Genomic DNA, 72,089 nt, shown 5'->3' on the forward strand with positions numbered 1-72,089 from the left:
GGTTTAACGCGCTTATCCTAGGTTTTACCGCATTTCGGACATTTACAGTGACATTAATACCTGTGCCCTAGAAGCAAACTATGTTAAGTCCAAAATTGCCATATTTCAGTTATAGGCGTCAAGTTACTTAACTTTTTATGTTCTATCTTGTGTTTTCTTATCTGTATTTCATTCGGTATTTATTTATTATATACAATCGAAGAAATAAACCTTTCATACCACCTTTTTTGTACTGACTTTTAAAACCAGGTGTTTTTTATAAAAAAAAAATAAAAAAGTTACAAAAAGAATTAATTATACAAATTTTACATTGACAATAGTTCAATTAAATGAATAGAACCAAGAAACATACTTCAGAGGTTATGTGAAAAACTTATTGAATTGAAAATAATTAACAGTGTAATAAAACAGTAACACATTACGCTACAATAATTAAATAGCGTGTTTATTATATATGTGGTACTGTAACATTTCAAAATAAAGATCTTAATTAAATTAAATGATACACTGTAGATAAATGAATAATACAGATTTCAAAACTTCTGCGGTTGTTAATATATTTTTTTACTTTCTATAATTTTTTACCACAATTAGCGTAAATCATATCAACTAATAGTTGTTTTTTTATTTCTTTTGTTACTGACCGATGCAGGCAAGGTCGATGTGTTCCCACAAGACAAAATAATAAAAAAATATGTGTCTTTTTAGTAATTAAATGATAACTTAGGAGCGTTTGACCGCAAGGCTTAAATTCAAAACCATTAGGAAAAATGCGGGATAAAGGAAAATAATAATTCCAAGTAAAAAGATTAGATTAGAGAGATTGAGAGAAAAAAATAAGTGGGAGAGTGTGTTTTTACTAGTAAGTATTACTCAGGATTCAATTGTAAATTGAATCATACATGAATTAACATTTTTAGCTGACCATACCAACAGGTATGGTAGGCTATTATTAAGATCGACAAAAAAAAGTTTTTTTAACTTCAAGACCTAAATACAAAATATTTTCATGGTGTCTGTCCGTTTGTCCGTCTGTAACACGATAACTCAAAAACCGCTAAACCGATTTTAACCAAATTTGGCACAAAAATACTGTGGCACCCGAGAATTTGGCCATTAGTTTTTGGTGGGGGTGGGGTTTGGTAAGGGGGTATGGGAGGGGGTTAAAAATTTTAAAAAATCGTAACTCCAAAATAACAGTAGCTAGCGAAACGTGGTTTTCCATTTAAGATTAGGAATAATATTTGCAACAAAATTTGTAATAACATCAAAATCAGTCAAAGTCGCAGTTTTTGAGATAAAAAAAAATTGGAAAAATTCCTTGACTTTGAAACTAAAAGAACTGCCTACCAACTTTTTATTAACATATTTTAGTATGGGCGGCTATACGTGCCTCCCGGCGCCATTTTTTTTTAAATGACCTTGTTGATTTAGTATTTTATGACGACTTTCTCATCAAAAATAAGTCTTTAGACACCAGGAGTGTCCTAGAAGCCATCAATGTCTTCAAGTGTAAATGGAACATACCACCAGAAAGTCTTATCCCATAGTCAAGCAGCACTAAAAGCGATCAACTCAGTAACCATCGAGTTGGTCATAGAATGCCTAGAGAAGCTGAACAAATTAGGCAGAAAAATAATCCTACTCAGGATACCAGCTCAGCAAGTGATAGAAGGCAATGAAAAAGCAAACGATCTAGCTAGAAAAAAAGCGAACACTCCACTAACTGGACCAGACCCGTTCTGTTTCCCAAGCAGAAACCAATTTAAAGCGGAACTCAAGAATCTGGAAGACTCCACCCCAGTGGCGGATACAGAGGGGGGCCCATGGGGCCCGGGCCCCCCTAGGGTCTGTAAATTGGATTAAATATTAGGCTTTTAGGTCAAAAATGGCGCACTAAAAAGCTTATTCTACGTTACGTTTTATTTTTATACGCCCCCCCTAAAATAAATTCCTGTATCCACCCCTGCTGCACCCGTAACCTTACTCGAAAAAGTTTCTCAGAACTTACGACCGATAAAAATCAAAGATTTTCCTTGATTTAAGTCCATAATCTCCCAGTGTTTTCTATATCGAGATTGGCAGCACGGGTCGGCGTCGGCTGTTTACATTTTTCACTTGCCGTTCAATCTGGATGAATCAACGGTTCGTTGAGCGCTTCTTTCAACAAAAGTCAGAAGACCGTCAACTTGTTTCATCGTTCAATTTTAGTGTACACTTTGGACGAAACAGTGATGAAAGGAAAATTATACTTATCACTTTGGATGATTCATCCAAGTTGTACATTCAAAGTGACAAATGTAAATGAGCTTTAAGGCTACCACAACGGCAAATGCACATTCTATGTGGAAAATGGGGACGCGAAAATACGATGAGTTATAACTCGTTCTAACTCAAGAAAGAGGAACACACAATAGATCTGTAAGGTCGCAGTTGATTAACCCTCCTCCTAAACATTCTACACTGTTTCTCTAATTTCAATGTAACCATTCATAACGTCAAAATTAGTGGTAGTAATTTTCATTTAGTAGAAAAAATTAACAAACTCCTTAAATATTAATAAAATTTGCTACGTCCATTATTATTATATTGTTCAATAGATATTTTATTGGGTATTTTTTTAATTCTTGTTTGTAATTCCTGACACGTTTTTGTTACTTGTGTTTTTTTTTAATTTTAAGTGTCTATTCTATGCGGTCAAATGTTTTTCAAATTAATTTCTTAAGCTTCATTCAGAACCTCGCAAATAGTGGAATAAATTAGTAGTTTCAATTACACTTTATACTTTTTAGTTTACGATCATTCACAATGTTTAAAAAACACAATTAAAATTAATAACAGTTGTATCAAAGATTGTATCCATAGAGAAAGCCTATGTTTAGCTTATAAAACAATCAACTTTTGATATCTAACCACAATTTATCTTGGCGGAACATAATCAAAGGCCAAAATGACATTTCTCGCAAATTTTAAAGTATAATCAGTGGAAAAGTTAAAAGTTTGATTACTTTTTCTACTAATTGAAAATGTCTACGACTAATTTTGACATTCTGAATGCTTACATTGATATTAAAAGAAGAAACTTCTACGCTTCAAAAAAAAAACTTCTACGCTTTAAATTAAAAGAAAAAACTTCTACAAATGAAGGTTTGGTCAGTTTGATTTTGTCCTTTTTGAATATTAATAAAATAAAATTGTAATGCTCAGCTTTTCACCTATTAATGTTTTAGCACCTTTGAAGCTTCCCGATCCAGTAGAATATGTGATGTCATTTCAACCATTCTCCCATTGCTCCTATGTTGTGTTCGTCAATACTAACCTAGCTTTTACAGATCCATAGATCATCCGAAACAATAGTTTCTTCACAGCACTTATAATCTAATAGAACAAGTTGATAGTCTGTTAATTAGGAAAGAATTCCAGAATTGTAAAAGAATAGATGGCCCCAATATGGTGGACAGCCAGACAACATTGAGGTCATCATAAAATTGAGCTGGCAATTGCCCAGTAGCAAAGCCAAAACCGAGACAAGACAAGACAAGACAAACTTCTACGCTAATTGAAACCACTAATTTATTCCACTAATTGGGAGGTTCTGAATGAAGCTTTAACTTCTGCCACTAATTATACTTCAAAATTTGCTAGTAATGCAATTTTGACCTTTAATTTTTCCTATTTATTACTGTGGTTAAAAGGCGATAGGTTACTGTTTTATAGCTAATTATTAGGTTTTCACTAAGGATACAACTGACTACCGCAAGCTGTTACTAAGATATTCTTTTAATTTCAGTTGTATTTTTTAGACCTTGTGATTGATCGTAAATATAAAATATAATTGAAACCACTAATTTATTCCTTTACTAATTTCGATATCATCATCATCATCATTCTCAGCTTATTCAACCATTTCCAGTTATGGTGTAGCCTCCCTCACATATTTAGATACTCTCTTTGTAGTTGGGCCCATTGTTGTCTATTATTGGCTTTGTGGGCCCAAGTTATCCCTGCTAATTTCCTAATATCATGGTCCCATCTCTGGTTTGGTCTTCTTCTAGATCTCTTAATTCCTCTTAAGTACCATGTTGTAATTTTTGTAGTCCATGTGTTGTCTGTCCTTCCTGTCAGGTGTCCTGCCCATTGCCATTTGAGAATTTGGGGGATTTGATTCTGTGTATGACATCTATTACCTGGGTCTTTTGTCCTATCGACTCTATTTTTTACGGTCTTTCTTGGTTATTCCCAGCATATTTCGTCCCATTAAGCGTTGTGCGACCTGCAGTTTCCTTATAATGTCCGTTTTAAATATTCAGATTTTGCATGCAAAAATCGATATATTTCTAATACTATACATCGGCTATTGAAACGATGAATATGTTTTATACAAAACGGAAAATACGTGCTGTATTTATTTTTTATACTAAAGTGTAATATCCCTAAACAAATAAAATAATAGTTTTAATATGTGTTATTATGTGTTTGTCCAGTTTTTCACAATTTTAATTCTGTAGGAATCTACGTTAAAGAGCCTTGAAAAAGACATATACTGTCGAAACATCGTCGATAAAAATTAAATAATAAACAAAATTCAGTAACATCTTTACAACCCCAACGACCTAAAGCCAAGAATAAAAAGAAAAAAAAATATATATTTCTAATAATATCCTACTTTTTCTACCTATATTTCGTTCGATACAGATAATCTGTCAACAGCTTATTACAACATAGGCCTCTGGCCGGATTAATTGAAAACTAGATCACTGTTCGTATTTTATCAACGTCGAATATGGCGGCGACAGAAAAATCATAATGGTTGGTCTGTAGGTACTGCAGCTTGATTGCCTTGGCAACCGAATGTCGAAAGTACGAACGGTGTGTGGGAAATCTGAATTTCAGTCTGGGGTTCTGATTTTCCGGTCATCCTCATCAAGGAAATTGTGTTTTTCTTTTAAGAATCACTACTCTTACTGGAAAACACTTGTTTCAAGTAAATTCACCTCCTAGAACGGTTTGAGAAAGGTTGAATTCAAATAAACGTACTATGTATAGTCCCTATGGACAAATGTCTGAGAATGATAGGATCATGGTCGTCTGGTCGGCTCTATATGGAATTCTGAAAGAACCCCGTTTTTGAAAGCCGATAAAATTATGATTTTAGTTCAAAAAATCTTATTTTATGCGAATTGGGTCCCAAAAAAAGTCTCGATCCTCCACTGCTTAAGATTGACAATGTATCACTTTTCATATTTTTTGTAAGTTAATGATGGTTGCTTATCATAAAAAAAAACAAGCAAAATTCCGTCAAACATATACAGGGTGTTAAAAACGGGTGTCATCCCTGGGTGTCATCCCTGGGTGTCATCCCTGGGTGTCCGTCAAACATATACAGGGTGTTAAAAAAGGGTGTCATCTCTCGTGGGGAGATTCCTCATGTAAAAATATTTATTTTTCATATCAACATAGGTCCGATTGTGCTTCGTTTCGTAGCTACAGGAGGTTAAAGCTATCTGTGGTTAAAGTCTTTATTTATTTATTTTTGATTAATTATAATTTTCTTCCAAATGCTTTTAATGATTAGAATGAAATTTTAAGGGTAAACCTTCATTCAGAACCTCGCAATTAGTGGAATAAATTAGTAGTTTCAATTATACTTTATACTTTTTAGTTTACCATCATTCAAAATTAATTTAAAAAACGCAATTAAAATTAATAGAATATCCTAGCCAGTTTGCGATAGTCAGTTGTATCCATAGAGAAAGCCTAATACTTAGCTTATAAAACAATCAACTTTTGATTTCTAACCAAGATTTCTCTTGACGGAAGATAATCAAAGGCCGAAATGACATTTCTCGCAAATTTTGAAGTATAATTAGTGGGAAAGTTAAAAGTTTGACAACTTTTTCTACTAATTGAAAATGTCTACCATTAATTTTGACGTTCTGAATGCTTACATTTAAATTAAAGGAACAAACTTCTACGCTAATTGAAACCACTAATTTATTCCACTAATTGCGAGGTTCTGAATGAAGCGTTACATATATTATAATGCTAAAAAAGTGTCGACATATTCACCAGAACAAACTGTTTTGGGTTGGCAGTTTTAGACTTACCGCTCAAAATCGCACTTTGTCTACTTATTCACACCCTTTATTTGTAATTAATGGCTGATATTCCCAAAAAAATATATGAGGCAAATATACAGGGTGTTCCAGGCTGAACGTGCACGAAGATTTTTTGCACATCATTGTTTCACAACGAGATCTATCGATTAAAAATATTTTCAATATAGCGGCAGTTCCAGAAATACCGGAAGTTGACAGCAACTTTCTTATTTTAAATGGGTGACCCCATTTTTTATTGCATACTTAAATTTTCTGTAAAATTTTATGAATTTTGATATTAAACACTCTATATCTAACATTAACCGTTTTTGAGAAAAAAAATATTTAAAATTTTTGGACGAAAAAAATTTGCTTGTCAAAAATATGTGTATAGCCTACACGTCAAAATTAGTGGTTACCACAGCCACTCTGTCATAAAGAGAAGACATGTGGTTATCTATTTCAAAAATTAAATTGTTCGAATGTCATATAGTAATGACGTTAGCTGTCATGGAATTGAGCGATTAAAAAATTATCATAAATCATTTTTTTCAAATGGAAACCCGCTTTTTTTTATTTCACTAGTGAAAAGGTTTTCCAATTCGTTACTTTTTGAATATACATGTTCCTATACCTAAAATAAATCGTTTTTAAGTTATTTATGATTTAGTTTGAAAACGTATATTTTTCTTGATTTTATCTAGATTCCTTTGACAGTAAGTGTCAAACAGTCAGACAATTTATTTCCATCTATCAGAAAACAAATTATTTGAATTTTCTATACTATAAATACTGGGCCCGCCTTAAGATTTTAAAAAGTGTATTTATAAAAATATATCTCGTATTTTCGATATTATTAATAATATACCCTATGATCGAAAAAAGAAACAGTGCAAATTGGCTTGGAAATGATGATCGATAGCATACTGCTTTTTGAACAAAGTGTCACAATATGACATGGCCGCATCTACTAGACGTTTAAAGTCACAGGCCTACTGGTTAAAATCAAGAAAAATATACGCTTTAAAACCAAATCTTAAATAACTTAAAAACAATTTATTTTAGGTATAGGAACATGTATGGTCAAAAAGTAACGAATTGAAAAGCCTTTTCACTAGTGAAATAAAAAAAGTGGGTTTCCATTTAAAAAAAAATTATTTATGATAATTTTTTAATCGCTCAATTCCATGACAGCTAACGTCATTATTATATGACATTCGAATAATTTAATTATTGAAATAGATAGCCACATGTCTTCTCTTTATGACACAGTGGCTATGGTAACCACTAATTTTGACGTTAGGCTGTATACATATTTTTGGCAGGCAATTTTTTTTGTCCAAAAATTTTAAATATGTTTTTTCTCAAAAACTGTTAATGTTAGGTATTGAGTGTTTAATATCAAAATTCATAAAATTTTACAAAGAATTTAAGTATGTAATAAAAAATGGGGGTACCTATTTAAAATAAGAAAGTTGTTATCAACTTCCGGTACTTCCGGAAGTGCCGCCATATTGAAAATATTTTTAATCGATAGACCTCATTGTTATACAATGGTGTGCAAAAAATCTCCGATCTAGATATTGTAGTTCTCTAGAAACTTCTAATGCACGCTCCGCCTGGGACACCCTGTATACATTCGCAAGAAGCTGAAGAGGATCCCGATATCCTTATTATAAAAAAGCTTATAAGTGATGTAATATATTCATTTAATTATTTTATTAACGGTAATATATTCATTTAATTATTTTATTAACAGTAGTGGGAAATATATATCAATCTTTTGGTGATTTTGATTTTCTGTAATCAATATGTAGTAATACACGAAAAATGGTAGCAGAATCGTAGAATTTTCTCATTAGAGCAAGACAAAGGAATGCCAGTGAGCAAAGTTTTGTCACATTTAGAGAACATTCGGAAACAGTTACGCGTATCTGCGTTTTATTGCTTCATATAAGGCACAAGAAGGGCCTCGTACCGTAACAACGACGTCACCTAGAACACATTTCCCTTAAAGGAATAAAATGCTCACTGGGATGCATCTCAAACACTGGCTGATACTCATTTTGAAGCCGAAAAAACTGTATCTGATCATATACTGATTCTGCACGAAATAATTGATCAAAAGTGGCTCACCCCTATAACTTGGTTATTTTTTAAGATGAATAAACGAGATTTGGTATGTTAGTATACGACATAGATTAGGATTAATTGACGTGTTCAATTGCTTTTAATCACTTCCTGTTTTACCTACAGGCAATTACTACAACTTTTGATTTTTAAATGGCATCCTCGGTATATTTCTACTACGATAGAAAATAACACTCCGAATAAAATGACATATCATATGTCAACTTTTGACATTTTCGCATATGGTTTATTTGATATTATAACATGCGGTTCATAACGACAATTTGACTCAAAATACCAAGTGTGTGGTATAGAATTATTCGTAAAAAATTGACATATCATTAAAAATACGATTTGGACATATATTAACCGGCCAGGACAAGACACGAAAAACACTACACGATCAAATCTATTTTTCCAAGGCTCCTTGTTTAAAAATTAGTGGTTTTAACACAGTTATAGCAATCGAGATTGAAATTTACTTAAAATACGATTTGATATATGATATGTCATTTTACTCAGAGTGTCATTTTTTATCGTAGTAGAAATATACCGAGGATGCCATTTGAAAATCAAAAGTTGTAGTAATTTCCGGTACAACAGGAAGTGGCCAAAAAAAATTGAATACGTCAATCAATCATAATTTATGTCATATATTAACATACCAAATATTACGTTTATTATTATGTTTATACCAAATTTCGTTTTTATCTAAAAATATAAAAAAACTTATAGTGGTGAGTCACTTTCAAGACGTACCTACCTGGTATAGAAAAAAACAAAAAACAACTGTAGACTAAGATTGAACGAAGAGAAGAATTTTGAAGTATCTTTAAGTGAAACTTTAATGTTAAAGTAGCAGTAGCATAAATATGCTTTGTTGTAGTTAAAGTATTGTAGGTATTGAATGAAATAGAAAGTTATAATAACTTTTTGGGAATGTGGGGGGCAGACAGTGTATTCGCCCGGTCTCAATATTTCCCTTCCGCCGGCCCTGACAAGAGACGTGCGTATGGGTTATCACTGGAATATTTTTCTAAAATAAAATGTTCAAAAAAAATGAAATGAATATGAATGTGAAAAATAAATCTTATTTTTACATGAGGAATCTCCCCACGAGAGATGACACATATTTTTTGAAACACCCCGTATATGTGCTAAAATACAAAGGTACATTAATCCTAGAAAGTCATCTGCACTTTTTCTACTTTTGAATTTTATATAATTAAGTCCAATAGGTTTGCCATAGTAACAGTGACTTAGCAGTACTTTAGATATTATATTTCTGATCATTTTACACGGCATTGCTTTGTTGTAGTAAAATTTAAAATAAAATCGACCTTTGGTTTGGGTTATCTCAACTTGAGATACACGTTTTAAAAGCACGAAAGTATTTTATTGAGTTGGTTTAGAATTTTTAAACCAACGTATTACAATTTTCTTATGTAATTCTTCTAATACTTATCTCATTTCTCGGCAAGGTATTTACTATATTTATGCATTGATTACAGGAGATCTGATTCTTAATACAATACTAATTTGGAAATTTTATTATATTAAAATATCTTATACCGGGTGTCATACATACATATATAAGTGAAAGCATTAATTTTTTCTTACTAGCATAGTAATAAATTTAGATAGTTCGAATCACTCTCAATAAATTAATACAATCGATGTTTTGTGTGTGATTCCTTAGGATGGCTCTCAAATCTGGTGAAAGTACCATAAGGTTACCAAATCTCGAACACAGTTGGTTTATTTTTTAACCATACTCGCTTATATGGTAATGGAATTTTTTTGACACGGGATTTCTGTTTTATATTATGTAATTAATAGCAGTGCTTATTAATCTCCTATGTTCCGATGCACCACACGGTATAATCAATCAGAGCCTTTTTATTAGACATACTATACTTTTTAGAAACATTTTTTGAAAATGTATACCCATACTTGCATTAAATCATTTATTTTTGTCATTACCATGTCGGAATATTCAGTAATTAAAAGGTTAGAAGTATTATTGGGGTGTATTGAATCAAGTATTCAATACACCCCAATGTATTCTATACCGGATGCGTCTCAAAAGTGGCTCACCCCTATAACTCTTTTATTTTTTCAGATACAAAAACGAGATTTGGTGTGTTAGGTTATGACATAAATTAGGATTGATTGACGCATTCAATTGTTTTTGGTTACTTCCTGTTTCACCGGAAATGACTACAATTTTTGATTTTTAAATGGCACCCTCGGTATTTTTTATATTATTCGATAGAAAGTGACACTCTGAGTAGAATGACATATTGTATGTCAACTTTTAACATTTTCGCATATGGTTTATGTGAAATTGTAACATGCGGTTCAAAACGACAATTTGACTCGAAATACCAAGTGTGACAAGTGTGGTATCAAATTATTCGTAAAAAATGCTTTTTCTAAATGTGCTAATGAGCCACCCTCGTTCCGTTTGAAAAAATTGATATATGAATAAAAATAAGATTTGGGCATCTTTTAACCGGCCAGGACAAGATACTAAAAACATTAGATGATCAAATCTATTTTTCCAAGGCTCCTTGATTAAAAATTAGTGTTTTAACACAGTCATAGCACTCTAGATTAAAATTTAAAATACAATTTGTTTTTGAGCACATATGTCAAAAGTTGGCATATGATATGTCATTCGATTCAGAGTTTCATTTTCTATTGAATAAAGTAAAAAAATTCCGAGGATGCGATTTAAAAATCAAAAGTTGTAGTCATTTCCGGTGAAACAGGAAGTAACCAAAAACAACTGAATACGTCAATCATTACTAATTTATTTCATATTCTATAAACATACCAAATCTCATTTTTTTATCTGAAAAACTAAAAAAGTTATAGGGGTGAGCCACTTTTGAGACGCACCCGGTATAAGTATATATATTTTTATCCTCTACAATTTTTATACTTAAGTATTAAATTTCTTAGATTTTTAGGTCTTAGATATTTTAAATATCTAAGATTGTTATTTAACAAGATTTCCGAAACATCAGAAACTCCGCAAGAATAGCAGAAAATCGTCACAGTTCCTATGTTTAAGAAAGGACAAAAAACTACATCCAAAAACTACAGAAGCATAACTCTCCACAATACAACCATGAAACTTTTCACTAATATTTTGAAAGAAAAACTCGAGGAAGAAATACCTTTACAGATTAGGGACCATTAATAGGTACCAATAGAGACCAACAACCAATAGCGACGAACAACAATTGACGCCGCATTTATTATTAAGCAAATTAAAGAAAAAGCAATAGAGTTTAATACAGCAGCCTATATCTGTTTCATCGGCTTGACTAAAGCATTCGATGATGAGAATGAAAGAGAAAAAAGTGCCTGATAATGTTCTGAAAATGATCAGAAAGCTAAATATCGATAACACAGCTCAAGTAAAAGCAGGGAATAATTTAACACGAGACATACCAACACCAGGGGGCATTAGACAAGAAGACAGCCTTAGTCCCTTCTTATTCAATCTTTTAATGGACATCATCATAGAGAAGGTGACCTTGATTAGCATGGTGTGTTGCGCTGATGATGCAGCCATTATCGCGGAGACAGAGGACGATATGCAGAGACAACTACATAAATTCTATGAAGTAAGCCGAGAATTAAATATGATTATCTCTACAGAAAAAAACTAAATGCTTAACATTCTCTAAAGAGCCGGTAAGATGCAAACTGGTAGTAGAAAACAAAATTATTGAGCAAGTATCACAATTTAGATACCTAGGAATAGATATTATGTTGTACTACCATGATCCAGAGAAGGATTTGAGAAGTCAAATAAACAGAGCAAAGGCCATGTCAGGATGTCTGAAGCAAATATTGTGGACAAATTCCTTCCCCCATACGAACAGAACAAAACCAAAAGCATGTTTACAAGGTTGCAAAACGAAGACAGAATTAGAAACACAAATATCATAACAATGTGGAATACATGACGTAGTGAGATGGCGTAGGCAAAGAAAAAGCCAATGGTTCTAAAACGCATAGAAGAAAACAGGCTCCCATGCATAGCTCTTGAAGCCCATGGGTAAGAGACAGCCGGGAAGACCTCCAAGAAAATGGAAAAACAGTTGGCAGTCCATCTTCCAAGAACTCCTACAGAGGCAACCTTAAAACTAACTCTCAAATAAGTAGAAGAAGAAGAAGTATTAAATTTTTAATTCTATAAACACACTTCTTCATAAATTATCTTAGTTAAATCTTTCTGTAACCCAGTTTGGATCGAAAGTAATTGTTCATCTAGGTAAATCTCGATTATTACACAATATTCCGTTTCAAATATATAAATTACCGCCAGATGCTTTAATAGGAACTTGCTTCATGATAGTATAGAAACGAATACTTTTCATAAATATCTTGATATTTAATCAGCAGAATATTACTATTATTACCGGTGATCTTTATTGATGTAATGAGGATTTGGAATATTTTTATGTTTTATTTTCTATACTAGTATAATACGGTAATACTTGCCAAAATTCATACGTGAACGGAAAACACCCTACGAATTTTGATTGCCTTAAGAGTAAAAAATGTCTCTACCTATGTGGCCGATTCACAAACAAAATCCTATATGGGAATTTCGCCACTGCAAGAAAATCTACAAAATAAAATAGTTAAAAAATGTTTAAATGATGTTTACAGAAAACCCACAAACGCAGATGGATACTTAAATTTCACATCTAATCACAGTATAAGTGTAAAAAAAGGTGTTATAGAAAGTTTATATGATAGGGCAAAAATAATATGTACAGCATTTCACTAAACAGAGACATAAACCACATAACTTACAATTCCATACATACGAGGCGTTTCGGAAAAAATAAGAAGGATAGGAAAACAATATAACATACGAACATCTTTCAAAACACAAAATACACTTAGATCCATTTTATCACATACTAAACCAATGAATACAGAACAACAAACAAAAAATGTAATATACCAAATACCCTGTGAATGCCATAAATTTTCCATTGGCGAAACATCTAGACCCTTAAATGTTAGAATTAAAAAACATAAAGATTATTTAAGAAAGGGTGATTTTCACAAATCTAAGATTTGTCAGCATTCATGGGACACAGGGCACAGAATAAATTTTAATAACGCCAAAATTATAATGAAAGAAGGGATAGCCTCTAAAAGAAAAATAAAAGAGGCTTTTTTAATTCAATCTAATAAAAATAAATGTATTGCTCTTGCATCTGTAGATGTTACTAATGTATTGCAATCGCTTCTTTGATTTTAAAGAACATAACATAAATAAACATAACATACGTAAAATTTAAAAATAATCATACAGAAAGTTTGGGCTTTTTGGTTTTACCTTATTAAGTAATAATTGTTAATTTTGAAGTTTAACTTAATATAATGTCATTTTAACAGAACGTCAACGGTTTCTTGTAGACGTATCTGTTTTAAAAAGTAAAGTGTTCTCGAATAGTTCAATTTAAATATTTTAAATAGTTTTTTTTTCTTTATTCTTTGTATTTTTTTGCTTCCGACGACGGAAAGAGATAAACTTTCAGAAACGTTAAGCGTTTTTTTCTTTGTTAGGCAAATTTTTATAACTGTAAACATAACTTCTGACAAGCAGCGTCCGTTTAGGTTTAACGCAGAAGTGTTTACAAAAAATAACGATTTTATTTTGTAGATTTTTCTTGCAGTGCAGTGGCGAAATACCGATAAAGAATTTTTTGGAGAGATGAATCCGCCACATAGGTATAGACATTTTTTAAAATAGTTATTTTTTGTAAACACTGCTGCATTAATCCAACGGATACTAATTGTCAGCAGTGGTCTACCAATAAACAAATTTGCCTTACGGACAAAAAAATGCTTAGCGTTTCGGAAAGTTTATCTCTTTCCATCGTCGGAAGTAAAAAAATAGGAACAATAAAGAAAAAATATATTTAAAATATTTAAATGCAACTATTCGAGAACACATTGGTTTTTTTTTTAAACAGATACGTCTACAAAAACCGTTGACGTTCGGTTAAAGTAACATTAGGTATATCTAGTTAAACTTAAAAATGTACAATTACCACCTGATAACAACTTCTACAGACGTACCTGATTACTAACTTCTACAGATGCATGAGCAATACATTTATTTTTATTAGATTGTATTAAAAAGCCTCTTTTATTTTTCTTTTAGATGCTATCGCTTCTTTCATTAAAAAATTAAATGATTTAGCTACAAATTGCTTACAAAATCATCAAAATCGGCCCACTAGAACAAAATATATTAAACTTTAAAATACATCAAAATTTTAAGGTTGTAGAAATAAATTAAATTTTCTTATCATCCCCGGTATATAAACGTTATTTTCAATCTACCCACGTATCATTAAATTTGATTCATTGAAGGAAACGATTGAAATTTCGTTATCCTATAATTTTTGAAGACATTACACATTTCTAATTATTGTACGCGCAAAGGAAAAGAACTCGACGACAGAATTGTTGCTAATGATGTACATTTCAGCCATAACGACACTTAGATTTGGGCGACTGTTTTTTACTTTTTTATAAACCTTTATTGGTTAATATCGAAAGTCATTATATATGGACAACAAAAAATATTAGGATTGCACTTACAGACAATTATTTTTGCAAAATTCTTTGGATTTGTTATGGAACATCGTTTAGTTTTCGATTGTACTTTGTTAAGTCTGGTGAAGAATAAAAATGTTTTTGTATTTCGTACAGATTTTTGTTGTATCAGTGAGTGCTTTTCCTACAAGTTGGATTCAGAGAATCAACACGGAATCAAACGTATCACGTGTAAGGATACTTTTTATTGTATTTTTAAACTCACCAATTTTTTTTATTTTAATTTTACATACCGGGTACGTCTCAAAAGTTTCTCACCCCTATAAAATAATTTTCAGATAAAAAAACAAGATTTGGTATATTAGTATATGACATAAATTAGGATTGATTGAAGTATTCAATTCTTTTCGGCCACTTCCTGTTTCACCGAAAATGACTACAACTTTTGATTTTTAAATAGCATCCTCGGTATTTTTTTCTTTATTCGATAGAAAATGACACTCCGAACAGAATGACATATCATACGTCAACGTTTGAGATTTTCGCTTAAAACAAAATTGTATTTTAAAGTTCAATTTAGAGTGCCATCTACTAATTTGTATAGAAGCATAAAATTAAAAAACTTTGCCATGATTTCTTCCGTATATCTCTTAAGCCGGACCTTTGTTATTGGACTACCTTTGCTATTGGTCACTCGTCGCGCCACGTGAACGCCAAGCTTGTAAATTACAAATGAAAAAAATGTTGTTTACAAAGATGGTATACTTGCCATGTACGCAAATATTGGTGTACATGCCAAGTACACGAGTCGTCTTTATGGCTTTATAGTTTTCAGGATGCCAGTGGTAATTCTCAAATTTGGGAAACCCTGTACAGGGTGGGTCAAATTGGACGCTTTTAAAGGGAAACACCCTTTTCTATAATAGATAGACAAAAACTAATATCGGTGTCTGGAGCTCCATTTTTATCAAAAACATGATGGTGAAAACCGCACGTCGATATCTGGTTACCGTTTATGAGTTACGGGGAGTTTTTCAAAAACGTGCATTTTTAACAAATCTCTGTAACTTTTTTGCTATGGAAAATTTTGTATTTTTATGAAAACATTTCCAAAGCACCTTTTTGCCTAGAATTTAATGGTTTAAGTATAATTTTTTCTAAATTAATAATTTAAGAATTATCAACAGAAAATTTGATTTTATATACGGGACACCCTGTATATTTTTAATTCATTAAAAAGAATTTAAAATTACCTTCCGAAAATATAACATACTTGATATTTTGCTCGATTCCTCTTCGAAATATAGAGTTTTTAAAAACTCGCCCACTTTGAATAAGAAGGCTTTGAACCGCGCCGGCTTTAATGCAAAAAAATTATAGCTGTGAGTAGCAATTAAAACGAAAATAATATTTGCAATGAGAGATTTAGAATTTTATAACAATTTAAACTATATTTAATAACATCAACACATTTAAATTATATCTAATAACAATAAAAATTAATAGCAAACCAAGACATGAGATTTTGCTACAGTTATTCGACATGTCGACCGTTTTCTGTTATGGACTGACGGGACCGTTTTTGAACATTTCTCGCGGAATTCATTAACTCCATAGGGTGAAAGATCGCATAACCGCTAAGTACTTCTAATTCTTGTCTAGATTATACAGGCAATTTAAAAATAAGAACCTTTATTCTTTCAGAAAGATAAAAAACAGAGGCACTAAGTCCGGCGGCCTCAATGGCCAACGGCTGGGATCTTGGTTAGCTAATCAATTATTCTGGATATTGGCTGCAAAAATTAGCTGATAACTTCAGCGTTCTGAAACGGTGCCTCGTCTTGCTGGAAAAATATGTTTTCGAGTTCCATTAGGAGCAGATCATCAATAAGGCTCCAAAGCCTACTAGTTAAAAGTGGCGAACTTTTAAAAATTCTGTATTTCGAAGGGGACTATAACAAAATATCAAGTGTGCTATATTTTTGGAAAGGTAATTTTAAGTTCTTTTCATTTAATTAAGAATATACAGGGCGTCCCAAATAAAAAATATTTTTTTTCTGTTGATAACTCTTAAATTATTAATTTTAAAAAAAATATATACTTAAACCATTAAATTCTACGTAAAAAGGTGCTTTAGAAATGTTTTCATAAAAATAGAAAATTTTCCATAGCAAAAAAGTTACAGCGATTTGTTAAAAATGCACATTTTTGAAAACACCCCGTAATTCCGAAACGGTAACAGATATCGATGTGCGGTTTTCACCATGAGCTCCAGACACCAATATTAGTTTTCGTATCTCCTATAGAAAAGGGGTGTTTCCCTTTAAAAGCGTCGAATTTGACCCACCCTGTACATGATTATAATACTTTTATTTCATATTACATAGGAAGCTGACAGTTCCTTGAACAACTATGACGTCGACTTTGCCGATTTGGATATATATTTTAAAAACAACTTGACAGATTTAAAAACTCAGAACTATACAAAGGAAATCATACCCTTTTCAACAGATTTCTCGGATGCGGTAAGTTAGTATTTACTTATTAAAAAAATACAAAACTATTACTTAAAACTAAATAAAACATATACATATATATTTCACACTTAGATTTCTAATTACGTAATCGAGGGCGCGATTTTTAAATTCATTGTTGCCAACCATGGACATATTCAGAGCCAGGCTGACTAACTGCAATTTAAACTTCTCGCTGGGCATTCAGGTGATAGCTCTGCTGTAAAAAATGTCAAGTTGTCACATTTATTTATTTATTTCCTGACATTGTCATTCGTTTTGACACTTTAGTTTTGTATTACGAGTTTTTGGATTAAATGAATTATGTTGTGATACTTGAAGCTTAAAAATGTTTACTAGCATACCTTGCAGTCGAACATTGTTCTTTTTAAAACCTCTTTTAGTGTGAAGTGGGTGCAAGATACCTTAATAGCCGTAAAAAACTCATCACAACTTTATTAGAATATTTTAACAGGAAAGCGGTAGTAATGACCCTTTATGTCCCTTAAGTGCTCTTAAAAAGGTGAGTTTTGTTGATGTAAATAGTAACTGTTTATATATTAATAAATAATTTATTTTTGTTTTCTAAAATATTTTGATTAAAACAAAATATATAAAAGAGGGCAACGCTGTGCCGGTCAAGCTTAATCACGTGACTAAAAGTTTATTTGATATAAACTGTAAAAGATTATCACACATTAGATTTCAGAAATATTTTCCAGATTTTTATACGAAAAGCAAAATATAGCACAGGGTGTCCCACTTAAGATTGATACAAGCCAATATCTTGGTTGTTTGTTGAGCGATCTTTTTCATTTTTGGCAGGAGGCTGTATGGCTATAAGACGTACATTTTGCCCAGGGTAAGAAATGCGATACCTCATAGACGTACATTTTAATGGGGTTTGATATTTTTCGAGTCAAGAGTAAACTACCCTTAGGACAGTATTTATTTCAAATCTGATAAATTATATTGAATCCTCCTTAGCTAAGATACTTAAGTTCTAATTTTGATAAATATTGATACAGGGTGCGTCATTAAAATAAGGCATTTTTATTTTTATTATTATTTTTTTAAGTACTTACGACGCCACTGGATAAACAGCAGGTTTATTATCAATAACCAATTATAACCAATTATCAATTAATAATCGATTTAAGTTTTCAGATAGCTTCCATAATAATTAAGATACGATACAAAAAAAATAAATATTTTCAATTAATTTTGTTTACTTTAAAAAATTGTTTTTTAAGTTTGCTAATACAAATGAATAAAATGAGTTACAAAGTAATTTAAAAACCGAGTTTTCAATGGAATCTGATATATGATTTTTATTCCTTTTATTAAAGAATATTTTAAAAATCCAAATAGTTATTTAAAACAATCAATTTTAACTTTGAAAAATATGCTCTAAACAAAGATTTATAAAACTATAACGAACTAAAAGTCAACATCTTCGACCAAACCACCATAAAACAACGATTAATTGGTTATAATTGGTTATTGATAATAAACCAGTTGTTTATTCAGTGGCTTCGGAAGTACTTAAAAAATAATAATAAAAATAAAAATGTCTTATTTTAATGACACACCTTGTATCAATACTTATGAAAATTAGAACTTAAATATTTAGGTAAGGAGGATTCAATATAATTTATCAGATTTAAAATAAATACTGTTTTAAGGGTAGTTTACTCTTTACTCGAAAAATATCAAACCCCATTAAAACGTACGTCTATGAGGTCTCGCATTTCTTACCCTGGGCAAAATGTACGTCTTATAGCCATACAGCCTCCTGCCAAAAATGAAAAAGATCGCTCAACAAACAATCAAGATATTGGCTTGTATCCATCTTAGGTGGGCCACCCTGTATATTGTTAAATTAAAATATAGCTATAGCAAAAATTTGTCCAGGCTATAAGCTAGTTATCTAATAAAATGTGTAATACAACAAATTTCAATACAGTTACAACAACGACAATTACGTACGATATCAGACGCATTACATTTTGTAAGATCCAAATGAAGAATAATGTCTGGGTCATAGGCCATACATTTTCCATTATCATTCTAACCTAATGAACCAATATACAGTCTTTTTTTATCTTTCCACTCAATTGCTGCGGATATATTAACACTTTTCTTACCCAACGAGGTGCGTTGCAACTGCAGTTAATATTTTACGAGTTCATTATGGGAAATTTATCAAATTTATCACCGGGTGTTGCTAAATTTTCGCCAATTCGACGAAAGTAGGACCCATTGCGTATGTAACATAGGTCTAATTCGTCCCAATTTAGTCTAATCGGAGTTTTTTTTTAAATTGCCGGGTTATTCAATATGAAGATCGTGCTTTCGACATGCTTTTGGTAATTATTGATAAGTGAAAATGGTATTTAGGCTGTTAGGACACGAGGCATGTCATTTTAGGTCGTTTCGTCAGAATTAGATATTTTTTTTTCTTATTAATAGTCTTACAATAAAGTACATTTTAAAAAATAATCGTAAATATAATATATAATATTAATATACAGGGTGGTCCGAACTGTATTCCGGAAACTTCGGCAGCATATTCTGCAGATAAAAATAAGTAAAAAAGTTTGTATAAACGTATGTCTTAAAATGCTTAGTTTCGGAGATACAGGGTGTAGAAGTTTCATTTTTATTTCGATTTTTTCCAAATAATTTCTGAAATCACGTCAATATTTGGACGAAAATTGGTGTATGGGAGTTTTTTAACATGAGAAATTTGGATTTTGATGTCAATATGACTCCTACTTGTAGAGGGCGCCACCTACATATTTTTTAACTGGTTTCAAGAGTAATAACTTTTCGTCCGTACCTGTATGAAACTACTGAGTTAAAAAAATACACATTTACGACATTTTTTACATAAAAAATATCTCTTGGCCAAAAATCGCTACGAGTAATGGTTCTCGAGGTATTTGGAATCGAAATTATCAATACCTGTCATCACTGACATAAATTAAACATGTTGACTAAATAGTTATTAGACTGAAATCATAAATTTGAAATGTTTTATGCAAAAAGTTCAACAGAAACTGTTTTATCATCATTTTTTCGAGAAAAAAATTATATATGATTTAAAAAATAAAAATTTCCCAAATTTATTTTTTCAGTCAAATAATAATTACCTATTCGACGTGTTTATTTTATGTTTAAGAGACATTTTTTACGTAAAAAGTCACAGAAATGTATATTTTTCAGTAGTTTTATATAACCACTAAGTAGTTTTATACAGGTACGGACGAAAAATTATTGCTCCTCAAAATAGTTAAAACGTATGCAGGTGTCGTCCCCTACAAATAGGAGTCATATTGACATCAAAATCAAATTTCTCATGTCAAAAAATTACAAGACACAAATATTGACGTTACTTCAGAAATTATTTCGAAAAAATCGAAATAGAAATGAAACTTCTACACCCTGTATCTCCCAAACTAAGCGTTTTAGGACATACATTTATACGAACTTTTTTACTTATTTTTATCTGCAAAATATGCTGCCGAAGTTTCCGGAATACAGTTCGGCCCACCCTGTATAATAAAGGTCAAATGATTTAAGTCTTAAGTCTTTGACTTAAATCATTTTATTTCGAATCAAGTCATTTTTGTCAAGACTTAAATCAATATAACGTTATTTAAGTCGTTTTTATGACTTAAGTCTATATTTTTGACTTAAATCATGATGATCTGCAAGTTAAGTCAGTAAAATGACTTAAATCAATATAATTACCCTCAAGTTAAGACAACCAAAATTAAATTTTTTATTAAATTTTAATATATTAATTTTCCTTTATTGTAGCGATTTGTTTATTATTGGTTATTGTTGATTGTATGTATAGCGATTTTCTTACTAGTATCATAATATTAATTTATTGTAGGTACAGATGAGGACTAAAAGACTGCTTACAGTTTAAAAAGAAATTCATAAAAATTTATATAAATATCTGACTTAAGCGTTTTTTAAAAAGACTTAATTTTTTTAATGGCTTTATAAAAAGACTTAAATCTGTTTCTATTTCTGAAAAAGGATTTAAATCACAAGTCATTTTGAAAAAGACTTAAGTTTTAAGTCTTAAGTCAGCTTTCGACACTGAACCAAAAGTCGACATAAATATAATGAAAAAGTTCATTAATATAATGAATTAAATCATTAATTTTGAGCCGATGAACGATTTCATTGGCACAATGAAAAGTAATTCATTAACTCTATGAACTTTAAGTTCATTAAATCAATGAACAGTGTTCATTAATTTGAAGAACACATTCATTGGTGCAATGAACAGATTTCATTAATATAATGTACCTAAATCCTTATATTAATGAACCATATCATTAATACAATGAAATAATTTCATTACCTGTTTAGTTATACATTTAAAAGTCGACACTATTAGTAACTCTTGTTACACCATATAATCGATGATGAAGATCGCTGTCATTGATATGAAATGTCATCGATAGTCATTTCCCAGCCAACTACCTACTAATAATTCTACTATAAATAGATTTCCATTTGAACAAGCCCTTAGCTACAAAGGTAACAAAATTACTAATAGTGCCGACTTCAGTAAATTTTTCCATTAGAGATTATTAATAAAAAACAAGTGCAATAAACTAATAGTAATTTATTAAACTCGATATAGCATATACAAATTAAAAATAAAAAAATCGAATCGACGAAGAGAATAGTAATGTTATTATCAATTTTAGGGTAAATTATAATCAGAAAATTAATTTACCAGTCGATATCCTGAGGGATTTCTATAAAAAGACCATTTCTTCATTATATTAGCTGTATCCTTAGACTTGATAACGTCTAGACGAATTTGCAACAGGCTCTCCAAGTAGCATCAAGTGGGTCCGATATTAAATTGTCGAATTTGAGGGCTTGAACGCAGGTCTCAACATCTTCTTCCGGTTCTAAAAGACGTATAAATAATTAAAATGCCAAATATTAAAAGAACATTCGAATTTACCATAATCAGTTCCATGCCTCGACTTGTTACTATGTTTTTCTTCTTTTTGTTTTTATCTTCTGAAACATATTTGGAAACCGCTGTTTTAATGAATACCCACACCAGAGATCTCACACAGCGGAATTTGATTTGACAACACAACAAATTAACTACAATACGATAGGATTTTTATTTAAAATATTGAAGAGAGCACTTACCGCTCTAATGAAACTAAAGCCTCACTGAATAACTCAACCACACAGACGTTATTAAAGTGCCAAAGTAACCGATCAACATGGCGGACATTTAAGCCCTAATATTTTATTCATGATATTAATAACCGCGTACATTAATATAATGTAGTGTGTTCGTTGTATTAATAACATTGTTCATTGTCACAATGTACAACTCATTAATCAATGATTTAGTATATTAATATAATGAATATGTGTTTATTAAAGTTTCAGCACTAAAATAAAGAACGCGTTCATTATATTAATGAAAATCTTACATTAATTTAATAACCAGATTTTCATTATATTGATGAAATTAGATTCATAGTATTAATAAATCGGACATCGATCTATGATTAACAAATCATTATATTAATGAAAAAAATAATTTTGTCCCAATGAAACAACAGTTAATAATCAATGTACAGGATGGGTCAAATTGTACGCTTTTAAAGGGAAACACCCTTTTCTATAGGAGATAGATGAAAACTAATATCGGTGTCTGGAGCTCAATTTTGATCAAAAACATGATGGTGAAAAGTGCACATCGATATCTGTTACCGTCGGGTGTTTTCAACAATGTTTATTTTTTAACAAATCGCTGTAACTTTTTTGCTATGGAAAATTTTGTATTTCTATGAAAACATTTCCAAAGCACCTTTTTACGCAGAATTTAATGGTTTAAGTATAATTTTTTTAAAATTAATAATTTAGCAGTTATCAACAGAAAAATTGATTTTTTATTTGGGACACCCTGTATATTTTTAATGAACTAAAAAGAACTTAAAATTACCTTTCCAAAAATATAGCACACTTGATATTTTGGTATAATCCCCTTCGAAATACAGAATTTTTAAAAGTTCGCCACTTTTAACTAGTAGGCTTTGGACCCCTTATTGATGATATGCCCCTAATGAAACTCGAAAACATATTTTTCCAGCAATACGAGGCACCGCCTCAGAACGCTGAAGTTGTCAGCAAATTTTTGCAGCCAATTTCAAGAATAATTGAATAGCTATCCAAGATCCCAGCCGTCTGCCGTCGAGGAATCTAATCCTATGGATGCCGATATCTATGCCGTATGGATCTAATCCTATGGACATCTTTGCGGAAAAATAAGGGTCCTTATTTCTAAATTGCCCGTATAATCTAGACAAGAATTAGAAATACTTGGCAATTATGAGAGGGTATCTTTTACCCCCACTGAGTTAATAAATTCCGCGAGAAATGTTCAAAAACGACCCCGTCTGTCCATATAACAGAAAACGGTTGATATATCGAACAACTGTAGTCTTGGTTTGCTATTTATTTTTATTGTTATTAGATATAGTTTAAATGTGTTCATGTTGGTTAAATATAGTTCAAATTGTTATAAAATTCTGCATCTCTCAATGCAAATATTATTTTCGTTTTAATTGATGTTCACAGCTAGAATTTTTTTGCATTACAGCCGGCGCCGTTCAAAGCCTACTTATTTAAAGTGGACGAACTTTTATAAACTCTATATCTCGAAGAGGAATCGAGCAAAATAGTAAGTGTGCTATATTTTTGGATAGGTAATTTTAAATTATTTTCAATAAATTAAAAATATACAGGGTGTCCCATATATAAAATTAAATTTTCTGTTGATAACCCTTAAATTATTAACTTTAAAAAAATTATATTTAAACCATTAAATTCTACGTAAAAATGTGCTTTGGAAATGTTTTTATAAAAATACAAAATTTTCCATAGCAAAAATGTTCAAGCGATTTGTTAAAAATGCACATTTTTAAAAAACACCCCGTAACTCCGAAACGGTAACAGATATCGATATGCGGTTTTCACCATCATGTTTTTGACAAAAATTGAGCTCCAGACACCGATATTAGTTTTCGTCTATCTCCTATAGAAAAGGGTGTTTCCCTTTAAAAGCGTCGAATTTGACCCACCCTGTACATTAATATTATGAACAATATTTTTTTCAGTGGAAAAATGACTTAAGTTTTAATGGCTTAAATATGATTTAAATAAAAAAAAAACTTTTTTCCATAGCAACTGTTAAAATTGCCTTATATCTATCAAAAATAGTAGATAAAATAGTACTTTAACCGCAAGGGTAGATTAAATGCAAGAAAAGCAGTGCAAAGAAATTTCACGACACATTCTGGGTTTAAAATTTTTGACTTTTTCGGTTTGTCACCGCTACATGACTGCTTCAATAAAGCTATGAGCTTGCTATATCTACAAAGTTTAGATGTTACTATACTACTACGGAAATTTAAACGGTATAGCTTAACCTTATCTTGAAATATCAATGTTTTCATTGACCAGTATTGTACTTTTTAGCATTGAATATAGTCCGACCATAAACTGGACGGTTGCATTTTCTTTTATTTTTCAGAAGAATATGCTAAAAGTATGTTTTCACTTGATCTTTCTTCTCGCACGTTTTTTAATTGCTTCCTTTTTTGAAAATTGTTGTATTCTTTTTCATAAGTTATTCGGGATTTAAATGGAAGTAGTTTGGATATGGCATTTGTCGCCTCAGCATGAATATCTGTTGGTAATTTACTTATTTAGTTTTGAGCCATTTCTGGCTCCAATTCAATTGACACGAAAGAGAATTAAAAAATATTGACTCAAAACTGACAACTAAAGAGACAGCTTTATTTATTTGTCAAATTACATAGAAACCAACGCCAACCCAGCACAATATTTTTCCTACTCATAATAAATTTCGTGAAATAATAATTTCTGAATATTTTTTTAAAACGTAACCCGCGATGGAAAAACTATTGTTTTATACACGACGATAAAATTGCATTATCGTCTCCCGAAATAATTTTTTTCGGTCGACGATAAAATACCATTTTATCGTCTTTTGTTGTATAAAAAATAACTGTTTTAAAAGTTTTCTGTGAGTTTGCAGCTCTATTTACGGTATAGTTAATAATTAATCGTATAGGGAAAATACATTTTCATTTTCAAGACAAGTTCGAATTTATCGTAACCAAACTTCCTTTCACTTTTTTTATTCTTTGTAAACTAAACTGTCTTTCAAGATTATTATTAGTCAACGCCAAACGCAGGTACATAATAAGTAATCTGCATAAATAGTGCTTGAATCGGTCGGTACGCTGTCAAGGATTTGTTTTTCGCAGAAAATTGCCCAAGACACACGCGGGAAAATCTGTATTATTATTAATTTAGCGCAAATCGAGTGAATTTCATGGTTAATTTACGTTTACTTTTCGGTCCCAGTCGATTTCAGTAAAAGGAGACTGGAGTCTAAAATAAAGGCATAGATATAAAAAAAGGAATAAAAGTACCTATGACATTGAACCGATTGACTTTTTTTATAGTTAACGTTATTTTAAGCATACAGTATCCGTTTACACCAGTTTTAACAGTAGAGGGTTTACTTTAATTACAAAAAAATATCAGTTTGTCTAAATATAACATTCTGCATTATTAGTTAACAATATTGCATATACCGGGTGCGTCTCAAAAATGGCTCACCCTTTTTTTCACCTTTTTGAGTATGGTTTATTTGAAATTGCAACATTCGATTCATAACGACAATTTGATTCGAAATACCAAGTATGTGGTACCAAATTATTCTTAAAAAAAATCTTTTTCGAAATATGCTAATGAGCCACCCACTTTCCATTTGAAAAAATTGAGATATGATTAATAATACGATTTGGTCATCTTTTAACCGGCCAGGACAAGACACTAAAAATATCAGACGGTCAAATCTATTTTTCCAAGACTAAAATTTAGTGTTTTTAACACAGCCATGGCACTCTAGATTGAAATTTTAAATACAATTTTGTTTTAAGCGAAAATGGCAAAATAATTTGACATATGATATGTCATTCTATTCAGAGTGCCATTTTCTATCGAATAAAGAGAAAAATACGGAGGGCGTCATTTAAAAATCAAAAGTTATAGTCATTTTCGGTGAAACAGGAAGTGGACGAAAATAATTGAATACGTCCAATCAATCCTAATTTATGTCATATACTAACATACCGAAACTCGTTTTTTATCTGAAAAAAAAATAAGTTATAGGGGTGAGCCACTTTCAAAATGCACCCGGTATATACATATTGGTTTGCATTCAGTTTCAACTTTCAACCTAATAGATATATCAAAAATATCTGAACTGATTTTTAATTTGCAGATTATAAGACATTTTCTAGTTTTAATCATTTTCCAGTATTTGTATCATAATATTATTATACAGGTTGGTCTAAAAAATCGGTGTTTTGGTGTTTTTTGACACAAGAAATTTGATTTCGATGCCAGGATGACTCCTACTTGTAGAGGGCGCCACCTACATATTTTTTCACTTTTTTAAAAAGTAATAAAGTTTTGCCCGTACCTGTATTACACTACTGAGTGAAAAAATATACATTTATGTGGTATTGTATGTAAAAAAGTTCTTTTGGTAAAAATCGCTACCAATAATATGGTTCTCGAGATATTTGGAATCGAAATAGTCAATACCTGTCATCATTGACAAAAATTAATCATGTTAACTAGATAGTTATCAGACTCAAATATAATAAATTTGAAATGTTCTTGTGTCCAAGATTCAACAGAAACTATTTTTATCATATTTTTTTCTGGAAAATATTATGATTAATTTAAAAAAGAGTTATCAACTACAGGTCATGCTAAATAAACTTTTAGTCACGTGATTAAGCTTGACCGCCACCCCGTTGCCCACTTTTATATATTTTCTTTTAATCGAAATATTTTAGAAAAAAAAAATTAATTAATTATAAATAATGTATAAGCAGTTATTATTTACATCAACAAAACTCACATTCTTAACAGCACTTAAGGGACATAAAGGGCCATTACTACCGCTATCCCATTCAAAATATTCTAATAAATTACAATGAGTTTTTTACGGCTATTAAGCTATCTTGTACACTTCGCACTAAAAGAGGTTCTAAAAAGAACAATGTCTGACTGCAATGTCTGCTAGTAAACATTTTAAAGCTTAAAGTATCACAACACTATTTATTTAAACGAAAAGCACAAAACTAAAGTGCCAAAACGGAATGACAATGTCAGGAAATAAATAAATAAATGCGGCAACTTGACATTTTTTACAACAGAACTGCCATCTGAATCCCCAGAGCGAAATTTAAACTCCAGTATGGCTCCGAATATGTCCATGGTTGGTAACAATGAATTTAAAAATCGCGCCCTCGATTACGTAACTGAAAGTTTAATAATAACTGATATCAAATATAGGTACACATCGGGACAGGTCAACTCTGTGTATAGGATTTTAACGTGTAAGACAGTGATGTAGGCAGCTTAATGGCAAATCAAATGTATTAAAAAGAGAAAAAAGTTGGGTGGGTATGGGTGGGAACATTTCTTCTGAGCGGTATTGCCAGATTTTGCATCAAAATTTCAAACCGCATAAGTAGACGTTTCAAAAAAATGTGGCATCTAGGGTTGGATCTGGATTTTCAACAATTAGTTACTCATTTTACTACAACTGTAATAGATTACATTTAGCTTAAATATATTATCTTCATTTCAGTAGTATACATGAACATTTTTAACATAGTTTATTTTATTCTAATTTCTTTAAGACTATATATACTGGTCGGCAAGAGAAAATCTTGGGTCGTATATTTTAGTCATCATTTACCTACATGTCTAGAAGTGAATCGCTATGGCAATCTTGTAAGTCGGGGAGAGAAAATTATTACCTATCCACTTAATCCGGAGCTCAACTTCATACGCTTGGGAAAATTCTTGCTCTTTTCTCTTTGTTCATTTATACAATCACAGAGTCTATAGACTCTGTGCACGACAATCGGCACCCAAAGCCGTGTGTACGTTATCGGTTATATCATTAAATAAACTAACCAAAAATATGCTGTATTACGTAGTAAATGGTGCAAATTCTATTGTCGACCATTCTAATCAGTATTAAATAATAATGGAGTGAGCCAGTGTGAAGTGAGACATTAAATGATTGATCTTTTTGTTAAATTACGTGGTATAACTTAACACAATGATGAATCGTTTAATGTTTCATATGCACCTCCATAATTATTTAATCTGTAATCATACTGATTACATTGTTCAACAACAGAATTTGCGCTTTTAGTACGTTTTGGAATTAATAGATTATCTGTCTTATTATGCAACTAAGGATGTACGTGTCTACGTAATAGTGCATCAGCATCTCTCTCAATATATCGTATTGTACTGAACACGTTGACACACGAGAATCAGCAACCAAAGCCGTGTGTACGCTTCATTAAATAAACTAACCAAAAAATATGCTCTATTACGTAGTTACGTACATCCTCAGTTACATAATAGGACCGATAATCAATTAATTACATAATGTTGTAAATATCACAAATTCTATTGTCGACCGATCCGGATTAAGTGGATAGGTAATAAACTTCTCATTTTTCTCCCGTAATTTATAGTCTTTTCTCTTTCAGTATATCGTATTGTACTGAACAAACGTTGACTTTATTCTTCATACACACGACAATCGGCATACAAAGCCGTACGTTGTACGTTTTATTAAATAAATTAACCTTTTTGTTTATTTTTGGTTCGTTTATGCTTTATTTAATGATTGATATTATTTTGTCAAGTTATACCACCAAGTGCTATAAACTAGTACAAAATTAAAAAACTTAATTTTAAGTAAAGTTCTTTGAAATATATCTGTATTACTATTATGAATGAAAACTCTTATCCATTTTTAATTTGGAATTATATTAATTGCCATGTGTCATGTGTTAATTGCCATGTGTCATGTATACAAAGCCTTAAACTTAAAATATTAAAGTTTATTGTCTGACTTTTTGATATATTAATCCAATCAGCTCTTGTAGAAACACCCTAAAAATCTATAAATAATATTGACAAATATTATAATTAATATTGAATATAAATAAAAAATAATATTGACTATTACAGAACTCAACATCGTCAGAGAGAAACATATCAAACACGACGCAAGAAACCAGACAAAGGAAATCAAAAATTGACCCATTACTTCAAAACATAACCAGAGCATTTAACGAATCCAGAAATACCAGGCAGGAAACATCTTCGGAAGAAGAGGAAAGCAGCGAGGAAGATGCGAACATGCTCACAGGCTTGCTATCTTCGTTTTTGGGTGGTCTAAGTCGAGTAAGTTCAATAAAGAAAATGTTTCATTTTTTGCAGTGTATCTAAACATATTTTTCTCTATGTAGCCTGATGGAACAATAGATCTGGAAGCTATACTTGGACTTTTAGGCAGTCTGAGTACAGTAAGTACCATCCAGAACATTCTTTCAAAACGGAAGAATTCGTGAAACGAGTGAAATTTACATTAAGTTTAACATCAATTATCCCAACCCTCCGCTCATATCATATCAATATTTTTTAACGAAATATAGCTTGTTTTTTCACTAATACACATGACTTACGGCCATTTTTAAACTATTCTATATACAGGGTTGCAAAAAAAGCAAGAATGTTTTAAGTGCTTTTTTTCACCCTGTAGACTGGCCAACTAACATTTGAGAATATAGACAGGGTTGTTCACGCTATTTGACACGGAGTATTGTAGCCAAATGATTGGATTTTTAGAAATTGTGAGTGATTTGGATTTTTTCTGCAGGACTACTAAAACTACAATTTAAAATTATTTCCAAAAGGTACAGAGTGTCCCAAATAAATAAAAAACGTCGAATTTTTTTTTTTTAATTGAACACCCTGTATATTATTACATTTTTAGTTTCTACGTTTAAAATAAAGGTAAATTTGATTAAGGTTTACCGCACTTTAATCTTACGATTTTGTGAAAATGCTATAAAAACTTGAATGCTTGATATGAAATATACAGGTTGTCAACTGAACAGTTACTCATAAGGGAACAGAATGGCAACACTGCCTATTGAGAACGCATGCACTTATAGGGTATTCTGCCGACTCGTCCCAAGGTTATTAAATTATACAGGTTGCCTCGTAACTTGACATTAGCCGCCATATTGCGCGTCATCGTGTGGTACTCAGCAGTTTTCAGCTTGTTTACAAATAATTTTACATTGTTTTCCGAAGTTTTTCGTGTATTAAGTGCATTTGTGTGAATTATAGGACAGTTTTAGTGGATATATTATATTTTTTAAAGTTTTAGTGTACTTAACGTATTATATTTGATGAACTAGATAGTTTTTTTTAATTATTTATCAAATTTCCCTTAGAAATGGAAATCATTCCTACCTGTAACAGCCTATAATGTTCAGTATTTTTTTTGCTCAGTGATGAATATGTATAATAAATTATTTCGACTAGCTTGCGATATTTTAACATGGTAAAAAGCTAAAACTATTTTTTTTGAATATAAATATTGCTTAAAAATGTCAAATGGCAGCAAAAATAGAGAAAAATAAATAAAGACTTTATAGAAAAACAATTTAACTCGTGTAATTGTTATTATTATTAAACATTTTGTTAATAGTTATTTTAAATATCACCCTAGCTGACGTCATCGCGCCAACTACTGTGATTGGTCCAAATGTTACGAGGCAACCTGTTTAATATAATAACCTTGGACTCGTCCCGTCGCGTCGTCTATCGAGCTGGCCGAGGTTGCCATATTTCAACCATAAAGCTCTTGCCGCGAGTAATAAACAAATTAACAACCTGTATATTCATTTCTGTATGCGTTTTTAAAATTAAATATTGCACTGAATTTTTTCCATTTATTAAATGTTCTGTTACAATTAGGGAATGCAATCCCGCACCAAAATCTCAATCCCGCAAACCCGCGGGATTAAAGCAGTCAATCCCGCGGATCCGCAAAATTGCGGGACTGTAAATAATAGTCATACATTTGGTCCTAAATGATACAAAAGGCATTGTACATTTTGCATAGGACCACAATATATTGATATAGCCTGTATCTTAAACTAGCTGTACAGAAATTTGGACCGATGTATACAGGGTGTTCAAAAAATATATTTAATATTAAATAAACTTAAATTTGATTATAATTTATCTACTTATTTTATAAATAAAAATATTATTCTGATGAAGTTTTTTTTTTAACTTGTGTTAGTTATCTGCTTTTTTGCACTCTATATCAATAATTTTTTGGCATATGCAGAATGTACAAAGCTTTCTGTACCATTTAGGACCATATATATGACTAAAAATGCATATTTTTCAAAAAAAAGTCGTATTTTCCATAAAATAAAAAAAATTAAAAAACTTATCAAATTGTTTTTTCTAATTTCAATACAGATTAGTCGTACTTGGATTTGGATTTTTTAAAAATTTTTTTTGGACTAAAGATTTGGATTTTTTAAAAATTTTAAATTTGCGGTAAAAAAGACTCTCAACCAAATTTTCACACTCTTATAAACCTCTTATAAACACACTCTTATAAACCCTGTATACGAGAATTCGCTAAATATATTTTCGAAAACCATATAGCATCTTAATCAAAATAGATGCGTCTAAAACCTGGTCCAAACCGCATCCCAAAATATTTTTTAATTCAAGAGATACCTATTCAACTTTAAATTTACCCTAAAATTTTTCTTGTCTCAATAATTACATATGTCCGGCAGTTTATTTGACGAAATTGTCTACAAGTACTAGTTAAACGCTTTTCTTCACTTACGCACATACGCCAGAAGGAAATCTAACAAGTAACCTGTTTGTTTCACTCATTTTTAATGGCCAAGCCGTAAGGGGAATCCCCCGAGTTCCGACCGTCGACGCATCAGCCCGGAACGAAACGGTTTGACCCTGATCGAGATCGATTCGGTTACCTAGTAGTAATGGGTCGATCCCGCGGATCCCGCACGCTAAATCCCGCAACTTTGATCCCGCGGAATCTCAGAGGGATCCAGCATCTGCGGGATTGCATTCCCTAGTTGCAATAATAAAAATAATACTACCTTATGTGTGTAAGTGTCTAAAAATTTATTTTAAATAATTACTAGCTTTAAACGGCAATAACTTGCTTAACTTAGCCACTTCAAGAAAGAAAACTCCATTGGATCCAGTGGTTCTCAAAATTTAAGCAAAAAAATCCTTTTTTTTTGGAAATTTTAAAAATAAAATAACTCGGTTATTTTGGACTTACTTGAAAAACGGTAAAAAGAAAATATGTTTCTCTTATAGAGATCTTGAAAATATTTGCACTTATTTAAAACTCACCCTGTGTAAATCAAACAGCGAATTCGAGAGACAATTTATTTTAAACTTAGTGTAAATTTTACCTTTTCCCTTATTTTACCGATGTTACTCTTTATTTAGTCTATAAAAAATTTATTTTAAGCAAAATCCAGATGGGACCTACGATTTTTCTGGACTCACAGAACTACTTAGAACCTTCTTTGGTGTAAGTATAGAAGGATTTTAATATTAAAATACTGTTTTTATTCAATTTAAATCAGATTTTTATTGTTTTTTAATCAATATTATATAAAATAGGGTACAGATGGAGGATCAGACGTAGGAGCATTTGCTGGAGCCCTGATTGGTGCTGTAATTAAGGGCATAGCCAATCCTCCAGGAGCAGTAAGTTATATAATAGGTCTTATAAAAGTATAAAGTTCCTTACTAATTTTATTTATATTATTTTTTACAGCAATTTTTGAAATAAACTCAGATAAAAATAGTATTTTTATGCAGGGCGAGTTTTCTACGATGTGCTCTATGGGTATCTCGAAAACTACTGGAGATAGAGAGTCGGTTAAATGGGAAAAGAATTGCAGTTTTGTGGGGTCACAAATAGCGCCTTTTAGATTTTTAAAAAAGTTCATGGCTTACTAGATATTTCGTAAAAAACAAATTTTGGCTATTTTAAAAACTATCCCTAATTCCATTATAATCTATTTTAGACAGAAAGTTTTTAGATAAAAGTTGTAGATAATCACATCCCTAATGAGTTTGTGTACTCCATTTTTTTCTAAAGCCTGTCATTTTTGACATATGACACAAACATGTTTTTTTTTAAATGGAAACCAGAGTTGGCCATGACTTCATAAAAGGTGTCATTTTTTAAGCTTTTCAGCGATATATGTTATAATATGTTTTTTTTTCAAAATTCTTGAATTATAGCCAACTCTTATTATTTTTAAACAATTTCACTTAGTTAGCCATGGAAACAAAATCAATCGTCGTTGCTGAATCGTCGTATCAGAAATTGTAAATTAGAGTAAACAAAATTTGTAAATATGAATTTATTTTAGAAAATATTCAAAAATCCGCCATTGTTTTGTGTACATAAATGCATCTTTTTACAACTGAATTACTAGCTATTCTCACAGAACGACCGGTCGACTTAAACTTCTCTAGTACCGCCTCTTCGAGTGCCTCTCTTAATTCATGAGTTCTTTTGTAAACCTTGTTGATAACCACACCGTATAAAAAAATCTAAAATGTATAGGTCAGGTGATCGAGGAGGCACATGCAATTGGGCCACCTCTTCCTATTCCTGAGTTTGAATAATTATAATATAAATATTTTTTAACATTTCTTTCATTATGGGGGAGTGTGCCATAATGAAAGTCATGTTGGAACCACTCTATTGGTGCGCGAGTATCGAAATTTAACTTGTCTTGAAACCCGTTCTCTAAAAAACGTAAGTAACGTTCACCGGTAAACGTTTCCTCGAAAATGTATGGCCAAGAAAAGTTAAATCAAACATCCTACTAAAAATTCATATTTGCAATTTTTGTTTATTTTAATTTACAAAGTTTGGATGTGACAATTTCACATTTCTGAGAGCAACGACTATTGAACTTGTTCCCATGGCTAACTAAGTGAAATAGTTTAAAAATGATAAAAATTGGCTATAACTCGAAAAAAACATATTATAGCTTATATCGCTGAAAAGCTTAAAAAATGGCGCTTTTTGTGAGGTCATGGCCAACTTTGGTTTCCATTTAAAAAAAAACATATGTTTGTGTCGTATGTCAAAAACGAGAGGCTTTAGAAAAAAATGAAGAACACAATCTCATTAGGGATGTGATAATCTACAACTTTTATCTGAAACCTTTTTGTCTAAAATAGATTATAATGAAATTAGGGAAAATTTTTAAAATAGCCGAAATTTGTTTTTTTTTTTTGTAATATCTAGTAAGCCATGAACTTGAACAATTCTTTCCCCATTTAACCAACTCTCTATCTCCAGTAGTTTCCAAGATACCCATAGAGAACATCGTAGAAAACTCACTCTGTATATTAATAAGGTAACAAAGAAAATCCCTATAAACGAATCTGACTCACTCCATAACCTATTTTTTCAATCATATACGGCGCTATCCGATCCGTACCATATAATATTTCTGTTTTAGAAAGGAGCCGGCATACTGTCAGGAAAGCTTGCATCGGCTATCTTGCCAGCCTTGAGTGGTCCGGTAAGTGTACAATAAAAATCGGCCTTTGGTGAACGTTGGTGGTAACTGGACATACTAGAGTAATACTAGAATAGGCAATTGCGGTTTATCGTGGTCCCGCCCTCGCTTGGTACCCCTCTTCTACCCGGCAGGAAGGAAAAACCAGGCTGAGTACGGTCACGTAAACGGAAAATATCTTCAGAATTGAAAAGATTTTTTTTTGATCAATTTTAATAGAAAAAAGCCACACCTTGTAATTACAGTATCAGTAACCTTAAATACAGTTTTCGTTATTTTTTATAATCCCTATTAAATGAAATTAGTTTTGTCCACGACCACTTAATAATAAATCAATAATCTACTTCCTAGCTGAAGGAATATGGTGCCCATATTTGTAGTAGAGTGAAATACAACAGCTGATAACAGTGAATTATGATAAATCACACTTTGCATTTACTTACTTGTGTCTAGCCCTAGCAGGCAACTATTAAGCCCGACCAATCACGTTAGAGTTTTTAAATAAATAAATAAATGCCTTTATTGTCAAAAAATTTTTCAATTTGTAGACAAAGGTAAACTAACCAACAAAGTAAAAAAACAAGGTACACAAACAAACAAACAAAAGATAATACAAAACATTATACAAATAATATTGTCAGTCTTATTGTTAAAATAAACATTTATAAATGTTTATAACGTCAAAGAACAAAAAAATAAAAATAATATTCTGTTTTTGACAAACACAAATGAATTAACACCCTCCAAATAACCACGCTAACCAACCTGATTGGTCAAGCTTAATAGTTGACTGCTAGGGCTAAACACTTCTCATTTACTTTACATTTGTTGCTATGCCAACGTGACACTCAGAGCATCCCGATGCGCGGCGTGGATGATTTGACGTTTTTCTTATCTTTTCTTTTTATTAATTTTGACGTTTAAAATTGTCAAATGTTAAGTAGGTAGTGATTATTAAGTGGCATATCAAGAACTCGTTTAAAATCAAAAAATGATTTATAAGAGTGATAATGAGCCCTGTACACCACCAGAGATAGCAGAGGCGGCCAAATTAACAAGTCTTGAATTGCTACCACAAAAGTCTAAGCATCATTACATGTCTGCCTATAAAAACTTTCTAGAATAGAGGATTGCTAAAGGCATAAATTCGTTTTCCGAATCCGTGTTATTATTAGTATATTTTGTTTTCATTAAATAAATAAATAAATAAATAAATGCCTTAATTGTCAAAAAAATTTTCAATTTGTGGACAAAGGTAAACTAACAAACAAAGTAAAAAAAAACAAGGTACACAAACAAACAAACAAAAGATAATACAAAACATTATACAAATAATATTGTCAGTCTTATTGTTAAAATAAACATATATAAATGTTTACAATGTCAAAGAACAAAAAAATTTAAAATAATATTCAAAAATATTTAGCCAGTTTATAGCAAAATATCAATGACCTCTAAATAAATTAATTTCGATGTCATTAGTAAATATAGCAATAGCAAACATTAGACCAGTGTTTTCAAGATCAAATTCGATTTTCAATTCAAATATAATTCATTACGGCGTAGAAAGCCTTGTCTAGTAAATAAGAGTTCAATGCTTTGCAAATGAAAAAAATGATGTTATGGATTTGATTTCAAATGGCAGGTGATTGTGCATTTTTTTCGAGTTGTATAGTATTGAACTTTTAACTAACTCTGAGCGTGGGGTAGGTAGATAAAGATCTTGCTCCGCGTTCCTGAGTGGATAAGTGTGAGATGACCTTCCTTGAGAAGCTGATACATGTTTACCTATTAGGAAAATGGATTCAAATATAAATAAGGAAGGAAGAGTCAATATTTTTAATTTTTTAAAAAAGTTCTGCTGTTTAGTCCCAGTGAATATAGAACAGCTCTCTTCTGGAGCCTGAAAATGCGGTCAAATTGAGTCGCACAACACGTACCCCAGAATGGAAGGGCATACCTGAGGTGCGACTCAAAAAGTGCATAATAAACAGTTCTAGCCACTGACAAGTTAAGCTCCTTAGAAACAGTACCTTAATGCAAAACAGGCAGAGCTCAATTTTTTGACAAAGCTTCGATATGTATGTCCCATTTCAGAGAATTGTCCACAACAAGCCCCAAGAACTTTACAGATTTGACGACGTCAATGGTGGTGTTGTTAAGTACAAAAGGCTGCAACGAGTTTTTATACGACAAAGCTTTAGTTTTAGAAATGTTGAGAGTCAGGAGGTTCGAATCGCACCAAGATTTAATGGTGATTAAGTCATTTGATATAATCCTATGAAGTGCCGTGATGTCCTTGTTGTTCCAAGTGAAGCTAGTGTCATCCGCAAAAAGACATATTTTGCCACTGATGTTTATGTTAGCAATGTCGTTAATAAAAAGAAGAAACAAAATAGGGCCTAGTACTGGGCCTTGTGGTACTCCACATTCTATTGGCTTGCTAGAAGACAACGTGGTATCCACCCTCACAAGTTGACTTCTGTCGCTCAGATACGACTTAAACGATTCGAGAGATGATCCCCTAACCCATAGTGCTGCAGTTTATTAATTAGGATCTTATGATTTACACAATCGAACGCCTTAGAAAAATCACAGAAAATTGTTGCTGTAGAATGATGGTTGTTTAGGCTGGAGTAAACTTTATTAAGAAGGGAAAACATAGCGTCATTTGTGGACTTGTTGCTTAGAAATCCAAATTGATATTCACTAAGTATTTTGCACTTAAACAGAAAAGATACCAGCCTTCTTTTAACCAACCTTTCTATGATCTTAGATAGCGTTGGAAGGAGTGCAATTGGCGATAGTTAGAAGCTTACTCTTTGTCTCCTCCTTTATGCAGAGGAATGATTATTGCCGTCTTAAGACATTTTGGAAAAATACCATTTTGGAACGATATGTTTTTTAAAGTTGTTAGGTGATTCAGAGTGCTTTCTGGCAGATTCGAAAACATTTTTAAAGTTAGCCCGTCGGTCCCAGAAGAGGATTTATTTTTGATGATATTAATTGTACTGCGAAGCTCTTCTAAAACTGCGAGCGAAAAAAAGAAACTGTGTAAGTTTACATTATCATTAAAGAGATAAGAAAGTGGATCATGAGGAAGACATATGGTATTAGTTAAGTTTTTCGCTACATTTACAAAGTAATCGTTAAGGTTCTCAGGCGAGGTAGAGATATTGCTAGACGAAGAAGCTTTGTTTCTCAACTCATTCACAATAGACCATGTTTCCTTAGCAACATTACCAGAATTGACTATTCTCCTATTATAATAAAGGTCCTTAGCGGCTCTTATAGTCTTATGATAAATTTTTCTGTATAGTTTTACGTATTATTCACAAATTGTAACGGAACAAAAATCAATCTCCTGATTGACTAAAGAATGTTGGTACGATATTTTCATGCAAAGGAACTTGAAATAATATCAATGAAATTCAAATACACATATAACTTTAAATGAAACATAAATTACCAATTCTAGTTACACAAAGCAACAAAAAGTCAGTTGCTGCTACTCCAATTTATCGTTCTCCAACAACTGTACTCAACTAAAGTTGGTAGAAGTATGTTCTATTGCAAAAAACTTGAAGCAGCATCACTAAAATTCAAATACATATATGCCGATGATAAATAAAACACAAATTACCAACTTTAGTTACACAAAACAACAAAAAGTCAGCTGCTGGTGGTACGATCTATTATTTTTCATCAAAGTTATTGTACCAAAGGTGGTGAAAAAAAGTACTAATATACAGGTATGTCGTAAAATACATCTAATAATCAACTTCCCAAATATTTGCAAATAGAATAGTTCGAGATGAGTGCGACTCTCGATGCATATAAATAGCAACTGATGATATTGACGTTTTTATTATCTTTTAGTTAATTTTGACGTTTGAAATTGCCAAATTTTAAGTAGGTAGTGATATTTTCCCCTAAAACAATGAATACAATAATTAATAATTAGATTAAGAAGATTAACATTAAAAATACAAATTCAAACACTCCTCATATATAATGGCAGTGGACAAAGTATAGTATTCAACTCGCAATTTATAGTCATTATTCACTAGGGCGACTTGCGCCCCTGCATAAATGGCTCGTTCAATAATATACTATTTATTGTCAATAACGTCAGTAAAGAAGTATTATTTTTAACTTGCATGCTTTCGGTAATTATCGGTATCTACACTGAAAAAATTAATTTGTGAATTTAATAATAATATTGAGGACTATTCCTCGCCACAGATTATTGTAGTAAATTTACCATCCGGTCTATAGTTTTACAATTCGTTTCTAAAATCGATGTATGACTAATTTGTGGCATGTATGTAAATGTTATAATACATCTTAATATTCACCAATATTTTTTGTGAATTTATGTAAAAAATGTGTATCTCATAGTAAATTTATCTTTTAAAATCGCCAACTTCTTGTACTACATTACTGTAGCGTTTTTTAAACCACTACCACTGCAAACGGCAGCTTTTCATCAGAGAGCAGTCGTGGATAAGGTATTTCACTAGAGAGAAAATTAATCAGTAATAATTAACAAAAGATATATAAATATTGGGCGCCAGGCATGTACAGAGAAAGAAAACACAGTTGTATAATACTTAAAACTAATGACTATATTTATTCATGATGAATTCTGATGGTAAATAGCATTGTACAATTTTAATAATTATTATAGTGGTTATTTATTGAGTAAAACTATGTATGTAAATAATATTAAATATGTTCTATGAAAAGACTATGAAAAAATACAATGCGTGTAACGTTATAGAAAATATAAGAAAAGTAGCATTACTTTATTTAAATTGTTAAATTTTATGCGGTGTTAAATCTGATGTGTTGCAACCTGTAGATTCTAGAATCTATGTCTCGTTATTCATCTGTTAATATAGCGCAATAATAATATCTATAGAAAGTAATACTATTACAAGGCGTAATATAATGAAACCTAAAATCTAAATCACATTGTAACTACTGCATCGACATAAATGTTCTTAATAATCTAACCACTAAATATAGTCTGTACGATATTATTTAAAATGTACGTTACTGTTTAAGACTGAAAATATAGAAAATCTAAAACATAAAAACTAGAACGTAAATCTACACTTAGCTGTTCTTTATGCAATCCTGCTTAAAACAGTAACATCGTGAGTTGGTCTCACATTTCTCTGTACTCAGCCATCCAACACAACCAAAGGGGCCAGAATGAGGACACCATGACTTGATACACCCGTAACAAACTAGCTTATAGCTGGGAACGAAGCAGCATGGGACTCAAGCTACATCCACGCTGTGGCACTTATATGTAGGAAAAAATCATTCTTACTGGGGACACTCGTCCACAGGACATCCGTACATAAGATAATGTCCGTACATAAGACACTACCCATTACCTTGGACACAGTCCGTTACCTTGGACACAGTCCGTACCTTGGACACAGTCCGTATCTTGGACACAGTCCGTATCTTGGACCCTAAAAATATGAAACTCTTGTTTAAAAACCAAACAAGGTCTAATAAACAAAATAAACCTACCTCAGAAATACTTCCGAGGGCTCAATAAATAATAAACAACATGTCCTTTCTTCCATGTGACATTCTGGAGGACAAAGAAAGGGACGCCAACGTGTCAGCAAAACACAAATACAAGTTGGGACATCCGTAACTCTACCCTAAAATATTCAATAATAATATCGAATCTAAAAGGATAATATCTCATCTTTACCTGTTGCTTTGAAATAGCAGCTGATTCAGATTATACAGCAAGATTTAAATAATCACCATTTCTAAAAGCTGGGATAAAACAGAGCGTCAAAACAAAGTGAGGTTAAGCACGGAGAGGTGACAGAAGCGATGTTGACAGCGCGCGCCTTCACAGAATAGTAACAGGGTTGTGTCGAACGATCACAGGGTTGGCGAGCAGGGAACGTAAAAATTACGCGTCAAATAATCTATCCGGCCTCAACGAGAGGGAATCCGGTGATGATAGGCCAGACATCATATATTATATATAAAAAAAACATATAACGAACTAAAAACGTTACATTACTATAAAATAACAATAAATTAAAACATTTTATTATAATGAATTTACAATTACTTTTGTATATTCACAAAGCGTTAGTAAATCTTAATAAATTTAATAAAACACGTGTTTATAATTATAATATTTATTATAAAGGTTAATAAGAATTCACAAAACAGAACTTATAAGATACTCATTGCATCTCTTCTTGTCTGAAGAACCTTACTGGAATTCTACACCTAACCAAAATAGGAACAAAATTGCCATTAAATACAAAATAAAAAAAACATGGAAGAAAAAAATATCTAATCAAAACAGTCAACTTTCCAACTTAGAGATTATGTATGTATAGAATCCTCTACTTCGGTCCTCTATTAAATTTGCCCTCCGAAACACAGTCTGAATGAATAAATAATACTTAGAGATATGTTGATATAGAGAGAGCATGGAATAATTATGTTCACATAATTATTATCGCTAAAATTAAAATGCAAATAATTATAATAAATGGAGATTGTGTTTTCTAAGCTTTATATTTACAGAAAATATATATAAACATTATTAATATGAATATACTTATTAAATTGTTTTACAAAATTGCATTTTTTGTGAAACTATGCAAAAATGTCTTATTTTTAGAAGTTTTTTCTATTAAAAATACTATTATGTATCAATACTTTTTTTTTGTAAAATTACTTATATTTTCTGGTTAGATTGTATAGAATTATTTGTGTCGTTTGGAAAAAATGGCATGTCCTATTTGTTGTAAAAATGACTATTTGTGCCTCGCTTGTCAAAAAGTATCATTTTTACCCCCTCCGAATAAATCAATATACTAAGAATTTAACGTTTAATTACATTCAAGAAGGAGTTGCAGTAAATTTCATACTATAGTATAATCAAAAACTAAATAACTTCTCTTGTCCATGTTTTTAATTCAGTTTCAAGAGATATTTAAAGATCGGGGAAGTTAGCATCTCATTGAAAGCAGGAGTTATAAAATACGATCCTGCTTGGGCTGCTACAATCCTGCTTCAAATCCCAACCCAGCCACACCTACCAATTTTAAGCTATAGTTACTTTTATTTTGGTTGCTGACTTCCCAGTTGGCAACACATGAGAAGCAGGATCGCCAAAACTGGTTCCTGCTTGCGCTGCATCCTGCTCTAAATTTCGTTCCAGCGACACTTGCTGTTTTTATGATACAGCAAGTTTAAGTCTGATTGGTGACGTCACACATAGCAACACAATAAAAGCAGGATGTCTGAAACAAGTTTCTGCTTTGGCTGCTATAATCCTGCCTTATTCTGCTTCAAACCTCATACCAGCCACTCTTGTCGTTTTTTTAGCCACGCTTTTGTACAAAAGCAATTTAATTCAGCAAAATAAAAGCAACTATAGCTCAAAATTGGTAGGTGTGGCGTTGGGATTTGAACCAGGATAAAGCAGGATTGTAGCAGCCCAACCGGGATCGTATTTTATAATTCCTACTTTCAAAGAGTTGCTAACTTCCCCGATCTGATATTTAAAGCTAACAAGACAATAGAATACTCTTTGGAAATTTATTCAAAAACATAATATAGAATTTAAACACAAATGACATCACTCGTGCTGATCTTTGATCTTTATCACTAGACTTATTGATACAGTTATCGAGCGGTACGTTCTATCTTAATGTCAAATGTCCGCAGTTTCTGAAGCGGATAATAAAAAAATGCAAACGCGAGGTACCGCGTGGGTTGTAAGGGTACCACCGCGCCGGGGTACCATTCTTGAGCAACGCCGATTTTATTTATAAACCACAATGCCTAGAAAGGCTCTGTGACTCACGCTGGTCACCGCTATGTTATATACCGGGTGTATCCTTCACCCTCTTTATCTTTACCTATAAAAAGAAAAAAAAATATTTAAAATTTTTGAACGAAAAAAACTGCCTGTCAAAAATATGTGTATAACCTAAACGTCAAATTTAGTGATTACCACAGCCATTGTGCCAAAAAGAAAAAACATGGCTACCTATTTCAAAAATTAAATTGTTCAAATGTCATATAATAATGGCGGTAGCTGTCATAGAATTGAGCGATTAAAAAATTATCATAAATCATTTTTTTCAAATGGAACCCCACATTTTTTATTTTACTAGTGAAAAGTTTTTTCAATTCGTTACTTTTTAACTGCACATGTTCCTATACTTAAAATAAATCGTTTTTAAGCTACCTATTTAAGATTTAATTTGAAAACGTATATTTTTCTTGATTTTATCTAGCTTCCTTTGACATTAAGTGTCAAACATTCAGACAATTTATTTCCATCAGTCTGAAAACGAACTATTTGAATATTCTATATTATAAATATTGCCTGCCCTTAAGAGTTTAAAAAGTGTATTTATAAAAATATATCTGTTATTTTCGCTCTTTAGTGATATCTAATAGTTGATATTATTAATAATATACCGTATGATCGAAAAAAAAAACAGCGCAAAGTTGGCCTGGAAATGATCAATAACATACAACTTTTTGAACAAAGTGTCAAAATCTGATATGGCCAGATCTATTGTTTTACATGACTTGACGTTTAAAGTCATAGGCTACTTGGTTAAAATAAAAAAAAATATACTATAATAAATTTTAACTTAAACACGATTTATTTTAGGTATAGGAACATGTATAGTTAAAAAGTAAGGAATTGAAAATCCGTTTCATTAGTGAAATAAAAAAGTGGGTTTCCATTTGAAAAAAATGATTTATGATAATTTTTTCTCATTTCCTTTAATAGCTACCGCCATTATTATATGACATTTGAACAATTTAATTTTTGAAATAGATAGCCACATGTCTTCTCTTTATGTCACAGTGGCTGTGATAATCACTAAATGTGACTTTTAGGCTATACAAATTTTTTTGACAAGTAGTTTTTTTCGTCCAAAAATTTTAAATAATTTTTTTCTCAAAAACTGTTAATGTTAGATATAGAGTGTTTAACATCAATATTCATGGAATTTTACAGAGAATTTAAGTATGTAATAAAAAATGGAGACACCCATTTAAAATAAGACAGTTGCTGTCAACTTCCGGTATTTCCGGAAGTGCCGCCATATTAAAAAAAAATAATGGATAGATCTGGTTGTAAAACAATGATGTGCAAACAATCTCCGATCTAGATATTGTGGTTCTCTAGAAACTTCTAATGCACGCTCAGCCTGGGACACCCTGTATACTACTTTGTTTTAAAATGATATTGTTACGAGCTATGTAAGTTTATATTTAGCGTTATAGAATGGTAATTTTTCATATTGAATGACTGGCTGGTTGGAGTTAATCGATCTGGACATATAGAACACACAGAATGGAATTAGGGATTATGAAATACGGGATTTTTTGCGTTATGCTTGGTTTGGGTTTTCGGAATCGTGTGTAACCAGCTTTTTTTATCAACAACTTATTTTTTATCAACAAATAAAGCAATAATAAACTAACGATCTCGTTAGTTTATTATTGCTTTATTTGTTGATAAAAGCTAATGGGGGAATTAGATAGGGTGTCTCAATTTACTTACGACAAATGGTCCAAAGATACTGATTATTAAAAAATGTCTAGGGGAGATTGCCCCAGTGCCGGACACCTAAGCTCTTTCCCTTCTATTTTTTTGAAAAAATATTCTATTACAAAAATTTAGACTGCCATTGATGGAAGAAAACCTAATTAATATATGGTAGTAAATTTAAACCGATATGAATTCATATAGACAGTGAAATTATAAATTTACGGCAGTATTGCGAATCACTTTGTAAAAAAACTGTTCCCAGTACCGGACAATATATATTTTGAATATTAAACCAGATAAATAAATTTACAAAGCTTTTATTAGAACAGATAAACGGACAGATTACAGAAATAATACTACTCTTACGAATTCATACTTCTTAATAAGTTATTGTATGCAATGGTCACAAACAAAGTAAAGGATATTATCATTATCAGCACACTCTACATGAGCCCACCCATCACATCGTGAACATTGGACCCAGTCCTGCTCAAAAGTTTCACTGCAAATGATGCACTCGGTTTTGTTAGAAGCCTTTTCGTCTGTTTTCTTTTCTTCAGCTTCATCTATTAGCTTTCGTTTAACAGACAGAAACTTTTCAGATTTGATATTGATTTTGTGTTTTTCATTATTTCTTCGACTCTGTTTTGTTATACTTTGTTGCTTTGCTTTCTCCTGTTTTTTTAACTCAACCTGCTATTTTACTTCTGCTTTGTCTTCAAGCATTTTTTTATATGGCGTAGAAGTTAATATTTCGCTTTTTTCTCCTTTCATTTTCCTTAAAATTATTTTTCTCTGTAGATCATCAGTAACTGGAGAAATCAGACTGATGGCATTTTGGAAGGCTGTTGATGTGGAGGGAATTGCCTCATAGTCGACTGACTGAAAGAAGTTCATTGTTTTGTCGGTAAATGTGTAGATTTCTACTTTTTTTCCACTTTTTTCATTGTTAACTTCAGGTATGGCGGGAATCAACCCATCAATGATTGAAGATGAAATATTTGTATCTTTATTAGGAGATCGGGGCGTCAAACTTACGGTAAAATCAACAGAAGAAGAAGTTAGAAGTTCCGTTGATTTACTTGTAGAAACGGAGGGAACTATTTTGTCAAATGAAGACTGGTTTAGAGATCCGGAGTTTAAGCTAGTAGAAGGGGTTAGTGACTGATTTTTAGGTTCATGGTTCTCTTGGTTGTCGGCTTCTAATATTTTCGTAGTGTTTGAAGCAGGAAGAAAATCTAGTTCTGTAAAGATATTTTTGTTTAAATATCCTTGCGCTCTCTGAAGGCTAGTTGATTGGGCAGAACGCAACGAAAATTCTGGATGCCGGTTTATAAACCCACGATAAAATTTATTTCCTGCTGTCTTTTTTGTTTTACTAAATTGATGCTGTAATTTGAAATGCTCAGTGAGATCATATGCTAACTTTAAAAATTCCTTTTTGTTGACTGGTAAAAAAGATTATTCAAATCCTTAAGGTGTCCCACTAGTTCATTTTCTAAGTCAACATTAAATGTATTTTCAAATCTTCCTAATGTAGGTGTCATTTTAACGGCATTTCCTTTTCGGAGAATCGTGACCCTGTCTCCTAAAGAACTTTTAGGAACAGAGAAGTGGAACGCTGCCTCCCTAATGCTATATTTCCCTGACAGTACATGGTCCACAGCCTTTTTCATGCTCGTTTCATCCCACTTTCCTTTTTGTTTATTTGGCATGATTAATATGCCTGAAACAACAAATAATAATAGTATTGACGGCTATAATCTGCCTATCACGATCAATTATATTTTGTCCGGTACTGGGCAATGTACAGGTGTCCGATACTGGGGAAATGTCAGCAAAAAATAAAATACGCATTGAACATAACCTAGAAATAATTTCGTCCGTTTGCGCATGTGGTTATAGTCTCCAATAATGTAAGTTGTTATATAAGTTATTAGTGAACTACTAAACTTACCTTTACGTATTATAAAAGGGGCCTAAAGTTTAGTGGAATCACTTGAAAACACCCACGTAAACCTTAATCACAAATATCTCCACAACGACATGAACTAAATAGAAATGGCGCGAAATGTGTAACGTACATATAGCGTTTTTAACTGATTTTAATAGGGAGTTACAGCCAATTCATATAGAAACCAGAAAATCAAAAGTGTCCGGTACTGGGAACTGTCCGGCGCTGGGGCAATCTCCCCTATATCTATGTGGCGGGTTCATCTCTCCAAAAAATCCTATATGAGTATTTCGTCACTGCATGAAAATCTACATAATAAAATAGTTATTTTTTGTAAACACTTCTGCGTTAATCCCAAACGGAAACTACTTGTCAGAAATTAGGTTTACAGATACACAAATTTAGATATATTTTTATATATGTGTTTCATGCTATCTGGCTAAATCTACATTGGTGAAACATCTAGACCCTTAAATGTTCGAATTAAAGAACATAAAGATTATTTAAGAAAGGGAGATTTTCACAAATCTAAGATTTGTCAGCATTCGTGGGGCACAGGGCACAGAATAAATTTTAATAACGGCAAAATTATAATGAAAAAAGCGATAGCCTCTAAAAGAAAAATAAAAGAGGCTTTTTTAATACAATCTAATAAAAATAAATGTATTGCTCATGCATCTGTAGATGTTAGTAATGTATGGCAATCGCTTCTTTGATTTTAAAGAACATAACATAAATAATAATATACGTAAAAATTAAAAATAATCATACAGAAAGTTTGGGGCTTTTTGGTTTTACCTTATTAAGTAATTGTTATCAGGTAGTAATTGTTCATTTTGAAGTTTAACTTGATATAATGTCATTTTAACAGAACGTCAACGGTTTTTGTAGACGTATCTGTTTTAAAAAACTAAAGTGTTCTCGAATAGTTGAATTTAAATATTTTAAATAGTTTTTTTTCTTTATTCTTTGTATATTTTTGCTTTCGACGACGGACTACATTTTGTTTGCTAAAAAAATCAAGGAAGTAGGGCTAAAAATAAAAAATTAAAAAAAAATTATACTGCTTGCGTTTTTTTTTGCAGTTATTTTAAGAACAGAGAGTTACAAAGAAGACACAAAGAAAGAACAGAATTACGAAAAGAAGATAGTAATAATTGTAATACAGAAAATGTAGTTTTTACCCGCACCCTATAAAAATATTTTAGTTTATTATTTTTATTTTTCAAGTACATTTTGAACCAAAAACGACTAGTTTGCCTACAGCAATGGTGTGTAAATACCATAGTCATTAAAAAATATATATTGGCATAAGCAAATGTAGCAAAATATAAAATTTGCGTAACAAATGGCTTTTCTAATTACTTTTTAAGTAGAAACACTTTATTCGAAAGCTGTGAGAGGCTTAAAAACAGCACATTGGCTAATAAGATGAACATACCAGTCTATTAATGTTAATAACTGTAGATAATTTAGGGTGTTAACATTTGTACAAAAGCAATTAAATTAGTGAAATAGAATAATTTATTTTTATATACATTTCCGTATTAAAAAAATCTTTTAAAATTAAAAAAAAATGTTTTTTCGTTTAAATTTTAAGAACCACTGGATCTTTTCTGGGTTTTCATTGTTGTAAATTCAAAAAAATTTAAAAATCTCAAATTTTTTTTCCAAATTTTACAACATTTTTATTCACAAAAAAAAATAGTTTCTGAGGTCGAAATACGCTACTACATGTGCACTTATTTAACTCACCCTGTATAAAAGCACGTTGACAAAGCACAGAATGAATTAATAAAATAAAAATCTTCTCTGCACTACGGGCATTAGTATACGATGATGGCCATACCTAACTACTATTTATGGGCATTATTGTTTTACTAATGCCTTTGATAAACAACTATTATAACTGATAATATTTTTATTTTGTATATAGCCTGATACTGACGATAATGCCATGAAACCTGCCAAACCTCCACAGCTTGATTCTGGATCATTTTTAACTGGATTTATCAAGACATTCCTTGGAAGTGGGGGCAATGGAACTACACAGGTGATCATAGTAATTATTAATTTCTATTAAAATAAAATAATATTACATTAAGTTGTAGATTGTTGATTATCATGTATAAAATTTTATTTCTATAACTACAGGGTAAAAAACTCTGTATCTAGGTTTCATTTTTACTAAATTTTTCTATAAAATATGCAAGGCTCAGTAGAGCAGATTCTAAAAATAATGTTATTGATATAATATGCATCAGGGTGACTCTGATATTTTACACTAAAGTTATATTTTTAAAAGGGGCCCAGCTTAATATTTTCATATTTTCTCGATTAGTTGATTTGCCCTAAAATGTCTATTCCAAAAATTACGATTGTGCTAGGATGACTTTTAAAATAAGACCATATTTAAATTAAAATTTCTACACATTTAAGCTTCATTCAGAACCTTTAGCAATTAGTGGAATAAATTAGTGCTTTCAATTACACTTTATACTTTTTAGTTTACGATTATTCACAATGTTTAAAAAACACCAATTAAAATTAATACAATATCCTAGCAACAGCTTGCGTTAGTCAGTTGTATTCACAGATGAAAGCCTAATATTTAGCTTATAAAACAATCAAATTTTGATTTTTAACTACATTTTCTCTTGACGGAAGATAATCAAAGGCCAAAATGTCATTTCTCACAAATTTTGAAGCATAATTAGAAGAAAAGTTAAAAGTGTGTCAACTTTTAAAACTAATTGAAAATGTCTACCACTAATTTTAACGTTCTGAATGCTTACATTGAAATTAAAGGAACACACTTCTACGCTAATAAAAACAACTAATTGCGAAGTTCTGAATGAAGCTCTAGAGCACCATTAAAATTGAATATTTACGAATTATTGAGGTTTTTTAACTTGTTTTATATATTGTCTCTTTCAAAACCAAGTATACCAAAATTGGCTAAATTCCTTGGTATATACGTATACAGGGTGAGTGAAATAATAGTCTAGATATGTGAATGTATTATTGTAAATGAAAAGAGATTTGTCTTTATATTGAACTAGCGTGTACCAGCGACTTCGTTCGCGTCCAATTAATCATTTGTAATGGTGATGATAAAGGAAAGCAAGAATTTTCATTAACATACAAACTGGATAAAATTTTCTCACATTTATGTCAGCATGAGAAAAAACAATATGGCGATATTATTATATAACTTGGTAATATTTGAGGGGTAATTTCATCCCGTTGGAATGTGACTTTCAAAAAATCCGTTTGCCAAAAATAAGCTTTTTACGTCAAGAAGTTTAAGCAAAATCGTGGTTAGGAAATTACCCAACTTTTTGGAACACTCTGTATGATTTTTTAAAAATTTGTAAAAAAACCAAATAAAATATGCTTGTCCAAGCGTTTTCCCGAAAGACTAACCGTTTTTGAAATAACAAATATTGTAATATTTGAGGGGCGTTTTCACCCTCTTGGAATTTAAGATTCGAGAAATCCCTCCTTATCGAACCTCTGCACCCCACAGTCAATCCATTTGCCAAAAATCAGCTTTAAACGTCAACCAGTTTAAGCAGAATCGTGATTAATCAATGGTCATATTTTATGAAACATCCTGTATAAATTTATAAAAATCTTAAAATATGTAAAACAACAAAATAAAATATACGTGTTTAAGAGTTTTTCCGAAAAACTCACCGGTTTTTAAATAAAAAAATATTTTAATATTTGAGGGATAGTTTCACCCCCTTAGAATTCGAGTTTCGAAAAATCCCTTCTTATCAAACCTCTACACCCTAAAGTTAATATGTTTTCCAAAAATCAGCTTTTTACGTCAAGCGCTTTAAGCAGGATCGTGATTAATCAATTTAATCAATAACAAAATTAGATTTTTTATCGAAACACCCTGTATACATTTTTAAAAAATCTTAAAATATGTCAAAAACAAAATAAAATATACGTGTTTAAGCGTTTTTTCGGAAACTTGACCGTTTTTTAAATAAAAAATATTGTAATATTTGAGGGGTGGTTTCACCCTCTTGGAACTGGAATTTCGAAAAATCCCTTCTTATCGAACCTCTACACCTTAGAATCAACCTGTATGCCAAAATTGAGCTTCTTACATTGAGTGGTTTCAGCAGGATCGTGATTTATCAGCATGTCAGTCACTTAAGGATTTTATATATTATTAGTATAGATAGATATTTTGTTAGTAATTTTTGGTATGTGCCGTTAAAACAGACGCCGGTTTAAACCGTATCTAGAGATTCTTCTACTACTGGGCGTTTATTATTTAAAGAGACATATACTACTTTTCTAAGATAACGTTAAATATTAGTTGCAATGGTTTAATAATTTTATAATAAATTTTTCAGTTGCTGCAGTCAGCTCAAAATGATAATTGTAAACTTGAAAATTAGTAAATAAACAGGGATTCTTCTCTTTCTTTAGAAATTCTTGACTAAGAAGGTTTTCATAGTTCTTTAAGTTGTGGTTTTTAATAAAATATGTCCCATATAACATATTATGTTCTAGGGAGGAGGCAAGCAATCCAAGTACACCCTTTTCAAACTAATATTCTCGGCGATCACAGGGGTGTTTCAAGCTGCATCATCGCTAGCATCAAAATCAGACTGGCAGTAGCATGCAGTTTTGTACAAATATTTACACATTTTTTTTATTATATAGGGTGAGTCTTAAATAAGTGCAAATATTTTTAGGGGTAGTTATATTTCGACCCCAAAAAAAAATTGAAAATCTTTTGATTTTTTTTTTTTTAATTTTTATTTAAAAATCATAATAGCGTCATAATGTGGCAAGATTGGTACTAGATTAAGTTTACAAAAAAGGAAACCCAGAAAAGATCCAGTGGTTCTTAAAATCTAAGCGAAAAATCATTTATTTTTTTGGAAATTTTCAGAGTAAAATATATCGGTTATTTTGGACTTATTTGAAAAATTGTAAAGAAAAATCATATGTTTCTTTTATCGAGATCTACCAGCCCTGAAAATATTTGCACTTATTTGAGACCCACCATGTATATAAAACAAATAAAATTTAAATATTTTCCATATTAAAGCTATTATTATCTCTTTAAATGTTAGTATGTTAATTAGAATTAAATATATTAATAAAGATGTATGATTGTTTATAATAAATTTCCTATATTTCGTTACATAACTATAATTTCTATAGCTTCCAGCTAATATGAAACCGGATGATATAAACAAAATGTGTTAATAGTTACTAAACAGTATTTTTTGGAGAAATTTATAAGTAGTACACGTTTAACTGCTAGGTAATCGGTTTTAAAAACAGAATTTGATGGGTAATATATGCAGAAAAATTATTGAAATGTATTCATTTTGCAAAAGTAAGGTTTCCTATTATGTTATTAATATTATATAACCTTTTTCTTTTTAAATCATGATGATTCATTGTGAAAAGTTGAATTCAGGATTCGTTTACATATTAAGTGATACAGTGCTTCCTGTTTCACAAGGCTGACCTTAATGTATCACATTTTCTTAGTGAAAGACACTATAATTATCAATGAAAACCCAATAAAAATATTTCTTCAAATTAATTATTACAACATGAAAATGTTTCTTGATGACAAATCATAATGTGGTTATTGACTTAACAATTTCCTATACTATAATTACAAAGAAATTTAGGGATATTGAATGCCAACAAGATTTGTAATCCATTTTGAATACTTGTATTACATTTAGATCTAATAATAGTTATATATGTGTCACTGTAAATGTCCGAAATGCGGTAAAACCTAGGATAAGCGCGCTAAACCTAGGATTTACCAAAAACAAGTGGTAAAAGCTCAAAAACTTTATTTTTCTTCCATTTCGGACTTTTACCGGACCCAAACAGTAAATCTTAGGATTTACCACACCGCATTGGTAAAACTACGAATTATTTTTCTTATAGCAACAATATCGACAAATTAAGGATGTCGATATACAAACACATATCTGTTTTTGTTTACTTAGGCATTGAAATTTTAACGATTATCGTTTCACGATATCGATTTTTGTAACATATCAGTCTTATATTTGTTACTGTAAATGTCCGAAATGCGGTAAAACCTAAGATAAGCACGCTAAACCTAGGATTCACCAAAAGCATTAACTAATTAGGTTAACCTGGTTATTTGGAGGGTGTTACTGCATTGGTTAGCCTGGTTATTTGGAGGGTGTTAATGCATTGGTTAGCCTGGTTATTTGGGGGGTGTTAATGCATTGGTTAGCCTGGTTATTTGAGGGGTGTTAAAGCATTGGTTAGGTGGTTATTTGGAGGGTGTTAATACATTGGTTAGCCTGGTTATTTGGAGGGTGTTAATGCATTGGTTAGCCTGGTTATTTGGGGGGTGTTAATGCATTGGTTAGATAGTTATTTGGTGCGGTTGGTTGGTTTTTACTACCATTTGCTTATTCGTACTTTTACCAATGCGGTGTGGTTAATCCTAAGAATTACTGTTTGAAAAAATCGGAAAAACGTCCGAAATGGAAGCAAAATAAATAGTTTTCGGGCTTTTACTACATGGTTTTGGTAAATCCTAGATTTAGCGCGCTTATCCTAGGTTTTATTGCATTTCGGACGTTTACAGTAACATATACACGAATAACTGTCGAATAGAAAATGTCATGCTTTCCTGTCATAAAAAATGTCTCTAAGAGCTAAATCTGCGTACTGCTATGTACCACTGCTCAAACCCATGCTAGATCTATCAGACCTAGGAGACATATCACCCTCGGACATAACGGCTTATGTTAAAAGGCTGGGCCTCGAGGGTGAACTTTAACGCTCTTTGTATATTAGAGCTTGTAGAAACTGAGCCATAATAGGCCCTCGCGGCCGCAGTGGAGGGTCCCATGGGACCCACTCTTAGTCAATACAATGTACCACTATATATCTTAAACTTTTAGTTACGTAATCCAGGGCACAATTTTTAAATTTATTGTTGTCAACCATGGACTTACTGGTAGGGGCTGACTAAAAACTGGAACTTAAATTTACCGCTGGGGATTCAGGTGGTAGCTCTGTTGTAAAAAATCATAGTCAACTTGCCATATTTATTTATTTATTTCCTGACATTATCAGTCGTTTTGACACTTTAGTTTTGTATTACGAGTTTTTGGTTTAAATATTTTTTTGTCATACTTTAAGCGTAAAAAGTTTTACTAGCAGACCTTGCAGTTGAGCATTTTCAAGCGTTCTAAAAAGAGATTCTTTTTAGAACCTCTTTTAGTGCGAAGTGTACAAGATAGTTTAATAGCCGTTAAAAAAAATCACCGCAACATTATTAGAATATTTTGAACGGGAAAGCGGTAATAATGGCCCTTTATGTCCCTTAAAAGGAAGTGAGTTTTGTTGATGTAAATAATAACTCTTTATATACAGGGTGGTCCAAATTGTATTCCGGAAACTTCGGGAGCATATTCTGCAGATAAAAAGAAATAAAAAACTTCTTATAAATGTATGTCCTAAAATGCTTAGTTTTGGAGATACAGGGTGTAGAAGTTTCGTTTCTATTTCGATTTTTTTCAAATAATTTCTGAAGTAACGTCAGTATTTGGATGAAAATTGGTGTCTGTTTTTTGACATGAGAAATTTGATTTTGATGTCAATATGACCCCTACTTGTAGAGGGCGCCACCTATATGTGTTTTGACTGTTTTGAAGAGTAATAACTTTTTTTCCATACCTGTATAAAACTGCTGAGTGAAAAAATATACATTTTCGCATTTTTTTACGTAAAAAATGTCTCTTGGTAAAAATCGTTACGAGCAACCCTTCTCGAGGTATTTAGAATGGAAATAGTCAATACATGTCATTATTGACAAAACATAAACACGCTGAGTAGATAGTTATTTGACTAAAAAGATAAATTTGGAAAATTTTTATTTTTTTAAGTTAATCATAAAGTTTTCTTCGAAAAAGTGATGATTGATGATGGTTTGGCACAAAAACATTTCAAATTTATGATTTCCGTCTATTAACTATTTAGTCAACATGTTTAATTTATGTCAATGATGACAGGTATTGAAAATTTCGATTTTAAATATCTCGAGAACTATTACTCGTAGCGCTTTTTACCAAGAGATCTTTTTTACGTTAAAAACGTCGTAAATGTATATTTTTTTACTAAGTAATTTTATACAGGTACGGACGAAAAGTTATTACTCTTCAAACCAGTCAAAAATACGTAGGTGGCGCCCTCTACAAGTAGGAGTCATATTGACATCAAAATCGAAGTTCTCATATCAAAAAACTCCCAGACACCAAATTTCATCCAAATATTGATGTTACTTCAGAAATTATTTGGAAAAAATAGAAATAAAAATGAAACTTCTACACCCTGTATCTCCGATGCTAAGCATTTTAGGACATACATTTATAAGAACTTTTTTACTTATTCTTATCTGCAGAATATGCTGCTGAAGTTTCCGGAATACTGTTCGAACCACCCTGTATAACTAATTAATTGATTTTTGTTTCCTAAAATATTTTGATTAAAAGAAAATATGTAAAAGTGGGCAACACTGTGGCGGTCAAGCTTAATCACGTAACTATTTTAAGTTCATTTTGTACGATCTTTATCTATATTCCTTAACTCAAATATTTAAAAAAATGAACATCGTTGTCAAACGTTACTCTTTTTCGCCATTGTTACAGATTATCCATAAAGCGTATCCAAAAACTACAACTTTCACTTCCATAAACGTGGACAAAACAATGTTGCCATCTGTTGTAACTAATCCTGAAATTTTATATTTTTTGAAACGATTAAAATTCAATTTACTGTAAAAATTCCGATTATTTCTGTTTGAAAACGTTTAAAAATTATCCGAAAAATGTAGTAATCGATGGTCAGTAGACTAGCGTTAACTGGCCAAGAAATCTAGAGCAAAAGTAAAAACATTACCGATATTTGTCGGATGACATTGAAATTTTAACGAGAGAGAGTTTAGTCGTGCAGTCCAACGAACCGTTCGCGTTCTTCCATCGTAAAAAGGAAGAAATTTCGTATTTTTAACCGGTAAAAATCGCTTAAATCGTCCTGTTCAACTGACATTTTGTGCCAATATCGTGCAGTTACCGATTCCCAGTATTCTATTTCAAGTAAGTTCTAATCTGAGGTATCAGAAAAATAAGTTAACCTAGAGGGATTCTAGAATATATCATGCAGCCCATCAAGCTGGTGCATACATATTATAGTGTTGCCACATTTCAATAAAATATCAGTAATCAATATAAATTGAAGTAAAATTTAACAAAAACATGTTTCATTTAATATGCAGAAATTGTAATATTTTTTAGTTATTTTTTTATACAAGACGATAAAATGGTATTTTATCGTCGAGACGATAATGCAGTTTTATCGTCGTGTATAAAACAATATTTTTTTCCATAGCGAGTTAGGTTCTAAAAAATATTCAGAAATTATTATTTCAAGGAATTTATTACAAGTAGAAAAAATATTGTGCTGGGTTGGCGTTGGTTTCTATGTAATTTGACAAATAAATAAATCTGCCTCTTTAGTTGTCAGTTTTGAGTGAATATTTTTTAATTCTCTTCCGTGTCGATTGCTGATTGAATTTTAGCCAGAAATGGCTCAAAACGAAATAAGTAAATTACCAACATATATTCAGGCTGAGGCGACAAACGCCATATCCAAACTACTTCCATTTAAATCCCGAAGAACTTATGAAAATAAATACAAAAATTTTCAAAAATGGAAGCAATTAAAAAACGTGCGAGAAGAAATAATTTTTTTAACCTATCCTCGTTGTTAAAGTATCATTTAATCTACCCTAGCGGTTAAAGTACTATTTTATCTATTTTTGATAGATATAAGGTATATATATATAGATATATACAATTTTAACAGTTGCTATAAGGAAAAAATATATTATTTCATGGTAAGGCGTCTCTCAAAATGCGTATTTCTCTAAGTACGGTTCGTTGGAATGTTTTAATAACTATTTAGTTTAAACTGCAATACGCTTGAGTAAAACCAGTTGGAATATGGAATTTCGATACAACAAAAATTAAAAATATATACTGTAACAGGTAGTTATGTGACTAACAAGGAAAAATAAAAGAATGAAGTTATTTTCCCACAAATTAAATTAATTATTTATTTTAAAAACTAACGGATATTGATTGCTTATTGTAAATATTATTACTTATTTTATAAACACTAAGTATATTATAGATCTCGTATTATAAATTAACATTGGTATGTTTTAAGTTAAATGTTATAAACAAGATTCAAATATTATAAACACCCTCCACATTATTATTTCATAATCATCATCATTTGCAGCTTGTTCAACCATCTCCAAATTATGGTGTAGCCTCCCTCACATATTCAAATACTTTCTTTAAGTTATCTCTGCTAATTTCCTAATATCATGGTCCCATCTCAGGTTCGGTCTTCTTCTAGGTCTCTTAATTCCTCGTGGGTACCATGCTGTAATTTTTGTGGTCCATCTGTTGTCCGTTCTTCTTGCTAGGTGTCCTGCCCATTACCACTTGAGGGATTTGATTATGTGGATGACATCTATTACCAGCATATTTCGTTCCATTGGGCGTTGTGCGACATGGAGTTTCCTTATAATGGCCGTTTTAAGTATCCAGGTTTCGCATGCATAGGTCAGGACTGGTAGTACACATTGGTTGTATGTTTTCTTCTTTAAATAAAGTGGCATTCTAGATTTGAATATGATTGAGTTTCTTCCATAAGTACTCCATGCTAACTTAAGTCTATTGTTGATTTCTGGTATAGTCTGTAAAACGAATAACTTTGAATTTGACAGTTCTCGCGGGCTTTTCTAGTGTTAATTTTATTAGGTTAGCAACTTGTGGCCATGCTCACGCAATGCCGTCGCTAATAGAACAGCCTCACGGCGAGATTTATGACGTCACGCTAGTTAGATACTACGGATTAAAAAATATTATGTTATAGAATACATGGAAAACATAATTATTCCTCGTATTTTTGGTTTGTATTTTAAAAATGATATAGTTTACATGAAATATACATAATGTAAAGGTAATAAATATAATATATATATATACATATTTATAGTAATAAATAACTTTGGCAAATAAACTATGAACCATACAAATGCAGCAAATGTTTTACAATATGGCTGAAATTGTACTCCATAGTCAATGTAGATAGTTTTAGTGTTAAGAATAATAATTTTAAAATATATGTGGTAATCTTTTAACAAGTTTATATTAGTTTATTAATTGTAGTAAACATTATGTGGTGTGTGGTGTAAATATTTTATATGTAATTTTTTGGATTATATTAGACACTATTTTTTTCATATGACACAACACTGATAAATGCTATAATGTTAGCCGAAACGTTTTTTTTTAACCAAATAAAAATAATGAAAAACCCAAATGAAAACTTATCTATATTAATTATCTTATCACCGTTTTTCCCGAACCTAAATCCCAAGAAAATCAAAAATTTTAGAATAATTTTACGTATAAAATGACAGCGATCTTTATTTCATAGTCATCGCTGACGCATTTTTTCTATGGTAGTGTATTATTTGCAAATATAATTTTTTGAACATTAATAGCAATACGTCACTATTAGTAGATATTAAAGTTTTTTGTTAAATTAGATCGATTTTCAAACCCCAAATTGCATTTGTTAGGTACGAAGTTTATTTGCCAAAGTATTTATTACTATAAATTGGTATATATATATATTGTATTTATTGACTGTATATTATGTATATTTCATGTAAGCTATATCATTTTTAAAATACAAACTAAAAATACGTGGAACAATTATGTTTTCCATGTATTCTACAACATATTTATTAATCCGTAGTATCTAACTAGTGTGATGTCATAAATCTCGCTCCGAGGCTGTCCTATTAGAGACGGCATTGGTATGATATTTAGAAATGTCAAAAGTTGATGACATTTTACTTTTGACAATTATAACATTTCGTGTTGATTTTTGCAATAAGAGGAAGAACTGTCACTTGTTTTATTATTTTCCTTTTCTATCTCACGAAAGTAAAAAGAGTTACCTATCGATTCGTTAAGGCACTCAATTTAAAGAATATCAGGAACTTTTTTGACAGAGGTATTTTATATTTGCCATGTTGGTAAAAAATAAATGTCAAAATTCAAAGTTATTCATTTTATAGACTATAGTAGAGATCCCGAGCTGTGTATTAGTTGTCCCAAATAAATATATTCTTCTACTATTTCCAGTGTTGTGTTATTTATTAGAATGTTTTTTGTTTACTATTTCTTTGTATATACAGGGTGGTCCGAATTGTATTCCGAAAACTTCGACAACATATTCTGCAGATAAAAATAGGTAAAAATGTTAGATGTATGTCCTAAAATGCTTAGTTTAGGAGATACAGAGTGTAGAAATTTCATTTTTATTCCGATTTTTTTCAAATAATTTCTGAAGTAACGTCAATATTTAGATGAAAATTGGTGTCTAGGAGTTTTTTGACATGAGAAATTTGATTTTGATGTCAATATGACTCCTAGTGGTAGAGGGCGCCACCTGCATGTGTTTTAACTGTTTTGAAGCGTAATAACTTTTTATCCGTACCTGTATAAAACTACCGAGGGAAAAAATATATCTCTGTAAAATATTATAATATATCTCTGTGATTTTTTACGTAAAAAATATCTCTTTGTAAAAATCGCTACGAGCAACCGTTCTCAAGATATTTAGATTAGAAATAGTCAATACATGCCATTATTAACGAAAAATAAACACGTTGAGTAAATAGTTATTTCACTGAAATAATAAATTTGGGAAATTTTTATTTTTTTATTTTTTTTGCAAAAAAAATGATGATAAAACAGTTTTTGTTGAACTTTTGGTACAAAAACATTTCAAATTTATGATCCCAATCTAATAACTATTTAGTCAACCTGTTTAATTTATGTCAGTGATGACAGATATTGATAATTTGGATTCCAAATATCCCGAAAACCATTACTCGTAGCGATTTTTACTAAGAGACTTTTTTACGTAAAAAGCATCGTAACTGTATATATTTTTACTCAGTAGTTTTATACAGGTACGGACGAAAAGTTATTACTCTTCAAACTAGTTAAAAAATATGTTGGTGGCGCCCTCTACTAGTAGGAGTCATATTGACATCAAAATCAAATTTCTCATGTCAAAAAACTCCGCAATTTTAATCAGAGAGCAATTTTAATCCAAATATTGACGTTACTGCAGAAATTATTTGGAAAAAATCGAAATAAAAATGAAATTTCTACACCCTGTATCTCCGAAACTAAGCATCTTTGAACATATATCTATACGAACATTTTTACTTATTTTTATCTGCAGAATATGCTGCCGAAGTTTCCGGAATACAGTTCGGACCACCCTGTATATTACTTTAGTTTTTGCTAAATTAATTTTGAGACCTACTTCATTGTTGACTGTATTTAGTTCTTTAATTTGTGCTCGTAGTTCTTCAGGATTATTGGCAATTAGGACTATGTCATCGGCGAATCTTAGATGCTTAATCTACGACAATGTCATTATGACACATTTAACATTGTCATTTGGATGTCATTACGGCTTTCATAATAGTAACCAAACCTAGATACGTTTATTTATTGTAAACATTAATTATAATATCAGTACAATTGGTTAAATTAATTCCAGGCAATGACAGGTGAGTTGAATTTTTAGAAAGTAAAATTATTTCCTGAGTGCTTGAACTTGTTGAAGACCCATCATTGCCAGAAATGTTACCCAAAATAATACAAGACACTTTTTTCTTATTTTCTTTAGAATTTTCTATATAGCTCTCTGCCACTGTGTTAGAGCGCCAACCACCATGTCTTTTAACAGTTAATAAATCCACTCCTGAATCTACAAGCAACGACGCAAACGATCTACGGAAACAATATCCAGTGTATTGTTGTGGATTTGGAAGACTTAGGAACAATGCTATTTTATACGGCATTTTCCCTAAAGTATTAATGCCAACGGGTTGCTTCATACATTTTCCATTTCTGTACCCCACAAAAAATCGAGTATGCTCTTTGTTGCTTGGCCGCAAAGCTATATATCTTCTAACCATTTCCACCATATTTATTCCTACAACATTCCCTTTCGTTATAAAAAAATCTCGTGATATCTCCGTTTTCGTAAACGGAATAATGACATGAATGCATTGTCCTTCATCTTTAATATTTTGCAGCTGCAGATTTGTCAACTCGATAGCCAGCAGGCTCCCGCAAGTCCCACTATCAATGAAACTTTTGTCAGGAAATAAGTTTTATCATCGGCTTCCAACAAAAAACGAGTTATATCTTCTTTTCTTAAAATTCTCGATTTTTTTGACCGAAATCCTTCCGATTTTCTTTTTAGAAATACAATTAAATGGACGTATTTACTAATATCTGTATTTTTCTTCACTGATATAACTGAATGTAGCATGGAATAATATACCCAAAGTGATGAAGCCTTCTTATGTTTTGAAAGATGTTCAAAATATGCCAGGAGAACCTTTTCGTTACTACTATTCTTGATTGCTTTCCCTTTACACTCTTCAAGTTTTACATAGGCTTGCTCGTACGTTTGTCTTGATTTTTCGGGAAGTAGGGAATCGACAACGTTTTGCGCAATGCCTTCAATATCCGAAGGGACACTTTCAGAATCAGAATCACCCATATTAATATTATTTTTTGCTTTTTGCTAAAACTGAACGTTTAACACAAAATTAAACATCAATAATTGAGTTGTCAAAGTCAAAATGGAAACAATCAACAAGCACGGTTACCACGGCGTCGACTAATATGGGCACCTGATAATTTTGAATTTTAATTTTTATGAGGATATCTCTGATATTTTAAATTATATCAAATCTCTTTGAATCGTCCCTCGTGTCGGGTCGTAGATTAAATTTTGAATGATACACGTTCGATATGAACTTTTTAATGAAACTTGTGTAACTAACTTGTTAACAACAGAAGGAAAATATTAATCGGCAAGCCCTCAACAAACTCGTAACCGTATACACCAATGTACACTGTTGTAGACATTCACACTCACACACAACAACCACACCTACATCGGTGTACACTAGTGTAACTGCCTTGCAGCATCATCAGTACGGTAAGGAATCAGCAAGCGATGACAATGATCCCAAGCGGTATGCTGTTGGCTACCTCCGCAGCTCTGCTAGACGAAGCCCACAATCCTGGGCGACTTTAGTTCTAGGCTGCAAATTGGGGTCTTAGGCTCCCGTTTGCTCCTTTTGTTTTCATCATCTTTTTTTTTTTCATCTACTAGGTTACAGACGGTACCTCGTGCATCGTTTGCTTCCTGGTTTATATTTTTTGGGATCGTTGTCATCGCTTGCTGATTCCTTACCGTACTGATGATGCTGGAAGGCAGTTACACTAGTGTACACTGATGTAGGTGTGGTTGTTGTGTGTGAGTGTGAATGTCTACTACACTGTACATTGGTGTATACGGTTACGAGTTTGTTGAGGGCTTGCCGATTAATTTTTTCCTTCTGTTTTTATATATTCCCCTCACTATTTCAATTTTTAACTTGTTAACGTTAAACGCGTTTCATTATGATATTCGTATCGAACTTGTATCATTAATAACTATAAGATATTCTCCATCTATTTTTAATCCTTTGTTGGTCCAGTCCATTTGACGGAAGATTTCTTCTAGTGTTGCTGTAAACAGCTTTGGAGATATCGCGTCTCCCTGTCTTACTCCTTTGCCAGTTGGGAACTCTTGGGTTGTTTTATATATAATTTCTCTTGCTGTGACTTCTTTGTATATCTTGGCTACAGTTTCTATACAAGGCCTGTCAATACCTTGTTTCGCTTGGACTTCTATTATTGCCTTAGAATATATCCAAAGCCTTCTCAAAGTCTGTAATATAGCCATAATTGTCAAATCATTATAATTATTACAGAAATAAAGATATCTAATATTGATACTAATATATTGAACCATTTATAACAAAATTGTTGTATAGGTTCTTAAATAAGAACTAAATAAAATAAACTAAGTTGGTTTTACATGAGATCTTACCACTTCTTATAATAGAAGAATTTTGTTGCCATCAGGCATTTTTTATATTCTAAGTTTTTGATGGGATTTATCTTTTACTGCATATGGGTATCCTTTACATATTTTAACTTATACAAAATTTAGTTTATTGGAAAATATCAATAAATAAAATTTAGTCTATAATGAATATCCTGCTACCGAGTATCCGATTAGTAACTCAATAAATTAAGCGAATTAAAAATTATATAAAAGGTTTAATTTAGGTTTAATAAATTTCGTCATACGAACAAATTATTATTTCACAACCGCAAAAGCCGAATGTAAAAAAATCAAAAAATTAACCTTGCTGTCGGAACATGACTAAAGCTCATACATTAACCATTTATCCAATTACACACGCTTGTAGCACATTTAAATATCATTTTATTTCTGTACTATTACATTAATTTTATTACGTTTAGTCCATTTTCAGATGTCATTCTCTTTAATTCTTATTTTCATCCTTGGAAGTAATTTATTTAACGTGCATCTAACTTCGCCAAAATAAGTTTAATTGTTTTTTTCTTGTATCGTAATGGAATTTTTGAATATTGTGTAATATGTCTCTGTGATTACAGTATAAAAATACTCAAGTACATAGTTGATTAAATAAAACAATAATTATACTCTCGCCTAAAGAATTTTTATTTTTGGAGATATCAACAGCCAATGACACCAGAAACTCTTGCTATTCTCAATGCTTCTTAAATTATTTTTTCTCTTAATTTAAGTAATTGACTTGGCTTTCAAATAATTTAATATTTGAAGTTTGAGGGCAACTACTAAACATAATCTAAGTAAATGTTAAAAGTATTCAGAGGGTGTCTGAACGTTAAAAATATTCATAAGAATTTTTATTCTCAATCCCAACTTTAGTTCACATCAAATAAAATTTTAATCGCGTTATTAAGCTTGACCGGCACTGCGTTATCCACTTTTACATATTTTTTTTTAATCAAAATATTTTTAAGATACAAAAGTAATTTAATTATAAATATATAAACAGTTATTATTTACATCAACAAAACCCACCTCCGTAACAGCACTTAAGGAAGATAAGGGGCCATTACTACCATTTTCCCGTTCAAAATATTCTAATAAAGTTGCGATGAGGTTTTTACAACTATTAAGAAATAAAGTTTTTAACCTATTCTCGCTATTAAAGTATCATTTAATCTAAAAATACTATTTTATCTACTATTTTTGATAGATATAAGTCAATTTTAGCAGTTGCTATGGAAAAAAGATTATATTAGGTCTGTGGTTAAATCTAAACGATTTGTTTACGTTTTGCTTGTATATGTTGGCTCAAAAAAAATCAGTGTGTATTTTGGTTAGTATACATTTTATACATGTCTATGGATATATCTGTATAGATTAACATAAAGTTATGGAAACAGTACTCTCCTCATATTTTTTCAGTTAATTAAAAAACAAACATTTTATAATTAACACCTTCTATTCAACGTGAACACAGAAATATCAACAAACAATTAGAATATTCGACATTCATAAGTCTGCTTCAAGGATCTCAGGCCCAAACTTGCGAAACAATGAATTCTATCAAATCCAACCCATCATGTTAACAATATAAATAATTTTCATTATTTAAAATTATCACAATTAACGTGAAAAACTAACTAACGCTTATTATACCCTAATGTATTCAGTTTATTCAAAGCCACATGTATTATAAGCTTACATATTTTATGTAAAAGAAAAAGAAAGGGACAAAGTTGTATAATAATTTTGAAACAAAAAGGAAAATTTTTAGAACGCGTTTGTCGCCGAACACGGTTACTTAACGTATAATAAGGCCAATAATGGAATGATAAAGGAAAAAGAAATTTCAAAGTCGTCAGAAGTTATTGATCTTGATCAAGAATTTAGACGTTGCCTGTTGATTAGTTAATCGTGTGTGAAATAATTTTTTTTCCTGCGTTTTTTTTTTGGTGTTTTACCACAGTTCATTCATTAGCATGTTGAGGAAGGTCGAAAAGTTGGTGTTTCTATATATTATTATACGAAGCTCTATATAGAGTAATGTATAATTATACAGAATATCTAAAAATTGACCATATTTATTTGGAATAAAAAGATTTGCGTTTCTCGGGGTTTTTGTATGGAGAAAGAATATGAAAAAAATTTCGTATAAACATGGCTCCGGAAATTACTAAAAATTTAGAATTAATTAGGAAATGCTTCTCGTAAAATATACAAAGTGTTCCATTTAAATTAAACAAGTTATTACCGATTAAAGCTAGTAATTATTTAATATAAATTTTTAGACATACACATACATACATACTGCCATTACTCGCTGACGAGTATTTGACGGCAACGCATCAGAAGAGGGTCATCATACAAGGCGTTTTCTTCCATGAGCTTTTCTGTGACTGAAAAACCCCATACGTGATATACGTGATGATATCTATCTACCGCAATCCGGTCATTCATTATTGCTTCGTTGCCTCTTTACTTTTTCGTTGTCGCTGTTAACTGAGTTTACAATTCTTCTCTATTCCGTTCTTTTGGGAGCTGCTTCTTCCCACTCATTCTGCATGTAATGCAAAAAAATACATGTAATGCATAAATTTTTAGACGCTCTGTATAAGATAGTATAATTTTATTATTGCAACACAAAATTTAGTAAATAGAAAAACGTCAGTTCAATATTTGGTTTTAAAAACTTAAATACGTCGAGGGTGATGAAGCATTAATTAATACTGTATTTTGACAAAAACGTAAATATTTCAAAAACGGTAAGATTAAAATTCGGTAAACCTTCTAACCTAAAATCTAAAAGAGGAAGAGAAAATCGGAAATCGCTTTACGAGCATTACAGCCATACTTAACCAAGAAAACAACCCCAATATAGAAGCACTAAACAAAATATCTCAGTATAACCGCCTTGATGTATTAGATATCCCAATAACAGAACAGGAAATAAAGGCCTCTTAAACAGCTTAAAAACAACAAATCAGCTGGCTGTAACGTGATTTCGGTGGAAATCTGTAAGTGTACAAGTCAAGAACTTATTGGTCATCTTAAGGCTCTGTTCGATGTCATATGGGAAAGCGGAGAGGTACCTCAGGACTTCTTCAACGCAAATATAGTGAATATATTTAGGAACAAAGGAAATGCATCAGACTACGGAAACTACCGGGGAATTTCACTACTGGCTATCGGATGAAAAATTCTTGCAAAAATTATGTCAAACCGCCTGCACCTACATATAGAAAAAATCCTCCCAGAATCGCAAACGGGTTTTCCCACCAACAGCGGCACCGTCGATTCCATATTCTCTTCTTGAACTTATTTAAGACTCACCCTGTATATTAATAACAGGTATTATGAAAAAAAACCGTTTTTTTATAGAAAACTGGACCACCTCGTACTTCAAAAGTTTAGATATTTAGGACATACATTCATATTAAATTTTTTTTATAGAATAGATCCAAGAATCGCTCCCTCAAATTGCATGTCATTAAGGTGACAAATCATATATTCTCTTTCTGGATATACTATAGACTGGAGAGATTATAGAGACATTGTTTAAGCTACCTAAATATTGGGGATATTCTATATTTTTTATTATTTAGTGTTTGCGCTGTACAGGGTGGGTCAAATTCGACGCTTTTAAATGGAAACACCCTTTTCTATAGGAGATAGACGAAAACTAATATCGGTGTCTGGAGCTCAATATTCATCAAAAACATGATGGTGAAAACCGCATATCGATATCTGTTACCGTTTGGGAGTTACGGGGTGTTTTTCAAAAATGTGTATTTTTAACAAATCGCTGTAACTTGTTTGCTATGGAAAATCTTGTATTTCTATGAAAACATTTCCAAAGCACCTTTTTACGTAAAATTTAATTGTTTAAGTATAATTTTTTTAAATTAATGATTTAAGAGTTCTCAACAATTTTTTTTATTTGGGACACCCACTATATTTTTAATTAACTGAAAAGAATTTAAAATTACCTTTCCAAAAATATAGCACACTTGATATTTTGTTATAATCCTCTTCGAAATACAGAATTTTTAAAAGTTTGCCTTTTAAAAGGCAGGTTTTTTTACTTTTAACTCGTAGGTGCTAGTAGGCTTTGGACCCCTTATTGATGATATGCCCTTAATGGAACTGGAAAACGTATTTTTCCAGCAAGACGACGCACCGCCTCTGAACGCTGAAGTTATCAACAAATTTTTGCAGCCAATTCCAAGAATAATTGAATAGCTAACCAAGATCCCAGCTGTTGGCCGTCGAGGCCGCCTGACTTAGTGCCCATGGATCTAATCCTATGGATATATTTGCGGGACAATAAAAGTTCCTTATTCTTCCGTATAATCTAGACAAGAATTAGAAATACTTAGCAGTTATTAGAGGGTATCTTTCACCCCTACTGTGTTAATGAATTCCGCGAGAAATGTTCAAAAACGGCCCCGTCTGTCCATAAAAGAAGACGGTCGATATGTCGAACACCTGTAGCAAAATCTCATGTCTTGGTTTGCTATTTATTTTTATTGTTATCAGATATAGTTTAAATGTGTTGATGTTGGTTAAATATATTTTAAATTGTTATAAAATTCTGCATCGCTCACAGCTAGAATTTTTTTGCATTACAGCTGGTGCCATTCAAAGCCTACTTAAGCGGACGAATTTTTATATACTCTATATCTCGAAGAGGAATCGAGCAAAATATCAAATGTGTTATATTTTTGGAAAGGTAATTTTAAATTATTTTCAATAAATTAAAAATATACAGGGTGTCCCATATAAAAAATCAAATTTTCTGTTGATAATTCTTAAATTATTAATTTAAAAAAAATTATACTTAAACCATCAAATTTTACGTAAAAAGGTGCTTTGGCAATATTTTCATAAAAATACAAAATTTTTCATAGCAAAAAAGTTCAGCAACTACAGGAAAAAGTAAAACAGCAGTGTAAACTTTATGTTGCATTCATCGACCTAACAAAAGCCTTCGACTCTGTGAAGAGATATGCACTTTGGGCAATTATGAAAAAGTTCGGAGTCGGTACCCAACAAATTTCATTGTCTAAGTAAGCCTCCATAACAATAACAAGTCAAGAGTGTCACATCATGAATCACTGAGCGATCTCAAAAGATGGGGAAAATCTTACAAAATCCCGCTTAAGATGGGCTGGTCATCATGTATGCGAAATGCAAGAAAACCGCCTACCAAAATCTTTGCTTTACGGTGAGCTTGTAGACGGTAAGAGAAAACCGGGTGGATAACTCAAAAGGTACAATGATATTTTCCACAAAAACTTAAAACAGATGAACACTCAGAATGAGTGGGAAGAAGCCAGCGCACAATGCACAATTGACCGCAACGGAGAAGAATTGTAAACTCAGCGACAATCAAAAAGTAAAGAGGCAACAAAGCAATGAGATTTTTGAATGTCTGGAGTGCGGTAGACAGATAACATCACGTATCGGGCTTTTCAGTCACAGAAAAGCTCATGAAAAAAAGCGCCTTGCATAATCATCTTCTGATGCGTGTCAAATACTCGTTAGACTCATGGCCAGTAGTAGTGGTAAATATTTCAAAAACGGTATGATTAAAATGTGGTAAACCTTAATCAAATTTATCTCTATTTTAATCGTAGAAACTGAAAATGTAATAATATACAGAGTGTTCAATTTAAAAAAAATACAACTACAGTTTAACTATACAATACTCCGTGTCGTAGGTGTGGTGAATAACCCTATATATGGGCTATTTCCCTCATTCTATGTACTTACTAGAGTACTACGGCCTATGGTTTGTGCTTCATATCATATCAACTATTATTATGTTTTTCCATTTATATTTTATTTAAATTAAACATGCTGACATTTTAATGCAGAGAACTAAATTTACTCAAGTATAATATTAGAAACATAAGAACCTGTTTATTTGTATAATTCTAATTTATGATTTATTTACACTACGTAATTTCTTGACCACTAACGAAATGCACTCACGCTCTTTCAACATGTTTTCCAACAAAAGCTTTTCTGCATTGGTAATTTTGCACTTACCACCTTTCGATTTTTTTATTTCATTCTTTTTACACCTATAAATTATACAAAAAGAATAAATATATATTCCAAACCCAACGACAATTAACTATAAGTTCTAATATTTACCGTTAAAACCCCTGATTTGAATATTAGAAAAAAAATCTATGGCGTACTTTTTTATCTCGCTCTTTCACTATCCGTCTCTGTCTTTATAAACTTTTATAAACTAATTAAAAGGCATTACGTAAATGTCAGGCCATTCACCAATTAGACTTAGGAAATAGGGTGGTGACATTGAAAAAATATCTATAAAAAATATATCGATAATAATAATATTGTTTTCTAAGATTGAGAGAAAAAAAACAGTTAATAACTTTATTACAACCAATAAAGTGTCATTATTGAATCGGAATATATAGAAAATGTGGTAGGAAATTAAAAAAATCATTTATTTGAAATACAAGCATCACTAGCTCAACCTATCGACACCAAACTAAACTAACATAGCTAGAAACTTACGTAAAACAAAGACAAAAGCAATTAGCACTAATTTAAGTTTATATTAAGGCCAATTTAAATAAATTATGATTGGTAATGTCCGTTCGATTTGCCTTTCATTAAAATTAAAGATTTTTTTTAGAAATAAATCAATAAGTTGTTTATTTGAGTGATCGTTCAAGGTTGAGTATGTTTTTTTCTCTAATCCATATATAAGTCGATGATATAATGATACTGGATTGAGTAATGATAGTGCTTAAAGTAAGTAATAAGTACACACATGGCCAACATCAACATATGCAAGGTTTTTACTTCAAAAATAATATTTTTTCAAGCGATACAAAAGTATTAATTTTTGCGACGTGATTGACAATATAAAAAAATAATATTAACGCCTAGGCATAAAAGTAAAGCACTTTTACGCTTAAGCACAAAAGTACGAAATAGTTATTTTTTATATCGTCGACCGAAAAGATTAACTCACGAGCGATGAAATCGCGAGTAAATTAATTTCGGGAGACAATAATGCAATTTTATCATCGTGTATTATACAATATTTTCTCCATAGCGAGTTACGTTTTAAAAAATATTCTGAAATTATTATTTCAAGGACTTTATTACGAGTAGAAAAAAATATTGTGCTAGGTTGGCGTTGGTTTCTATGTAATTTGACAAATAAATAAAGCTGTCTCTTTAGTTGTCAGTTTTGAGTCAATATTTTTTAATTCTCTTTCGTGACAATTGCTGATTGAATTGGAGCCAGAAATGGCTCAAAACGACATAAGTAAATTATCAACAGATATTCAGGCTGAGGCGACAAACGCCATTTGGCCAAAAATTTTCAAAAATGGAAGCAATTAAAAAACGTGCGAGAAGAAATAAAGTTTTTAACCTATCCTCGCTGTTAAAGTGTCATTTAATCTACCCTTGCGGTTAAAGTACTATTTTATCTACCATTTTTGATAGATATAAGGCAATTTTCAGTTGCTATAGAAAAATATATTATTAAGCTGACATAAAGTGTTAAATTCAACGAGCCCGTGACCATAGTTTCTCGATATATAATACTCCTAATAAAACAACATACTATTCGGTTTCAAAATTAAGTTTCAGGTTCGAAAGACCATCATCCTTAAATAGGAGTATACCACTTTCGTGTGTTTTATGGGGTTTGTCGTTTTTATCGTAATATACCAGATTTTCCATTTAAAATAACAAAGATTCTACTACTTTTAGTATGAAGCGACAACACTGCAACACTGAAAATAGTTTAAACAGATGGAGGAAGTGACTTTTTGGAAAATTCAAATTTTCCATAAAAATATATTACCGGTTTCTCTATAAACGTCTAACGTACCATGACCATGAATCTCCCTGTATAGAGGGATGGTGAAATATATGCTTGCAAACAAAAATTCTCAATAATTTCGGCCATATGTGTATATATCAGACCAGCCACGTTAGGAGTTAATGTCCTTTGTGAAAAGTTAGAGTTAAGTTATAGTTATCAAAGTGGTAGTAGTGATCTGCCTTGACCTACATCAAAAGCCTGTAGCTGAAATATATTTTTGATAAAGATTTTGTATTTGTATGTATACGCTTGTAATAGTAAAGCTAAAACTATATTAATTTGGCGTAATGTGAAATGTGATATTAATAGTTTTGGGGCGTATGAATTGAATTTATTGTTAAGTATTTATTTATGCCTTTATAATAGAATTTGTTATTAGCAATAAATTATTACTGCAATATTCTGAAAATATTTCTATTAAAAGTTAAATCACTTACACCTCTTCAAATATAGAATGATATCTGAATTTGAAACATTGTTAACTATAGAGAGAATTAAATTCTCTATAGAAATGAGACGTTAAATAGAATAAAAATGTATGAAATGGGTGTCCCAGAAATAAGTGCAAGTATGGTAGTATAGTTCAACCCCAGAAACACGATTATGAGGTTTTTTCCGCAAAAAAATAATTGAAAATTCGAAATTTTTTGAAAAATGTTTTGGATTTTTTTTAGTTTCTAGTTAAAAAACATAATTTCTTGGTAATATGACAACATAAATTTTAGATTAAATTTACAAGACAGAAAATCCAGAAAAGATCCAGTGGTTCTCAAAATTTTAGCAAAAATTCATTTTTTTGTAATTTTTCAAAGTAAAATAACTCCGTTATTTTGGACTTATTTGAAAAACGATAAAGAGAAAATATGTTTCGTTTATCGAGATCTACCACCCCTTAAAATACTTGCACTTATTTCTGGGACACCCTGTATATGACTATACTACTTTATACATTCATTCGATTCGGTTCTGTATGGCTAAAATCGAAAGAAAAAATGACTACTAGATATACTACTTTATACTTCGTATAAAGGTAAATTATGTGCAATTAACTTATTTTGATTCAAAAAATACGTAGTTGTTTTATGTCCACGGAATATTGGAACTCTCTGTATATTTTGTAGGTCTGCTTTGGAAAAATAAAATCTCTATTTTTTTTTCAAAAACTATGCAAGTGGAGTTTCTTTACAAGAGACAAAAATTGTAGTAAATACAAGAAGAACCATTTTACGAAAAATAATCGGTCGTCGGTTTAATCGAAAAACATTTATACTAAAATTTGTGTAGGGGTGGGGGTAGTTTTTACCCTTACCGTACTTTTTATTGATTTTTGTGGAAATCAAATGTTAAAGCACTTAGCAAAACTTAGACTACCAAAATCTCACCCCCTATAACTTTTTTATTTTTTTCTATAAAAAAACGAGATTTGGTATGTTAGTAAATGACATAAATCAGGATTTGATTGACGTATTCAATTGTTTTCGGTCACTTCCTGTTTCACCGGAAATTAATTCAACTTTTGATTTTTAAATGACACCCTCAGTATTTTTTTTTACTTTATTCGATAGAAATAACACTCTGAATAGAAT

General features: G+C 31.2%; 1 protein-coding gene across 1 annotated transcript; it reads left to right on the top strand.

The window, feature by feature from the left end:
* The first annotated feature begins 17,611 nt into the window (after nt 1-17,611).
* LOC115890987 lies at nt 17,612-51,429 on the top strand. The gene is made up of 9 exons (XM_030911366.1): nt 17,612-17,634; nt 27,673-27,734; nt 29,519-29,734; nt 29,800-29,856; nt 32,880-32,942; nt 33,035-33,121; nt 34,903-34,965; nt 48,436-48,552; nt 51,036-51,429. Exons 2-9 carry the CDS (start codon nt 27,714-27,716, stop codon nt 51,141-51,143), a joined length of 732 nt encoding a protein of 243 aa, XP_030767226.1. The 5' UTR covers nt 17,612-17,634; nt 27,673-27,713; the 3' UTR covers nt 51,144-51,429.
* The last annotated feature ends 20,660 nt before the right edge of the window (nt 51,430-72,089 follow it).

This window comes from Sitophilus oryzae, unplaced genomic scaffold (genome assembly GCF_002938485.1).
Source record: "Sitophilus oryzae breed Bouriz unplaced genomic scaffold, Soryzae_2.0 scaffold_942_pilon_pilon, whole genome shotgun sequence".
NCBI classification, from domain to species: domain Eukaryota; kingdom Metazoa; phylum Arthropoda; class Insecta; order Coleoptera; family Curculionidae; genus Sitophilus; species Sitophilus oryzae.

Bases quoted from the DNA above. Each gene is read 5' to 3' on its own strand.
- LOC115890987 (XM_030911366.1), top strand. From the start codon at position 27,714: ATGGCTCCGAATATGTCCATG. The intron at 29,735-29,799 runs GTAAGTTCAATA...TTCTCTATGTAG, and splicing joins TTTTGGGTGGTCTAAGTCGA to CCTGATGGAACAATAGATCT. The intron at 33,122-34,902 runs GTAAGTTATATA...TTTCTGTTTTAG, and splicing joins TAGCCAATCCTCCAGGAGCA to AAAGGAGCCGGCATACTGTC.